We start from the raw sequence: 60,670 nt of genomic DNA on the forward strand, positions 1-60,670 counted from the left end.
GAGGACATGGGAATAGAAAAGCTAAATATTTTGCTTTAAAGATTGATATGCAGAAAGCTTATGATAAAATCGAATGGAGTTTTCTAAGAGTGATGCTGACCAAGTTTGAGTTTCCGGTGGATTGGATTAACAAGTTAATGTTTTGTGTTCAGAATGTTTCTTACTCTGTGCTACTAAATGGTGCTGCACATGGTTTTTTTAAGCCATCTCGAGGACTAAGACAGGGTGATCCACTTTTGCCCTACATTTTTATATTATGTTCAGAGCTTCTGTCTTTGAATTTCTTGAAACTGAATAGAGAAGGGCTTATACATGGTTGCAAATTGGGGCGATTTTGTCAACCGGTGTCTCATTTAATGTATGCTGATGATATTTTAGTGTTGGGTAAGTGTGGTTTTGATGAGCAACATCAATTGAACAATCTGCTAAAGGAGTATTGCAGAGTGTCAGGCCAGACTATCAACAGAACCAAGTCGCAAATTATCCATCACCCCAAATTGCATAGAAGGTTTGCTTACTTTTTGCGAAGATGTTTCATGATGCCTTCTACTTCTGTCCTGCCAATGTACTTGGGAGTACCAAATTTAACAGGGAAGGGTAGAGTTCAAAAGTTTAGTCCTCTCTTGGAAAGATTTCAAAGGAAGAAAGCTAAGTGTTTATCTAAGGCAGGCCGACTCACTCTGGTTAATTCAGTTTTATCTTCGCTGCCTACTCATGCTATGTCCTGTACAATTTTACCCCGCGAATCTTTGGATCGAATGGAGATTATCAGAAGATCTTTTTTATGGGGCCATACACCATCAACAAGGAAACTTCATTATTTTCCTTGGAAGTTAGCATGTATGTCAAAATAATAATGGAGGGTCAAATCAAGGAGCTGCAGATTACAAAATTATGTTTTACCGGCAAAGAAAGGTTGGGATTTCTTGAATCCAACATCATTATGGGCTCATCAAATGAAACAGGGTACTTTCACAACTCCAGTTTCTTGAAGGCGGAAGTCAAATCTATTTCATCGGTTTATGTGGAAAAGGATTTGTGAAACACGGGCATTATTAATCTTTGGATCGGTCCGAAGCTTGGGACGGTACTTCTATTAATGCATGGGAGGAAAAATGGATTCCCCATTCCGAGGATTTGACGAACTTCTTGGGGTATCCCTTTCACCTTGTTTATGACTTCATTGACATGGATACCAATACCTGGGATTGAGATAGGTTAAATGAATTTTGGCCTGTAGAATATGTTGAGAGAATTGTTTCGATGCCTATTACACCAAATGAGGAGGATACTTTGATTTGGAAATGGGAGAAAAATGGAGAATACTCGGTGAAGTCTGCATACAATGGTTGCATTCAGTTGATTACAACAACAAATACATTGGTTCAGGATAACAATGTTTATAAACATGTTTGGAAGATGAAAGTCTCATTCAAGCAAAGATTTTTTGTATGGCAATGCTTGCAAGGTGTCGTCCCAACAGCGGATATATTGGCATCTCATCATTTTCACGTTTATCCAGAATGCACCCTGTGTGAGAGATTTCCTGAAACACAAACTCATATTTTCTTTGAGTGTTCCTTTGCTAGAGCTATTTGGTGTGAAACAAATTTGAGCGGCCTTGTTGATAGGAGGAATATGAATACTGGCAGTTTTAAGGAGCAGTTATTGTGCTTACTAAAAGATATAAGGACAATGCAAAATGGCGAAGTGCAATGCTGCTACTTTGTTGGGGTCTTGTGGATTATTTGGATTGCGAGAAATGACACAAGGTTTCAAGGTAAGCATCCCCATCCAGTTTGATACATCAGTAGAGCTTTGAAACACATACAGCTGGTTATGGAAGTCATGTCCCGCCAAATGCATAAGGAAAAAATGCTGGTTTATATTAAATGGTTCCCACCCAAGGACGGACTTGTTAAACTGAATACAGATGGGGCTTCTATTGGGAACCCAGGATATGCAGGTGGCGGATGTATTCTCAGGGATTCAGCAGGTAATTTTATAATGGGAGCATCGATTCCAATTTTCTTCGCAACCAACAATGAAGCGGAATTTGTAGCTCTATTATACGGACTTCAAATTGTGGCAGAAGCTGGATATATGAAGGTTGAGGTAGAAACAAATTCTCAATTGTTGTTTAAGGTTTTAACGGATGAAAACTTAAATTGTCATTGGTTATTAGCTAGAACTGTTACTCAGATTAAGATAGTGCTGAGTAAATTTCAAGAAGTGCACTTCAGTTGGGTTTATCGTGAAGCAAATGGTGCTGCAGACGCGCTAGCCTCACATGCGGCGGCTCAAGTAAAGAACTTCCGTTTGTTGGGGCAATCAAATGTACACTTCTCAACTGGGCCTGTTGGAGACTTGGCTTTCCTTCCGCCCGTGCTAAATGCGTATGGTGGCATCAGGTGCCAATGGTTGTAAATATGCAAGTTCTTTATAATGTCCTGGGCATATGTAAATTTCGTTTGGTTTAATAAAAGGTTTACATTTACATCAAAAAAAAAATGTTGGTGGACTTTGTGGGGTAGTTTTGTTGTCTTTTTCTGCTTTTCTTTCCATGCCAGGTGAGGTCCTCACTCACTGTTCTAATTTATACCTTTTACTGTACTTCCGTGATATGCACTACCCTTTGAATAAAGATCACTCATCAAAAAGGAAAAAAAAAAACTTTGGATCCTTAGATCTGATGCCAACCCAAGCATATCACGCAAAAATAACTAAAATGAAGTTGAAGGTAAAAACAAGATGCCACCAGAACCAAATGAATTCACATATACCTGAGGCTTAGATAACTCAATGGGACTTGGATCAATTACATAAACTTGTCCATTAACAGTTGCTGCAAAAGTACATCCCCCGAGACTATTATAGTTGTTTATGAACATCGTCTGAGATAGATTTACCAAGAGATTCAGGGGATCTACAAAAGAGAGTTCAAACTATGTAACCAACTCTATCATATCATGACTAGGAAGTAGGATTCCTAACTCTACTTTCTTAGTGTACGATTGTAGCATGTCTAGTGATCTTAGGTATGTTAGGCTTATAGTCTGTCGATTTTGCTTCTTTGTGTGCCTCCTTTTAAGGATCTAACTATTAGGGAGGTTTGTAAGGTTTACCCCTTTGCAATAAAAACCGGTGGGGGTCTACCTTAACCCCATAACTTTTTAAAAGAAAAACAAAACTCTCGCCAAATGCAATTACCGCAATCAGCGCAACAGAAAACAAGAAAAGTGTAGGACAAAAAGAAAAGAAAAACGCAAGATCACAATTAATGTTGCAACTAATAATGCATACCTAAAATAGAAGGTTTCTCAGCATCCCATTTAAAGTCACGATTGCCCTGGACATCATTGTGCTTAAGCCTGGAAGAGATGAGAAACTCCAAGTGAAAATACTGTTGAATCTCAAACTAATAAAAGTATTTGATCAAAACTAACAGACATAACAAAAACAATATAGAAATAAAGAAACAACTAGCACAAAGAGATAGTAAACTGGCACTGTATACGAGATGACTTTATGTGGTACAAGACATATATCTCAAGCCATGCCAATACCTAGAAACTTCCTCTGCCCTCAGGATGACAACCGCTAAAGGCGCTGATGGCCAACCATGCATGCTATAAGAGGCATTAATTTTTCTTTTTCCATTTCTTGTTGCTTTTTTTTATTAAGAGGTGATGAAGAAAATCAATTCCAATTACTATGGTCTTACTAGCCCTATAAGATCGAGAAAGCAAATTGAAAAATCATCAAAATCATCAAAATTTTCTTACGAAGAGGCAATGAAGTTATGAAGTTCAATGCTGGGTGGATGTGGAAGTATGGCTAGTACGAACAACACCTTTTAGCCAAAAGGTGACGACTTCCAAGTATGACATAACTCTTTCAATTGGTGTCCTTATGACATCACTTTTGGAAAGACATTATCACACTGTGTGGCCTAAGTTTTCCAGGGAAGTTGTGTATTACCCAACATCTGCAGAAATTACTTAATTTTGGAAAGATGTTTATGTGAGAAAGTTGTTATCTATAGTAGTCGGATCGGAATGCTAGAAAATAGACTATTTTAAGGTGAGAGGTAACAATATGGAATAAGAAACCCTTTTGAGTAGAGGCTTGATAATGTCATGCAGGTTGTCATTGACAATGCATCATGTAACGCCCGTATTTTTAAATACGTATTTTTTTATTTAATTAATTATTTAATTATGTATTTTCAAAATTAAATTGGATTGGACTCGGGATCGTGAAAATTAAATCAACAAAACTTGGACCCAAGATATAAACACTTTTTTCTAGAAAATAGGGTTGAAGATAATAAAAAAATTAAAAATGGAAGCGGAAAAAAGTTTGTTTCTTTGGGCGCGTTGGAAATCACGAATCAAGGACTCGTCCAGTAAATTTGTTTGGCTATTTTTCAGTTATAGTTTTAAAGCATATCATACTGTTTAATGTTTCTGTTTTCTTTTACTGTTCATTATATTGTTTTTCGGCGTAGTGTCGTATTAGTAGATTTAACTCTGTTGAGACTCGGAAACTCGACATTTCACTGTCGAAGCGGATGGGCGTTCAGGTTATAGAAATCGTTTTTCTTTGTTTTCTCTGTTTTGAACTGTTAAACTGATAACTGTTGGACTGTTGCGTTTTGAACTGTCGAACTATAATACTATGGGCGGGGTGGCTATATTTATTAGAACTGTCAACGCGAGGAGCGTTTAATGGAGGCGCGAACCTTCTCCTTTGATACTGTGATACTGAGGGTTTTGAATTTTATTTGAAATTTTCGGTGTTTGAACTGTGTTTTTGGTTGTGGGTTGGATGATTGGTTGTTGGGGTATTGGTGGACTGATGAGGGCTGTCGATTAGAGCTTGGTGGAAGCTCTGTTAATGGCGGCAGTAAACTCTCAGATCTAGTTTTGGGTTGAGATGTGAAGTTAAGAATTAGAGTTTTCGGTTTGGTTAAAGTTATAGGGGTTTGTGCAAGGGTTAAAACCGCTAGGTTGGATTGGGTGGCCGACTGGAATCTTGTTGTGGCCGGTCGATTTTGGCGCTGGTGAGGGGGAGAGGTAATCGATTTTTGGTTTTAGTAAAGGTGTTGGGTTCGTCCTAATGAGCCCAACTGATGTGATGAAGTGGGAGGAGGAGGAGAACCCGGTGGTGGCTGGTGGTGGAGGCTGTTAGGGCTAGAGCAGTTGGAGAAGATGATGCACTGTTCACCGATTTTGGGCTTGGGCCAAATCGGTTGGGCCTAGTTTGTTTAGTTGGTTTGGGCCCGGATTCTATTATTTTGTTTGGGCCGGTTTGTTTAGTTGTTGGGCCAGTTTAATTCAAAGTTTTTGGGCCTGGTTTTGTTTTAATTTGTGGACCAGTTCAGTTAAATTGATGGGCTGTATCATTTGTGTTTTTGGACCAGTTTTATTAGTTTCCTTTGGGCCCGATCACTTAACTGTTTTGGGCCAGTTTTCTAATATTGCATGGACCAGTCCATTGGACTTAAAATAGATCTAATTGGGTCAGGTAGAATAAATAAGTGGACTTTTTAGACTTTTCGTTAAGGTTTGGGGCTTATTTAGGTTCAATTATTACCGAGTAATTCAAGCCCATGAGGCATTTTTTTTCACTTTCTCCTTAACCAATGATAGACTATTTAACCATAACACTAAAACCAGTTTGACCTTGGATTAGAACAGTTTGACTTTGACCATCGACCGATTGACTTTGACGGTTGACTTTGACCTTTGACCATGGACGGTTGACTTTCACCTTTGACTTTGGCGATGATTTTTATTTTGACCATGACATGTTTGAGTTTGACCTTGACCATGAGGTGTTGACCTTTTAAAATTGACCGTTGACTTTGACCTTTGGTATGGAATGTTGACTTTTCCAGGTTTTCATATGTTTGTTTATATGGATATATATAGTAATAAAATATTGTTCATATTGATAACTTTGTGTGTCATTATCTAATATAGATTTGGCGTGAAAGTGTGTAAAAGCATATACATATTGGGGGCTTTGATTGTGGATCATGGGTATTTTTTATTGTCTTCACGTTTTATGTGTATATTATATGGACACATATAGTAATAAAATCTTTGTGGAAGCTTGATAATTTGGTTGTCATTATCTAATAAAGATTTGACATTGATATTATGTATTTTTGACCGTGACGATATTGAGATGTTAGGAGATATTATATTCCTAATCGTTATAATGTATGTGATACGTTGAAGCGTTGTGACGTGATATAATATCTTTAGGATAGTTGTATTAATCTGCAATATCTTGGAAAATGTATATATACACTCCATTATTTTTACATGTGAGATCTTAATATAGTATTGGTGAATATTTGCTTGCCTTTTATAGTGTGGTGTAGTCTATAATATATTGTACGTGAAAGAATGAAAGTGACTATGAGATATAACCCAGATATTTCTATATATTGTGGCTTAGTCAATAAGGTAATTGACCGCCGCGTGATATAGTAGAAATGTTTATGAGTCATAGATGTATGACACTCAATAAATTCACGAACCAAAATCCTGAACGATTCCACAACTTCATGTGATTTGCCTTGTGTGGGCTTATGTGATATGATTGACCCATGTGTTGGGTGTATATATAAGATGTGATTGACCCATGTGTTGGGCAATCGTACTTAATAAATATTAATTATTCCGTTCCATAAAAATAGAGCGATGATCGCATCATATTTTTACAAAATAGTGGCGTATTTTACATAATTGCTTCCGTGTGAGGATTTACGGTGTCGGCATCCCGCTTCGGGTAGTTAGCACGGAGTGGTTCATTATGTAAGGGAGGCGCTGGATGTATTGCATGTTAAAATGGGTAGCGATTATATCAAGCCCAAACTAGGTAAAGGCATATGATCTGACGTGATTTTAAGGACAAAGAAAACCTTATTTAATATAATTATGGTCATATATTTGTTAATGATGTAGGAAGATAGTTGATTATATATGGTTTTGCGAAGGGTGGAGTCAAACTAATTACTTGGAGGACGACCCACTCTGTGATTGAAAGCATGAAATGAGGCATGCGTTATATAATACGTTTGTTTGGTTATTTGTTTAGTTGAACCTAAAATTCTCGATGGAGGAACTACATGCCTTATTTATTATGTGTATAGTTTGTTGTGTGGTTAGGGGAAGTTAAAAGGTTCGATGGAGGAACTACATTAAATATTATTCTTTAGGATGTTGTATTTGTCGTTTGAAAGTTAAAGTTGCGCCGGTAGAGAACTAAGCGCCTTATGGATGGTGTTTATATTTGTATAAGTATATGTTGTTTTAGGGCTACTCACACCAAATTGTTTATAATCTTGACCCGATTTGCATGTTTGCTTATCGGGTGTGTTCATTAAATGAACATAGTTGATAAGTCTTGACCAGAGGTTTAGTGTTGAAGAAGATCGGTGGGGCTAATGTGGTTTTCGCGTTAGCATTGCATCTCGAGGTTGTGTTTTGTTTTCCTTTAAGTGATATAGATTTTCAACCAAACAATGATAATATTATTTGTATTTTCATTTGTAAATTGTTTTATAATGAAGAGGACTTTGTTTAAGTTAAAATTTTTATTGGTTTTAATTATCCGCATATTTTAAAACTGTTTATGGGTTATTGGGAGTGGAGAGTGCGTCACACCTCGGAGATCGAGGAGTCGGGGACAAATAATGTTTTTCCGAATTCTGTCGAAATTCGGGGTGTGACACATCACCTTATAAGAGAACTGGAGAGTTGTCAATACAAAAGATTGGACTCCATGTATGCCTCTTGCATTGAGTTGATGTTGAGAAGCTTTGCAAGTTGCCGCAGCATGCAATTGCAATCAGAAAGGTAACAAAAACTACTAAGTACATACGCTTCCAACCACTGTTCGACACTTGCTTTGATGGGAAGATATGATGGGAGTGTTCTTGGATCAGACTCTTTCTTAGTAATTAGTCCACCAACCAAAATAATAATAATAATAATAAAGCATTGAACACCTTCGTCTGCGTGTGTTCTAAATCCACTATAGGGAAAGTAAAATGTTAAATCAGACCCCTTCTAACATAAACAACCTAAGATTCCAAAGTGTCTATTGAAAGAAACAAAAACTAAAAAGAGGGAGTCATGCATGTATGTGTGTTCTTGTATCTCTATGTACATAGATAAATAAAATAAAAATAAATAATTTCAAGACAATGAAAAGTAGAGATGCTTACACTCCAGGAAACTGAATTACGTGATAGCCATCGACATTAGTAGTATGTAAACTGATAAGAGCCCAAAATTATAGTTTCAACCCCTTAATCGTATTATATTTAAGCCAATTATATTTATAATAAATAAGAGTTAGTAATGTTTACGTGTTTGTGTGTATTTTAGGTATTGGAATCAATTATATGAAGAAATACGTCACTTTTGCAAAAAAAATTAGTCAAATTGCTTACTAGAGAAATTATATGATTAAAGCCCAAGTTTCAAGGTTTTGTCAAAGCTGAAAAGTCAAAGTCGACGCGGTTAGAAAAAGATCATAAAAGTCAATAGAACTTCCGCATGCTGTATCTTTGGACTCAAACCTTAAAATTGGACTTATTATATGTCAAAACGACCGCTTGGAAAGAGCTTTCTAATGGTCTAAACCTTGACCCAATCAGAGCAATAAAAGTGAACAAAAAAGGTGTTGCAATAAATTTCCGCAAAGAAACTCTTTTTGGACTTAAGTAATTAGGTTTTGGGCTTGATTTAGTGTCCCAAAACACAGCTCCAAAACCCATGCACGAAATTATAAACCTAATTCTCTTCTTTATAAAGAGAGTTAAGGCTAAACAAAATTTGGCTACTCCCCTCTTTAGTTTAGTTGTAGATTAGGATTTTTCTCTCTCTCTCTCTTCTATTAATTAGAATAATTTAGTTATCTCTCTCCCCTTTCTTTATTTTAATATAGTTTAAGTAATTAGGGTTTATAATTGTTGCATCCATAAAACCTCCATTAAAACACCTTCAAGTTATTATTATTATTCAATTCAATTGTATCTATTTCTATTATATATTTTTTTTCATTCTTTTATTCATGATAGTCCCATGAATCAAAACTAAACTCCCATTAGAGGGAGTTTGAATAAAACTTTGAGAGGACTTGATTTGTTAGTATAGATTTGTTGTTTAGGGTTTCAAGTTTAGGTTTTTCTTAACTTAGAAATAAGAAGAGTTTAACCTAAACTAGATAATAGTGAGTTTGCCATGAGGATAGGAACAAGCTTTCTCTCATGCTAATTAGTTTATGACTATAGATAGTATAAAATAATTAGGGATCATTAAAGGTCTAGTCTTTATATTTTAACCTCGTGTGAGAATATCTAGATTAGGGTTTTATACTAATCTATGCTAGCATGTTAAAAAATTAAAAAGTGAATTCAACCTCTCTCTATTATTCTCCATATTTTATTCAAGTCATATTCAATTGCTTTATTTAAATTAGTATAAGTTAAATTCATATATTTAGTTTCGTAGTATAAATTCGCATCCATAAATATTGCTCTCACCATTGTTTTCTTGTGTTTGATTAGTTGAATTCATTTAAGTCTAGAGAGTTAAGAGTGGAACGATTCCGTACTCTATATATTGCATGAATATACATGTGAGAGTAGAAAATAAATAATTGATAACCTAAGAATAGGTTAGAGAAATCTAGTTGTGTTTTTACGTATATCATAAACCACCCATGGGGAATAAATAAAATAAAATCTAGTAAGTCCTAATCTTTCCTAGTCTAGAATATTCTATAACACACTTTCTATACACCATATATTGCATATTATTTGGCAAGTAAGTCCTAATCTTTCCTAGTCTAAAATATTCTAGAACACACTTTCTATACACCATATATTGCATATTATTTTGCAATATATTAATTGATATTGTCAAATCTTTTATATTCTCCACCATTCCATTATTGACAATGATTTCATGCTCCGCATCTCATTGTATACTTCATTATTCCCCTTTAAGCTCATGGTAATTGAAAATCAATGTAAGCTTGACAAAAAACTTAACTCCACTATTAATGAAAACCTTCCATAGAAACATATTGTATGCCCATCATTATATACAAAATGGGCTCAACTTAAGCTCTCTGTGGACTCAAATCATTGGCCAAAGCCTCATTGGGTCTTAGTTGGTCACAATGTCGCTCCATCTTGGACTTAGTCATTGCCCTCGAGTATGGCTGGGATATTATATCAATCTCACAACCACAAATGCTTTGTTTATATGGAATATGAGAAACTAAAGGAGTTTAAATTTTAAAGTGTAAGAAGAGTCGTGAGGGGTTAAACCAATATAAAACAGTAATGGATGGTAGTAGACATGTGGTGGTGGAAATATTTATTATAATAGTAATTGTGGAAGTGGTGGAAAAGTAGTTCGGCGGATAGCGGTGGCCACCCGCCGGCAAAAACCTTTTATCCCAAGATTGAACCTTTTTTTGTTAGAGAATGGATCTTGATACCATAAAGAAAATAAGAATATGATGAATTTTATTGAATCAAAGTTGTTTCCATTAGACCATCTTGAAGGGTATATATAGAGAATTACATAAGCCTCAAATATAAATAAAATCTAGTAAATCCTAATCTTTCATAGTCTAGAATATTCTAGAACATACTTTATATACACCATATATTGCATATTAATTATTTGGTAATATATTAATTGATATTGTCAAATCTTTTATATTCTCCACCATTCCATTATTGACAACGATTTCATGCTCCGCATCTCATTCGTATACTTTATTAGGGAAAACACGTACATCCATTGATTCTCCTGTATTACATGATTGTTTACTAATTTGGAAGTTCTTTTAAGAAACCGTTATCTCGTTCTCATTACCTACATGGTCGAACCAAACAACACACAGTCGTTCATTCCCACTACGAAACACAAAGTGCGGTAGCAGATCATCCATACATGACGAAAATGATGACGCAATTGTTAAAGAATCTGATGGCTCAAATTTGTATATTGAATTATCAACAATGTTATCGGTCCTGTCTAACTGAAATGCAAACAAGTTACCAAAACACCAGTATAGTGTATCATCCACAACCGCGACATTTTCACTGTAACTAGGGACGGAGCTAGGATTCTAAGTCAGGGAGTGCGAGATTATGTGCACACCCCACCCTACTAAAAAAAAGTATATAATTTTTTTTTTTTCAAAAAGTTTAAACAATAAAGATCAACAAAATTATGCATTTATTTCAATTCACAAAATTAGAGTGTATTAACTACTAAGAATTTAACATGGACTAACGAAGTTAACTACTTAAGCACTTAAACTACTATGTCTATATATATCTACATAATCTAGTTCACAAGTCTATAACAATTCAACAAATTATTAATTTCCTATAATACTATATATAGGTCTTTATAACCCTACTATCATGTGGAAAAAACTATAAAAGATTAATATTGAAAGTAAAAAATTACATTTTTTTTGTTTTTTTTAAGTGGAAATTTTATTGATAATAATAACAAATTATACATATAATTAGGACAAACATTCAACAAGCTGCGCCACAAGTCCTTTCTAAATTTGTTTTTTGTTTTTTGTTATTTGTTTTGGGTTGAGGTCTCACGCTTCTTTAAGAATTGAGAGTGAAAGAATGGAGGGAGAGCTTATGGGTTTGTTATGGGTGATTAGAATTATACAAACTGATCAGTTGGGGTTTGGGCTTTTGGCTATTTGTTTTAGTCTCATAACTACCCATCAAATATTCAAATACACATTTGTTCATTTTTAATGGTTTTAGACTCAAAATAAATGATAAATGATACTTTTGTAATGACAAAAAGAGAAGTAAAAAAAAAAAAAAAAAAAAAACGTTGGTTTATTGGAATGTTTTTTATTAGTTTTTTTTTTTCATACTATTTTTATTTGTTGATTATATTCTCACTATAGTTGTGAACATTTTGGAGGTGTGGTAGTAGAAGTTTGCTAAAAAAAATTAGGGGTGTGATTTCTTATAGTTTGAAGATTTTTCTAGGTAATTAGTTATGTGGTAGTGTAACTTTTCTAATCTTAGGGGTGCGACTGCGCCCACGCACATCCCTCTATATCTATCTATGACTGTAACAAAGAAACCGACCATGGAACTAAGGATCACAAGGAAAGTCGAGAAAATACCCGTTTTATTGAGTGATATTATATAAATAAACAACATAAAAATTCACTCCAAAGAATGATGTTGTCTACTCTGTAAACAACACGCCCAAGGAAGGTCCTGATTCTAGTAATCTGAGGTGGAGGTTCAGTAGGTAGTTTGTGCCATTTTTCACTGTGCACTTTTGTGGAAGGGTCGTAAACTTGGACATTATTAATGGGAGATCTTCCTGTCGGGGCAAAAAGTTAACCCGACACTCCCGATATGATGGTGCTTCCGAAAGCTCAAAAGAGATGGGGATTGGGATTTTTGAGAAAGAGAGACTGCACCAACGTTCTGGTTGCCTACGTACCCAGTGAGGAATCCGGGATCAAGTCTCTTAAAAACGTAGTTCTGGAAGATGCAGAAGCCTCCGTATATATATCAATCCCCTGCCTTGGCGGCCAAGAAAGGGATTCTCGGAGATTGCCGTTATTGATGAATCCTAGTATGATCCTGTCTAAAATAGGATCATTCCCCAAGATTTCATTCTATCCTTACGCAAGATCTTATCGGATTGCACTAGGATTTTTAGCTTCCGCGGATCAGATTATTAGATCAGAATCATCCGAACGGATTGGATCCATGGATCTGGGCCACTCGGATGGGCCCTGGACCTGTTATGAACTTTGATGGATTCGAAGACCGAACGATCCGAAAATGTTTATTTGGACAGCCACTGGACTAGTCCGCTGCTGGGCCCATATCCAGTCCATGGTTCAAGTACACTTTAGACTGGAAATATAATGTATGGTACACACACTTCCCATTCCTACTTTTTTACCCCGACAATATAAATCTTTGAATTGAAAATAGTGGTACCATAGTTGCACGCTGACAAAACAGAACATGAGGAGATTTCTTTATCAAGTGAGTGGAGCGAACGATCTAGGCTGGGGGTGGCCCAAAATTCTATTTGGTAGGTTTTTGTCTGTTTTCATTCTCTCTTCTCATCTTCTTCACAACTAGGGGTGCCAATGGGTCGGTTTTGGGTCGGGTTTTAGCGGTTTCGATTTGGGTTTTACTATTTACAGTTTTATTGGTTTCGGTTCTCAACGGTTTTAGTATGAGAATTATAGAACTCAACCCAAAACCATAAAAACCCACAGGTTTTTATCAGTTTCGGTTCTATTTCGGGTCTTTATTATTTATTATGATTATTAAATAATTTTAATCATTTAAACACTAAAACTTATTTTTATTTTTTTATTTTCCTACATGATAGTATTTTATATATAATTAGTGATGTATCAACAATCATATTTACATCAATTTATGAATACGTATCAATTATACACGTTAAAACATTTACAATTCATGTGATAATTTAAACCTTTGATATATAAATTAAAATAATCAAATATCTAATCTTATAATTTTGATTTTTTTTTTATGTGCATACACATATATTTGTTTCCTTGTATTATCTCGATCGTGTACACGTGCAATCACATATATTTGTTACTTTAATATATTTTACGTGCATACACATGTATTTGTACACGTATATTAACTCGCATTTTAAATCGAACATGCGAGTTCATGCGTCTTACAATTACATCTCATCACTAATTTTTAACATGAGCACTATATATTGGTTTATAATAAGCGAGTATACCACAATATATCAAGCATGCATATCCTATTTAAATATACACGTCCATAAATTAATAAATATAAAATATATTAGTTAATTCATTATATACACGTTGATATTATTATTAACATCCATGATACACTTGTTTAACGTATAGTTATAAAATATATATTTAACAATACACATTCACTATTATGTTATATATATTTAATAGACTTTAACACGTAAAAAATATATTTTATATTATAATGTATGAGTTTAATTATTTTAAATATAATATAATACTAAATTTTAAATATCGAAATCATAGTAATCGGTTCCGGTTTTAGTTCGGATACCCACGGGTTTTTTACTATTCGATTTAACGGTTTTAGTTTTTTATCAGTTCGATTTTTAATAACCCAGTTTAAATAGATCTAACTTTTTAAGACCTAGAACCGGAAGATTCGGTTTCGGTTCGGTTTCGGGTAATCGGGTACCCATTGTCATTCACAACTTTACTCTCTCTCTCTTCCTAGCAAACTTCTTCTCCGCACACCCCTCTTCACTTGCTCCCTCTCCCTGACTCTCCATGCCCATAACCCTTTTTAACCAAACCCAACTCTCTCTCTCTTCCGCAACTCTCCCTTTCTCTTTATTCTCTACCCTCCGCTCATGCCTCCACTGCATTGCAGTTATTCTAATCCGTGAGCGGAGCGAACATTTTGGGAGGGGGGAGGGTTATGCGGACAAAAACCAATTTGGTTGGTGTCTGTCTGTCCTCATCTCTTCCATTATGTTTTTTCTCTTTGTCTCTCTCACTCTCCCTTTTCCTCTTCCTCTCGAGACACTATAAATCTCCACTCCTCCTTCTCCATCTCCACTCCTCCATCTTCCTCTCCCACTCCGCTCACCCACACTGCTTAGCAGTATACTAGTCTTCTATTCTAGGCTCTATGCTGAGGGGGTATGCGGCCCAAAATTCTATTTGGTAGGTTTCTGTCTTTCCTCATTCTTTTTTCTTATCTTCTTCGCTAAACATTCTTTCTTCTCTCCAATATCTCTCTTTCATTCTTCTTGCGGTCTCTCTCTCACTCCCACTATACTAGTAATAAAAGTCTTTCTGATGGCCATCTGGGTCAATCTCGCGGTTTTCCATGTCTGTCAGGAAAGTATTTTTCTTTCAACCTTAAAAAGGGATTGCCTTTGTTTTCTTCTCATCTCTTGGATAAGGTTTAAGTACCAAAGAGGCCCTCGCATGTTCCTCCACTCCAAATGAACGCCATTTGCAATGTGACTCACCCCATCTTATTGCTACATCCAAGGAAGAGTTTTGTGCGTTGACTGCATGCATGGGGAAAGTGGTGTACTTGTGATTTTGTGAACCCTGTTTGCAAGAGCCATCTAGCTTTTACCATTGAAGGAAGTTGCATTTATCAAATTGCCAATGTGTAAGTATCTATCACTTTCTTCCATTTCATTCTTCTCTCATAGGCACACAGAACACAATCAATCATTTATCAGAATTGGTTGACAATCCAGTATGATGTTCAACTGTATAGAGTATTTGGGGGGATAAAGGTTGTTTTTGTCCCCAAACTGAGCCTACCTGATTAAATCTTTTCTTTGATGAATAAGAACGAAAAAAGGTACTAGTAAAAAAATAACATAATAAAATGCAAAACGAAAAATCTATGCCTGCTGTAAGCCTATTATACTATACCTTGCTGGCCAGAATGCTCGAGGCATGTCTCAAGAAATCTTACTTTGGTGTGGCTTGAGGTTTACTTATTCATGATGTATGATCTAAATTATTATAGCTATTGGTGACAAGAAGGTCAGTTGCAGAGTATTGATGTACCTACTGCCGGAATTGTTCATCTTGAAGTGCCAAATCTTAAACAGGTATTTTATTATTGGTTATGTTGAAATCAGCTTCTGGTTTTTCATTTTATATATTGGCATGTTTCAATAGAGCCGCTCTCTGGGATAGTCACTAATATGTGATTAGGTGTTTGTTTTGAGTTCAATAGCAACGCTCTCTGGGATAGTCACCAATATGTGATTAGGTTTTTGTTTTGAATTTCAATAGGCTCTCTGGGTTAGTCACTAATATGTGATTAGGTGTTTGTTTTGAGTTTTGATAGTGCCGCTCTCTGGGATAGTCACTATAAAATCTGACTTAATTCATCATGTATAGTGCCACAAGGTAAACAGTGTGTCAGTGTTACATTAATGCTTTTTAAAAACATATTATTTCTATTCTTCCGTGATTTGATGTCATGTAGGTTATTGTTCAAAAAATTTGTACTGCTTTTGGAGAGATCTATAACAACACACGTGCATAAGAAAAATGCTTTTCTACACAACACACATGGACGGCAAATATTCATCTCCTCTTCCGTTCATCACTCATTTTTTAATAAGGAGCTCTCTTCCTTTTATTCGTTCCATTTTTATGATCAGTGATAACTGTCATCACAAAATAATATTGTTATGGCAATCATTAAAGAATTTTATGTCTGGACCATATTTTGATAAACTAAGCTTCCAACTTATCAGTGCCCTAGACACGGATCATGAAATTTTATCAGCTTGATCCGAATATTGACCTGACGAAATCCTATATACAGCAAGTGGATATGGATTATAGTCCCACTGACCTGATTGGGTTCGGATTTCTTGTTTTGATTTAGTACCAAATCGAGGAAACCATTTATACGCTTGTTTCTTGATACTTGCATTTTTCCCCCCTTGTAAAGCCTTAACCTTAAAGTCCCTCTTTCCCCGGTGAAGGTGGGAGCCAATTTCAAGACCTTGGCCCAACTTTCCATGGCTTGACCAGTAGGATCTTAACGGCATAGCTCAGAATATACTGAAATTTCACTGTAAAATTTAAGTTATATCATTTAATAAGCTTGTCTAGCTTCAAAATCTGAGTCTGAAAATCTTTCTCTCTCTCTCATATAGTCAATCTGATTGTTAATTAAATGTACAATGGCAAGGATGAAACTCATTATGAATCGCTTCGCTTCCTATAGTAGTTATCACCAATCGTAAAGGTCAATGCTTCTGAGAGAGAACATCTCTCTCTCTCTCTCCTCTATCAAGTCAACATTACAGTAGAAAGTCTTTCCATTTTTTTTTTGAAAATTTTGGATCTTATTTGTGGGGAATTAGAAATTTTGTTTGTTTAGGAGTTTCTGCCAAGGGCGGAGCCAGGAGAGGGAAGAGGGCTTTCTTGGTGTACGGGTCCCCATGGGTTGATTTAAGAGTACGAGAGGTTTGAAGAGGGTGACCTGCTTTTACCTTTCCTTTATATTATCACTGTTGAAGTCGTAGGATTATTCAGAGAGCTAATGTGTTGGGGTTCTTGGGAGGCTTTAAAGTGGTTGATAAAATGCTATTGCCTCTCATTTGGAATTTGCAGATGCACTATATCCTTTTTGGACAACAATGTCAACCAATTGAGACACCTCAGTGGGCTTCGTGTTTTTTGTTTTGGCAATGTCTGGTATGAGATGAAAAAAAAAATTGTTAAGGGTTAAGTGTATGGTGTAGGAGATGTTAATAATGTGGTCCAGCTTGTTTGTTTTCTAGGTTCCTTTCAAGTAGCTCACCTTTGGTTGCCTAAAGAGACTTAAAGGTTTGAAGTCTTTATATTAATCGTATGTAATTGGGATAGTATTGTTTTGTAATGTAAAGTCTCAGTTCTTGAGTTAGTGGGAAGGTTCAAGGTTGTATCCTTGGAGCTTAGTGTTATACTTAATGAGGATTCTCTCTTTTCGGAAGGAATGAAATGTATCATTTAGCATTCAAAAAGGAAAAGGAAAGGGAAAAAATACATTTGGTTGCCCTTAGAAGCCAATTATAGATCGAAAGTCCATTTGGGACCCTGAGAATGTGAAATTTGAGCATAAATAGGCAACCCGAGAAGGGAGGTTTCTCTAAAGAGGGGGGAAGGTTGTTCTCATTAATAATTCTTTATCTTGTTTTTCCTGTTTATTTTAAGCCTCCTGAGAGTGTTTCCAGGAGGTCGGTACCTTTGGGGCAACTCTGAGGAGGAGCATCATTACCACCTTGTTAATTGGAGTTATGTGTGTACTCCTATGGAGGACTGTGATTGTGGGGAAAGAAAATTCAGGTTATTAGCACAACTCTCTTGAGCAAGTATTGAGGTTTGGGGGTTAAGCGTGACTAGATATGGAGGCATATTCTTATCCCTAGGCATGGGTCAACTCCCATGGATTGGAAGATTCGCAGTGTGTTTGCTCTGTGTTGTTGTGGCGTTTTGGAAATTATAAAGGAGGTTGACGACTTTATGAAAAACAGATCCTACAAAGCGGTGGATTGGGATAGGGTTAGGTTTTGGATGATGTGTGGATTGGTGAGAGAGTTCTGTGTATGGACATCATGTCAAGAACTTTATAGGTGAGGATATTGGTATTGCCTTATGGGATATATATCACAGACATGTTTATAGTGATTGGGAGATTGATGACTTTGCTACCTTATGGCCATGGGTATTCCACAAAACCATTAGATGAGTAGATTTGTGGCCATAATCTCCCAAAGCGGTTTTATAATTAGATCTTTATATGCTGCTATTTCAATACGATCAGCACCTTGTCCTACTTTTAACATACTAAGAAGTATATAGGTATATGTGTGTGTGTCTATTTTTTTTGGGGTGGGGTGGGGGTGGGGTTTGTTACTGTACAGTGTCATCTGTTGATTGCTGTTATGTTTGAAAAAGATCCTCGCCATGGAAAACCTCCAGGAAAAGAGAAAAAATCGATGTGTTAATGTTTCCCAGTGTCTTATGCCTCTGGAGTAGGGGTGTTTCTGGTTTGGTTTGGTTTTGGGCACAATTGTACAAACCAGAATTGAAACAGTTCCTGAAAATCAGAACTGAAACCTAACTAATATTATACAAAAACTGGTTACAATTCACAAACCGTTAAACTACGGAGAAGATCATGCAAGGAAAAAATACCCAAACTTTCAAGGAAGGAGAAAAAACCCAAGCGTCTTTTTGAGACCTAGTGCCTCCTGGAGATAGAGAGTGAGAAAGTGAGTGTTTGGAGTAAACCACTTACATGTTGCCTTGTTGGTGGACGATAGCTACTTGCGGGGTTGCCTTGTTGGTGTAGGTGGGGAGTTAGAGACACCGAGAGGATGACTCGAAGTGTTAACTCATTAATGATTAATTAGGTGTTTTAATTTGAGTTGAATAGATTAGATATTTTGATATACTTGAACGGTGGGTATAAAAAGTTCAAAATTTGGTATGTAAAACAGAATTGGGTTGGTTCAGTTTATAAAGTGAAACATAAAACCGAGCACCGAGCCAACCCTGATGGTTCTTAATTTTAAGGACCGAAAACCGAACTGCGCTCTCTAGAAACTACCGAAACCATCCATTTTGGTTTAGTTCGGTTTGATTTTGTGGTTCTCGGTTTTTGGTGAACACTCCTGCTCTGGAGCGTCCGTTGTTGGTATTCTACTTGATTCATCTTATTCTTACTCCATTTGGGGTTATTTTCTCCAGTCTGCACCCTTGTCTTGGGTCTTGGGTGTCACAATTCTTTGGCAAATATGGTTGGAGACTTGGAGAGTGATCTGTGACATTTTGAGGCGCAGGATCTTGGTATACCAAAAAGGATACTGGTCATCAAAGCTTTGCTATTGCTTTGGTGTAAACTGTGGAAGGAGTATGAGGAACGCCGTTTCAAAATTTTACATTGTCTTCTCTGTGAGGGTTGGTATGAGGTTTGACATCTTACTTGATGTATATGCCATTGAGCACTTGCCTCTTCAAAATTAAAATAGAAATACAAAATAAATTTGGACAACAGTCTCTTGGCTCTAGATTCTAGAGCACAAACTAATCTTTAAAAAGACCCATTTTGAAAGCTTGAAAAGCCATTATATGGTTTATTTAGAATGACTGATTGATCGCAACTGGAGGATCTTTGAGCTCAACTAAAAGAAGGTGCACAAGATCATACAGGAGATCAAAGAAACTTTGTTTGACTGGGCAAAGGGGGTTGCTATCTTAGCGGTTGAGATATCAAGATTTCTTGTGTGATTGGGAATTTGGGATATCTCATATCTTAGTGCTGTAATAATCTTTGTTTCTTGTGTTTTTCGCATTAGTTGGTATTGACCCTTACTCCCTTAGTACCTTATTAAGAAGGTCCATCTTTGTCCACTGATAACATTTCTTTTGACGGTAATGGAAATGCATTTTTTTTATCAACCTGTTAATACTGCATGTGCAAATCTGTCTCCAGCAGGTAGCCATTGTCAATTCTGCATGTATCTTTGATGCTCTTCATCTCTTAAATGTAACTCATAAGGTGACATAGTTGCACCTGAACCACATTGGACCAGATGTTATCATGTTTGATTTTGACACTATGAATGTACAACTTCACAATAGATATATCAATAACTAAGAGATACTTAATGTAAGTCTCTGGATTAGCTATCACAATTCTCTTCTAAATCACAGACTTCTGTTTGAAAACCCAGGTCTGAATCTGTGTTCAGGCGGACTGTTTCACAATCCGTCACTATTCAAACTTTCTCCTTGCAACATGGAGAAGGGCTTTTCATGAAGACCATGTTGCCAATTCCTCAAATTGGTTTGTTACTAGTACCACTAATGAGCCAAATATTTGGTTAGTGGTGGTTTTGTCGAAGTGTGTACTGAATAGTATTATTAGTATACACATTTATGTGATCGTTAATCACCTTCTTCAAATTGATGACTCGTTTCACATATATCAGTAGAAGAGTAGATTTATATCACGAAAGGTTTTGTAGGCTTGTCGCTAACCACCACACAAAACTGCCTGATATCCCTGATGAAGGCTTTAGGAAGACAGTGCCTAGTCATGTTCAGTTCAATTAATGAAAATTCTGTGTGAACTCCAGTAACTATGACATGTTACAGCTAAGGCCATGTGAAACCCATCACCTCTATGTCCCTTAAGCACAGGAAAAAAAAGGTAATCGTGTATTTGATGCATTGATGTTCCTTATGATATATAGATATGTATTTGTACTGTGTAACTGAATAACTGGAATAGGAAATGTAACTGGTAAACTCCTATAGGTCATATAAGTAAAATACTCTTTACAATCACGTCTAGCTGTGAACCTTTAGTCAATGAGTCAAACTAGATTAGAGTAGAGTAAATAGGAATCTTTGAAGACTCTGCCCTATGCATCTTGCAGAAATATGTCTCCACAAAGTGGTTCCTCTAAGCCACCAAAGTTGTATGTAACTGTTTGTGCACTTCAAACTTTCATGAAAACATGCAAGTGCTAGACCTAAATATCTTTGCTCCTCAAGATGTTCAAGTCTGTTGTGCATTAGCATGTGCTTATTGATATCTATAAGTATCTTAGTGAATATCTTAGCTGTGGTTGTAGACGACTAATTTCTCAAAAAGTGCTAGAGCCGAGAGGCATGGAGATGACTGGAGTTGTGATTTGGGAGGCGACTAGTAGATCTCTTGTATAATTATTGAATTTGCAAATCATCTATTTATGGTGTTGGAACTCAATGAAAAAGATTGGTTCTCAGTAAGAAAAAGGAAAAAAAAAAAGGAACTGAACGAAGTCTACATCAGATAGGATATTTTGTTCATTTGGGTGGGAGTATATACTAAAGATCCTCACGATATATAAGCTGACGAAGCAGGTTGCCTTCGTTTTAGATATTTGCATGTCACACGTGTGGAATTCGTAGAGTTCTTTCCACTTAAATGAAACTTCGTATAGTAGGGCTTCCGTCACACGCTTGACGGTTTATATACTTATTGGACTACTCTTAATATGATGCACTTGGGTGCAATAAGAATAAATGAATGTGACGCCGAAGAATCACGATCTGGTTATTTGTGAGCCACTACGGTTGTTGTGCGCGACAACCGGATTTGAAACCCACAAAATTGAGAAAGGGGATGACAAGTTATCACTTGTAATCACCCCGCAAATAATTATCAAACAAGAAAACACAAGGAGAGAAAGCCCTTTCTCACACCAACTATGGCCGAAGACCTACAACTCAATATACAGACTGAAGGAATGATGAATTTAGAAGCTAGCCTTCTAAAATCATAAGTAGAAACTAAAATACGTAATTTTCGGAATTAAAAATAAACCTGGAAATAATCTATGGTATAAACATCAAAATAGCAATCAAACAATATTCTCAAAACCCTAGTAATACATAAACAAATATGAGTCTAAAACCAAAGGTTTAGAACCCTAGAATGCATCATAATATCTGTTCCTTAAAAGAGACATTAAAATTTTAGTATAACTAATGAAAAGAAAAGTGGGGAGAAAAGAGAGTACAACTTAATTAGTTTTCAGCATTCACTCAAACTTTTTATATAGGACATGTAGTCGGTTTACAGTATAGAAAACATAAAAAAAAAATCAATGTCTTGGCTTAGAACTCTAAAAGCCACACTTCTAGAGGATCTATAGTCCGCAATTTTCTAGTCATTTTATGGTCTACAGATGCCTGGATGTTGAGATTGAATGAAAGAATCTTTCAGATATAATCTTCAGAATCCAATGAGGGCAAATTTTGGGTAGGAGAACAGATAACGCGAATTGGTTGATGTCCTTGTACATGTTTATCATGTGGATTTTGGCTTTGTTATGGTCTATGCTCCTTTAATTCCAAGCTGCAGACCAATTGTATTCCATTTATTTTCTTTGAAAGCTAAGATAGTTACAATGGAAAAAAGTATCGTATCAGAAGTATGCCCTGATTTTGCAGGAATTATCACTGGAAAGGTTTTTGGATTCTCTTGGTCTTGGCGATCATCTTCAAACATTCCAGGGGAAAAATGTACGTTTGCCATCCTTAGTTTTTGGAATGTAATGTAATGAAATTTGATTAATTAGTACATTTATTTTACTTTTATACATGCATTTGCAGTACCTGGCGTGTTTCTTAAAATTTGATACTGCTTTGTTGCTTTTGTAGGTTGACATGGAGGCTCTAAAGAACACAAATATGAATAAGCTCGAAGATCTAAAAATTAAATTGGTAAAATTCAGTTGGGCTATTTTACATTCAGTTAGACCATTTGGTTAGTACAATTCTCAACTTTGTTCCATTGTGCTGACACAGAAACACACACAGAGACATATACCTAGATGTCCGATGTCATAATGGTCAAGCGTTTGGAGGTTGGCCCCAAGATCTTGGGTTCGATTCCCACTTACACTGGGGAAAGGGGGACTTGTGGGGTTCTAAAATAAAGTTCTAACTTCTAACTAATATATCTCCCTGATACGGCTCTGTATTTGTAACAAATATCTCCTCTCCAATTTGCTCGCTTTCTCTTTCTCTTATTCATGTCCGGCAGTTCAGATTCTTGCACTCACACCAAATTTGCTTTCCATTTGTTCTCCATAACTTTATATGTAGATATACTCCCTACAACCCCAAAATTCCAAGGCAAGATGTTTGGCTTCATTAACAATGACCATCTTCCCCTATCCTCAACCTCCTATTCGTCTTCCGAGTCCCTAAAGTCCACATGTTCATCATCTCCTGACTCTGCCAGCATTACATCGACTCCTTCCAAGCCTTATACAGTTGTACCACCTTCTCTGCCCTCTTATGTTGAGGATATTGTTGTAATGCTGGACTTGTGACAATTTTGACTCGATGTGGCATGTGGGCAACAAATAAAGAAGCGTTAATTTGGTGAAATAGGATGCACAAAACGAACATCTTAGTTTCTTTACATGCCTTTCTTGTTCCTACTCTCTCCTCTCCTCTCTGAATGAGTTCATCTGGGAAACCAATTTTTCTTTCCTTGCATTCCAAAACTGTTTTGACTCTTCAGGCAGTATCTTGTAGAGCATCACTTATGAATTTTTGCTGTTCAGTCTTTAGAAATCACTCAAATCAGATTACTTAGCTAGATAAATTTATGTAATTAAACCCAAATGGGATATCTCACTCAAAAAAAGTGAAAACATCAATTTCATTGTAAAAATAAAAAAAAAAAAAAGGATATAGACCCACTGAAGGTGCTGACTCGAAAAAAAAAATCAGAATGAGCAGAGAAGAAATCGGTACCCAAAATCCCATAAATCTATAATTGAGAAAAAGAAAAAAGGTTTAGTAAGTAGGTATGGATTGGTACCCATACTAATGAGTAGTGAACTCAGTTTGTAATTTCTACAAACATGAATCTTCTCCATTGGTTTGATTTGAGAGAGAGAGAGAGAGAGAGAGAGACCCCCAACCAAAAAGTGTACTTCCACAATGACTTAATCAACTCTAAAGTCTCAGCTGTTGTCATTCGACATTTATTAAAACCTTCCTTTGAGCTCGACCAGATGATGTTCCTGTTGTAAGTTAGGACTCAAATACTTGTGAGTGTTCGATTGACTTCTCAAAGCTTTGGTACTCAAATTAGTCTGTCGCCTAGTGTTTGAGTCTAACAAGAAACCCACTTTGAAATCTTTTATGGTTGGGCTAATATAGTTACGCCAACGAGTGTGGGCGAGCTAGAAACGAGCAGAGCCCAAGTAGTGTCGTTAATCTACGTTCTAGTGATAGTATTAGACTATTAGTGCTGAGCATGTTCAGGTTTTGTATGCTCAGGTTTGGTATATAGTTACACAACAGATTTGAGCAAGTTATTTACAAGGCAAGCTCGCTCTAAGCTGGAGCAATTTGCCTCATTTTCCAGCCCTATCTGCCCCTATGCAGTCCTAGACGCTAGGCGCTCCTAGGGGCCATTGTGGCTGTCTGTACAATGAGAATCTGCCTTAGGTTTTAGTATCTCTTTCTAGTTGCTTTGGTGGTTTGCAAATCTTCTTATGGTAATTGAACGTTGTAAAAGAAGTTTCTAATCCAGTTGTAAGATTTTATCTTGATATATACAAGCAGAGATCTGCCTAACTTGAGCTCTGTTCGGAAATTTAAAAGAAGAAAAAATTAAAAAAAATTATTTGCAGGACATGATTGGCTCCCTTGTTTACCCACTCTTTGCCTATATTTAATAAGTATGTATGAGATCCAATATCTGAGTTGGGAGTCTAGAAGTTGCATGTGCTCATTTATGGAGAAACAAATTGCTTTATTTTGAATTTATGGTTTCAGGAAGATGACAGGAAGATGCTGCTTCTGGGCTTGTGTTTGCTGATGCAACAGGAGGCGGCCAAAATATCTGATCTTCACTGAAATGAAGATAAAATGGTCACACAATAGTTATCACATTCTCCCATTTTGAGCTGGTAATGACTTTTTGATGAACCTTGGATTTATTTTAGGTTATTATGCTGGAACATTACGTTGAAACAAAGGAGTCACACCAATGACTTGTTGAGCACAATGTTTTAAAGAAGTTAATAATAAATTCATGTTTCACATATAGATATGGACAAAATATCTGATGCTCAGTAAATGATATCTTCCGAAAAGAATAGTGGATTTTAGTTAAATACCGTTTTTGGCATTGTCGTATCCGTGTGATTTGGACTAGTTCCATCTTTCTCATTGTTTAGGGTGTTCTCAAGTGTCAAGTGCCTCTATACTTTTTTTTAACAAAGTTATGAGGTTAGGCAGACCCCTACCTGCATTAGAAAATCAAAGACAACTTCACCTAGATGGTCCCCTGCAGCACCACCATATCCAACACCAGTAGGACTAACCGAACCATCTGTGTTTACTTTAACGGTACCTATAACATGTTTACTCCATTGCACAAGATTGGTAGCTTCACTTTGTATTGTGTATCAACCCCTAATCTATCGGGTAGTACTCAAAGACTGATGCTGTCAAGAACTTCTTTGACTATCGAGTATCAACCTCAATACTAGTACCCTTTATACTTGAGATATTAAACCTTTGGACAGTGTTGGAAATTTTATACTTCTAGGCAACAAAAGATGATATTAAATTTACATCTTGACGTTCCAATTAGATATGACGTCTCATTTCTATCTTAATCTTCATTACCTTGGAAGTTAAACCCACCGACTACCCACTGGATTGGTCTTCATATCCCTGTTCAAATCAAGAGAGTGTAACTTGTTGAGTGGATAGTCTCATCATACCATCTCTAACTCTCTGCAATTCAGTTCAGATATCAAATTCAGTCCTTCAATTTTTAGGGATTCCCCTGGTAAATATCTCCAGAAGTTGCTATTATGGTGCCTAAAAGTTTTTGGCATGTATTTTGTCATTACATTGTAATTAGTGTGCCTAATTTCTACCTTGTAATGCCATGGGATTCCAAGATTTTTCGTGTAATGTTTCCTTACATTGTTATTATGAGGTCACCTGCCATTTAATTTCCAGCCGAAGCATCTTAAGCAATCCCTCACTTTGTTATTTCCTGTTGTGCATGAGGCCTCCACAGCCTTTTAATTCATATTTCCTTTCGTGCGCGAGTCTGACACATTCTTTCACTTTCATATTTTGGTTTTGTGCTAGAGGCATATAGTGTATAGGAAATAACATTTTTTGTTAGTTGTGTATTTAACTTTGTTGATCATATCTCGCCCATTGGTGGTGCTTTCTAAGCGAGCTGGAGGCAAGGAGGCAAGTTGGACCGTTCCCCAACCTGTGACCTCTGTTGTTGATTTTTTTTGACATTATGCTTTTTTCTTTCTTACAATGAGCTGAGTTGTGGTATCAAGTTTTTGACAGGATTGTAAATCTTGAAATGTCAGAAAAATTGGTGACAACGTCAAAATTTTAAAGAAAATTTGTAGTTCAGAGAATAGTATATATCATTTTTATCAGGTGAACTTTGAGGGGGGGGGGGGGGAGAGAGAGAATATATAGACCTTTTTTAGTTATCTTTTTTTTTTTCAACAACTGCATTTTGGTCTTTCTTTCGTTTCATTCTTCTGGTTTTTGCATAAACTTGAATAATATTTATGTTTTGTGGATCCGCTAGGCTTAATATGTAAACGCTTCTATTCTTTTATTTACCAGTACTGCATCTAAGAGTAGTAAATTTAATTTTTCGAGTGGTGTTCCAAAGGTGCAAAAGCTGCTAGTATATAGATTTCTTTAGGTAAGGGTTCCAGGGACATAAGGACATAAATTGGACATGTAAATAAGCTCATGATAGTTTGACATAGTTTGTAGCATATGAAGACCTTTCTGTACTATTCTCACTTTATTACTTGCTGAAAATCAGGACAAACTCAAGTAAAACTTCAAAAACGCTGTTATCATGCAGATCTTTTACCTCAAATGTCAATTAGTTAAATACTTGAGGAAATGCGTTTGTATATGATTTGGGTGAAAGAAGAAATGAAATATTGAAAATGTATTCCCTGGAAAGATGTTGTTAGAAAGGATTATGTTATGTAATCACTTATTTTGTTAATTGTATCATGTACATCAAAGTTAATTTGAGTGCATCTAAGCGAGCCTCACTGTACCTAATGCATGGCCTTTAAGGTTGTTGATATTTTTATTCAGGTTTTTGTTTTCTTTTGTCTATGTGTATCAGGAGAGTTGAAGAATCTTAGGAGTCATTGCAGGAGAAACACATGGAAGATGCAGAGCCAAAGATGTTGAGGAAACTGAACTTAAAGCTGCTGAAGTGGCCACCATACTTCTTAGGACAGTTAGGAGGATGGGGGTTATGCAGGTGGGGGTTCTTGTAGATAACAAAGCAGTGATGAATACATTAGCAGTACCACATTCAAGCTGTAGTTGGAATTTGTCAAGCTTTAGGGATTTGTTCCTGTTTTAAATAGTTGTAGAGAAAATCCCAGAACTCCGTTGCTCACCAACTTGTCCAATTGGATGAGTCTGCCTTTCTCTATCAGTAGCTGTATTTTGGACCTAGTATTGCTATTGAATGAATGGGGAAGGATTATTCGGAAAAAAAAGGGTTGAAGAATCTAGAAATGACCTTGTCTTCAGGTTTATGACAGTAACTTAAATTTTTGGATGTCATAAAAATATAGAAAAAGCCTACTGAAAATTGCGAAGTGAAAAATGGTATTCATTTGGTGGTATACAAGTGCTTTGACGGGATAGCTTTAAGATAGCACGGTAGGCATGCTCACATATAGGAGGTTGTTAGTTGTTACTTAAGTCGCAAGCAGCTAAGCCTTGGGAAAACCCTCCAAGTTGGAGTCACGTCTGTAAATCCAAAACCGATGTAAAATTTGGGGTGACACAGAAATCCAAAATCGTGTTCGTGCCGGATCACGGGTTGAGAGAGCAAATCCAAACCCAACCCATTTGATAAACAGGTCGAGATGGTTCAACCCGAAACCAACTTGCCAATTTAATGGGTTACTTGAGCCGCTAAACTAGCGGGTCATACTCGGATCTGGTAAACAGATAAACTGTTAGTAAATTTTAACTTTTACAAACACAAACTAACTGAGAAACAACAATGGATTAAGTATGGATTTATTAAAAAAGTTTGAATTTATTAAAAAGACATGGTTTATTGTTACATAACATATACTGCTGCTACTGATCATTCTATTTTGTTTTATGTAGTTGGGATATGATGATATTTAAAATATTAGGAAATTATCTCAAAACAAGTCATACGGGTCACGGGTTGATGACCCAATTTATTAGACCCGCAAACTAATCAGGTCTACTCATGGGTTTATTGGGTTAACATATGTGATCATAACCCAACTCCATTTATTTGACAGGTTCTCTTAAATGACCCATTTTTTTTCCTAATCCGAACCCACTAATTTCGTGTCGGGTTCGCGGGTTGTGTACAAAACTGCCACCCTTCCCATCAAAAAAATAAAACCTATATTATAGCATTTTCGCCAACTAACAATATAAAATAAAAATTTTAATGGTTTAGGTGCTCCAGAAACCAAAATTTCAACTTATGTGTAAGTCGTGCTCGGAAAAACTCAACCAATGTCCAATGTCAGTGCAATTTTAGGGTGACGTTGTACAAATTTTTTGGTCGGGAATTTGGATTGTAAACACAAAGAAATAACAATTTGGGCTTTAACACCAAACAACTACGCTAAGTTGGTAAAATCTTTGGGTGATGGTATTAGAGATATGGAGCTCGTACCCCCACCAAACAAAACAGGCTTGCCAGCAAAAACAAAAATAAGTAAATAAAATAATAAAAATCACCAAGACGGTTGGTCGATTTGTATCAAAAATTGAATTTTGTAAATTTGAATGGGTTTAAATTGGAATAAACGGAAGATTAAATACAAATATTTGAGCTAAAGGTTTAAAAGGGGAAAAGAAATATATGGTCGATATATGTCAAGAAATTGGAAATAGGCATTAAAAAAATAATGTAGCGATATTCTTGGTAAGTTGGTATCATGTGAAATATTGACAATTTTTCGGTATACCCTAGTTTTTAGAAGCAACTACGAGAACCTTCCCTTTTAAGTTTTCACTGCCTTTGTGTTTGACTAGAGACCTGCTGGCCTTTGTCTTACGCGTTGCAGGGCTTATACTATTTATAGTAATAACATGCTGGTAAATATTCTTTCTTCATTTATTTGATATTAAAAACCTTCTAAGCCAAAATTCTATCCACTTATTGACGGATAGTGCTACACGGACTTACTTTTTAGACCTACCATTGCATGTCAATCAATAATTATGTCAATGTTATAATCTTGAATGTTATTGACATAATTATTCAATGTCAATGTTATTGACATAATTATGTTATAATCTTGAATGTTATGTTATTGACAGAATTATTCAATAACATAATTATGTTATGTGATTGACATGCAATAATTATGTTATTGACATAATTATTATAACATAACATAACATATGTCAATGTTATGTTATTGAATTATGTTATTCAATAATTATTATGACATAACTAGAGAATTATGTTATTGAATAATTATGTCAATGTTATGTCAATGTTATTCAATAACAATAACTTAATGTTAATGTTATGTCAATGTCAATGCTACACGGATATGTTATTTCTATGTAAATCAATAATTATGTCTATTGACACTTCAGTAGGTTCAAATAGTACGTCAAATAAGTGGTCGGTCCAGCATTACTGCTTATTTAACTCTAAAATATGCATTTTTTTTTTCAAACTACTACTTATTGACATTGACATGTGGTCATGTGTAATAAGAAAGTTTGCAATTTTGCATTTGTTTCTATGTTTAGGATTTGCCATATGTTATTATGTTATGTTATTGAATAACATTGACATATAACATAACATAATTATTTGACATATTGAATAATTATTTGTTTCTATGTCTAACATAACATAATTATTTGACATAACATAACATAATGTTATTGAATAATTATTTGTTTATTTGAACTCTAAAATATGCACTTTTCTTCAAACTACTACTTATTGACATTGACATGTGTAATAAGAAAGTTTGCAATTTTGTATTTGTTTCTATGTCTAGGATTTGCCACTAACACAAGTGGATATTCTGTGTCCTCCAAGACATATTAAATTAAAATTTAAGGTGAGGTTAGTGGAGATAAGATATTAAGTGTGGGTCATAGTGGGATAAATGTGCTGATTTGCCTAAGTGATTCTAGAGAACAAAATGACTGAAAATGTCAAAAATTTTCCTATTCCAACACTTGCTCATGATGACTATGTGAACAACCTTTTTGAATTTGACTCTTGTTCATTTGTTGCAAATGTTCGGTATTACGACAAGAAAACTGGAAGATTGGTGATAGGAGGGTACAATTCAAATTTGTATGATTTGGTTAACCAAAATCCCTGGCCTTTTTTTTCTATGGCAAGATGGGAAATTGACGTTCACTCCCAAGATGAGGAATATCATACTATCAGTGTTGTTTGGATACGAATATTTCACCAAATGTGATAAGACTTTGCTTTATGGAGATGATGCGAGGAATATCATTTTTTTGGAAGGGGATGAGGACCATGAATATCCACGAATTATTAACTGTTATTTTGGCGGTTTTGGTAAGTTAAGTGTTTTGCTTTGGTATCATTTGATATTTTATTGTATAATATCACTTTTCGAATATATGATAACGCGTGTTTTTTTTTTCTTATTGTAGTTGAGAACAATTATTATATACTGAAAAGTTTGTTTGATCAGTTACTAAAAGTATTGCAAACTTCACTAGGAAACGATCGTGCAAATTATTCTGCAGTAATAAGCAATTTATTCAAAGTTCTGAAAAACCATGGCACGTAAGAGTCTAGACACTTTAGAACATTTATGTTTAAGTTCACCAAAACTCACAAATATTCTTCTAATTTGGTTTTAATAAAAGTCATTTGTGCTAATTGCAGGGACTTTAACCTAGCATCAAATCACTCAGCTCTTTGGCGAGAAGGGAGCTCTATTAGATATGTTTTAGAAGCGAATGCATTTTTGCTGGAAAAAAACATTAATAGAGCTACAACAAAACTAGCAAATATTGATATTGATAGCTTTAGGTGGAGGACTACAATTGAAAATGACAATGGTCCAAATCGGCTTTATAAAGCGGCTGTTGCAAGATTATGCCGGGATCCAAAATAGAAAAAGACTGAAATGCCTTATTCTGATGACGTCCTTAGGCTTTTGAAGTTGAAGAGAGATATGCTTGTTTGTGTTGGTCCAAATAGTAGGTCAAATAAGTGGTCGGTCTAGCATTACTGCTTATTGAACTCTAAAATATGCACTTTTATTCAAACTACTACTTATTGACATTGACATGTACATGTGTAATAAAAAAATTTGCAATTTTGTATTTGTTTCTATGTCTAGGATTTGTCATATGTTATTATGTTATGTTATTGAATCATTATTGAATAACATTGACATATAACATAACATAATTATTTGACATATTGAATAATTATTTGTTTCTATGTTTAACATAACATAATTATTTGACATAACATAATATAACATAATTATTTGACATAACATAACATAATGTTATTGAATAATTATTTGTTTCAATATATCTAGGATTTGTCATAGGGTATACCCTAGCTTTTAGGAGCGAATACGAGAACCTTCCCTTTTAAGTTTTCACTACTTTTGTACTTGACTAGAGACCTTGCCTTTGTCTTACACGTTGTAGGGCTTCTACTATTTATAGTAATAACATGGCGGTAAGTATTCTTTCTTCATTTATTTGATATTAAAAACCTTCTAAGTTGAAATTCTCTCCACTTATTGACGAATAGCGGACTTACTTTTTAGACCTACCATTGCATGTCAATCAATAATTATGTCAATGTCAATGTTATTGACATAATTATGTTATAATCTTTAATGTTATGTTATTGACATAATTATTATAACATAACATAACATAACATATGTTATTGAATTATGTTATTCAATAATTATTATGACATAACTAGAGAATTATATTATTGAATAATTATGTCAATGTTATTCAATGTTATGTTAATTAATAATTATATCAATGTTATTCAATGTTAATAGATAACTTAATATCAATGTTATGTCATTGTCAATGCTACACAGACATGTTATTTCTATGTAAATCAATAATTATAACTTTTGACACTTCAGTAGGTCCAAATAGTAGGTCGAAGGTCGGTCTAGTATTACTGTTTATTGAACTCTAAAATATGCATTTTTTTTTCAAACTACTACTTATTGACATTGACATGTGTAATAAGAAAGTTTGCAATTTTGTAGTTGTTTCTATGTCTAGGATTTGCCATATGTTATTATGTTATGTTATTGAATAACATTGACATATAACATAACATAATTATTTGACATAACATAACATAATGTTATTGAATAATTATTTGTTTATTTGAACTCTAAAATATGCACTTTTCTTCAAACTACTACTTATTGACATTGACATGTGTAATAAGAAAGTTTGCAATTTTGTATTTGTTTCTATGTCTAGGATTTGCCACCAACACAAGTGGATATTCTATGGCCTCCAAGACATTAAATTAAAAGTTGAAGGTGAGGTTAGTGGAGATAAAGATCTTAAGTGTGGGTCATAGTGGGATAAATGGGCTGATTTGCCTAAGTGACTCTAGAGGACAAAATGACTGGGAAAATGTCAAAATTTTTCCTATTCCAACACTTGCTCATGATGAATATGTCGATAACCTTTTTGAATATGTTGCAAATGTTCGGTATTACGACAAGGAAACTGGAAGATTGGTGATAGCAGGGTATAATTCAAATTTGTATGATTTGGTTAACCAAAATCCCTAGACTTTTTTTCTATGGCAAGATGGAAAATTGACGTTCACTCCCAAGATGAGGAATATCATACTATCAGTGTTGCTTGGATACGAATATTTCACCAAACGTGATAAGACTTTGCTTTATGGAGATGATGCGAGGAATATCATTTTTTGGGAAGGGGATGAGGACCATGAATATCCACGAATTATTAACTGTTATTTTGGCGGTTTTGGTTAGTTAAATGTTTTGCTTTGGCATCATTTGATATTTTATTGTATAATATCACTTTCGAATACATGATAACGCGTTTTTTTTTTCTTATTGTAGTTGAGAACAATTATTATATGCTGAAAAGTTTGTTTGACCAGTTACTAAAAGTATTGCAAACTTCACTTTGAAACGATTGTGCAAATTATTTTGCAGTAATAAGCAATTTATTCAAAGTTCTGAAAAACCATGGCACGTAAGAGTCTAGACACTTTAGAATATTTATGTTTAAGTTCACAAAAACTCACAAATATTCTTCTAATTTGGTTTTAATAAAAGTCATTTGTGCTAATTGCAGGGACTTTAACCTAGCATCAAATCACCCAGTTCTTTGGCGAGCAGGGAGCTTTATTAGATATGTTTTAGAAGCGAATGCATTTGTGCTGGAAAAAAACATTAATAGAGCTACAACAAAACTAGCAAATATTGATATTGATAACTTTAGGTGGAGGACTAAAATTGAAAATGACAATGGTCATCCAAATTGGCTTTATAAAGCGGCTGTTGCAAGATTATGTCGGGATCCAAAATAGAAAAAGACTAAAATGCCTTATTCTGATGACGTCCTCGGGCTTTTGAAATTGAAGAGAGATATGCTTAGCTATTGCAAAGGCTCATTGGATTACAATGTTCTTGAGAAATTGGACAAGTTGTTTCCAAGTTTCAATTATCTGGCATATAATCAAATGGTTTGTTCATGTTTTATTTATTTGTTCTAATTAATGCTATGAGTTTTATTTGCAAACACTTGACTAATATTACTGAATGTTTTTTTTTTAGAGGCTTTTAAACTTCCAATTCAAAGAAAACCCATTTCTTCAACTAACTAGTTGAAGATGTTTCGAGATGTTTGGTGTTGTCCGTAAGTTTCTTCATATGATGTTTCCACGTGCTATCAATATCTTCTATGCCAAAAATCACAACTTAAATCCACCTTTTTAGGTACGTTAGACACTTTTGTGTAAAACCATGTTTTTCACTTTAGTTGCCTTGTGCAATGTTGTTGTATTTTATACCTGAAACCATAAGTAAGACACGGATATATTCGACGTTAGATGACAAATTAGTAGAAAATGTTGTTTGTCCCTGTATCTCTAATGATTTTGTCATAAACATTAGAGAGGATAGTGGTAGTACTGTCATTCAGTCTTACTATTTAAGAAAGAAAACTATAACATCCTCCATTAAGTTAATAGGTTGGATTGTGAAGCACGAGTGTGCTGCCTGAATTATGATTTTTTTTATAGCATTTTGTAAGTAGGTTTGTGTTTTTTAGACACCAATCACACCATGCAGCCACGTCAAACATCTTGTCTACAATTTGGGTACTTAGAAGACCAATTTGTTATCGACTTAATCCAATATCTAACCTAAAGTAGGTACAAGTTATTATTTTCGTGTTAAATTATTAGAGATTTTTCCTTAGACGTCAGGCCCGTGCTAGAGAAGCCCATACATAAAGTAATCCAAGAAATGATACTTGCAAAGCTCTCTATGTAAATTTGTTAGTGATTAAGTTTTAAAGGTTTTTGATATCCCTTGTTGCCATTGTACTGAAATTGTTGTATTCTTCTGTGACAGAAAACTGAGCAGGAGAAGGAAGAGAAGCTTGTGGGCAAGGTATGCTTGCGCTTCATCATTTTCTAGATCTGTGTTCTGTCATCATGTGATAAATACATTTTTAAGTTCCATTTGGACTGGAGTCTTCTAACATAAGTGAGAGTAGTACTCTATTTAGAGTGAATTTAGAGCGACTGGGTGTGATATAACATAAGTTGCTCTAATGATCTAGTACTCTATTTCTTTCTACTTTTAGAAAAAAAAGGAGGTAGATAATTCTTATCTTCTCTAACCCTCATGTTCTGTTCCATTTATGGTAAAATCTTTCACTGCTAACAGTGTTGAGTTCAGAAACGGAATTACTCCTTCTCTTCTCCTATCTTCATGCTTTGTTCTCTTTTCGGTTAAATCCTCCACTGATAACAGTGTTGAGTTCGGAAAAGAAACTAATACTTATTTTTTATCCTCCTCCTTCATTTTTTTTGTTTCCACTATTGGTAAAATCCTTCACTGTCTACAGTGAGAGTTCTTTAGTGTAATCAAACCCTTCGACAATGGCGGTGGTACTTGAAAAAGAAGTTGGAAACGAAGCTTTTTGCCCATGAGCATTCTTAGGTGGGCAACCGTCAACCTCCCAAGTGATTGTTGCGGTTGGAGGAACATCCACCGTTATTGATGCTCGAGCTCAGACGCAGACCCCTAGTGCTGCTCGAGGTATGTCTTATACTTCAGTAACAAAACCTCGATATGGTCGTAATGTTGATGTAGCTTCTCTGCCAATTCCTGGCAATCAAGGTGGGTTTCCAACCATCTCTTTGATTGTGGAAGAAGTCGACAAAGGCATTGCTATTTGTTCTAGGTCTCTGGTAGGAAGACTGGACTTAACAAAGATTAAACTAAATAGGGTTCAAACTTTAGTGATCGAGAAATGGTGCCCCGAAAGGGAACTGGCAAATTAATTACGCCTCTGGGAAGGGGCTATCTAATGTTTAGGTTCGATTCTTAGGATGAATAGATCATGGGTTTTTGATTCTCAAGTGCTTAGATTACAAAAATGGACCCCCAATTTTTAAACAGAAAAGGAAGTTCAATCTCATGCAGCTGTTTGGGTACGATTCCCAGGCATTAGCTTGGAGTACTGGGAAGTCAGAAATCTATTGGCAATGGGTCGTGCAATGGGTAGACCCATTCATGTTGATGAAACCACTACTAAGAGGGAATTGGGTTACTTTGCTAGTGTTTTTGTGGATATTGATATGTCTAAATCTATTCCTGATAAGCTTTGGATTAAATCAAAGAAACATGGGATTGGTTTTTGGTAGAAAGTGGTGCTGGGAAAGATTCCTGATTTTTGCAATCATTGCAAGTCACTTGGTCATCTGGTAGGGAGCTGCAGATCTTTGAAGAAGGATTTGGCTAAAAACAAAGATACTAAAGTTGTTGTTGTTGTCCCTGACAAGGACGTTATGGTTGGAACTGTTACTGGTTCAACTGCAGCTGAGAAACCTATATCTAAGAGCCAAAAAAAGAAGTGGAGAAAGAAGTATAATAAGAGTAACAAGGGTACGTCTGGCGCCAAAGATTCTCAAGGATGTGAGACACTTCAAGTAACACCCCCCTGGCCCTACAATATCACCGCCAGTCCCTGATGGCAGTACAGTAATTGAACTACAAGCTCTTCCTACTGCAGTAAATGAAAAAGCTTCAAATCCAGTTATTGCTGTTAGTGAGGAAGGCTGTATTTCAACGGCTGCCGAGGTAGTAACAACTCAGAGCTCACCAACAGTGGCAAACAATTCAGGGATGATCGAGTGTTCGATTGATAGGAATGCAAGCATTGTTAATCATCATAGTTCTCCTGGTGATGACAATACTGCTACTCATTATTCACCTCAAATAATGATTGATGGGGTGATTTCTTCATTGATCTCCATGGTGCTAACGCAGATGCCTCGGTTCTTCAATCTGAGCATGTCTTGGGGTTGAATGGAAATGGTGAGGAGTCAGCCACTCCAGAAGAACTACTCAGTGTGGTAGTGTCGGATAGCTTTGAAACCTAAGAAGTGGTGCCAGTTGTTCAAACTCTTACTACTTCAGTTTCTATGGAAGCTGCCGCACCCCAAGGTCAAGTTGTCTCCGGGCGAGGCGGTCTTCACAAGGTGGGTTGACATGGCTGAAGGTCAAGATGATGGCTTCATCCCAGTTTCACATAAAAAGCCTAATAAAGGTGTTAAGAACAAAGTCATTGCTCCACCACCAACAACTAGGTCAAGACAACAAGTTACTCCTCTTCCAACTAGTCTTTAATGAAGATTGTTTATTGGAATATTAGAGGTACTATTAAAAATAATGCCGTAGCTAGATTGAAAGTCATCTTAAGTCACTTCAATGCTGATTTTGTGTGTCTTGCTGAGCCTATGGTTAAAGTTAGCAGTATATCATTATTCTTCTTGGGTTTAACTAATTATGATTGTCAGTTTCTTCATAACGAGGATAATGGGAATAAAGGAAATCTCTGACTCCTTTGGAGGAGAGGTATGAATGTGACTCTTGCTGCTAAATCCTCTCAACATATTTCTGTTTGGTATGAAGGTTGCTTCCTCTCTTTTGTCCATGCTAGAAGTAATTTAGTGTTGAGAAGGGACCTGTGGATTGACCTTCAGGCCTTGTACACGGATAACCCGTGGCTTTTGATTGGAGATTTTAATGCTATATTGAAGTCTTTTGAGAAAAGAGGTAGACGACCTCCTAGTAGCGCTGCCATGAATGAATTTATTTCAACAGTAAATTCTTGTCATCTATCGGAATGTGGCTATAGTGGAGTTAAATTCACTTGGTGTAATAACCAACATGGTACAAATAGAGTTTTATGCAAGTTGGATAGAGCTCTATGCAGTGAAGGTTGGTTGGATAAATTCCCTGGATGGCGGTATAAAGTCCTATGTAGGTTGGGATCAGATCATTCTCCATTGCTTGGTAGTAATGTGGTGGTACCTAAACCAAGTAATATACCTTTCAGATTTGTGAAAGCATGGACCCACCATGAAGCGTTCCTCGGGTTTGTTAAGAGTTACTGGGAGCAACAGTTGGTGGCAACCCCAATTCTGACTCTTGTCAAGAAGCTCAAAAGGTTAAAGATTGCTCTTAAAGAAGGGAACTGGGATGTTTTTGGAAACTTGGATAGTAACATAGCGAAGGCCCAGGTGGATTTCATTGAAGCTCAAGTTATCTTTGACAAGGATCCTGAGAACATGAGTTTGAGTCTTGAAATCCAAGGAAAAGAGCTCCATCTAGAGTAAGCTTACCTGAATAAAGAATCTTTCTTGCGCCAAAAAAGCACTATTCAATGGGTAAATGAGGGGGCAAGAAACTCGGCCTTTTTCCATGCTACATGTAAAATGAGAACTACGAGATCTCTTATTGCCGAGCTTACTACAGAAGATGGCACCAATCTCATCACCCAAACAGACATCCAAAATCATATGGTAGACTATTTCCAGAATAAGTTTGCATATGAAGAAGTGGAGATTGATTATTCTCTTCTTAATCTCATTCCCCCTCTTGTAATAGTTGAAGATAGTCTGATGCTTAAGGCGATACCCTCCTTTGTTGAAGTACAAGATGTGGTTTTTAGAATGAAAGCTGATAGCTCATCTGGGCCGAACGGTTTTCAAGGTCACTTTTATCACAAATGTTGGCCGATAATCAAGAATGAAGTGTATTGGGCAGTTAAGTCTTTCTTCTTGGAGGGGCACATGCCCAATGGAGTGAATACCAATTTCTTAGTTCTTGTGCCGAAAGATAAGAATGCTACCAAAGCCTCGCAGTTTAGGCCTATATGCATGTCTAATTTCTTTGTAAAGATCCTTTCCAAAGTCTAACAATTGAGGTTAGAAGTGATTATTGGGAAACTTATCTCAAAAGAACAGTATGGGTTCATAAGAGGCAAGTGTATATAGTCAAACATCGGGTTAGCGTCCGAAATGGTGAATGAAATGCACAAGAAAAGATATGGTGGATCAGTGGGCCTCAAAATTGATATCACTCAGGCATACCACATTACTAGTTGGGACTTTCTTCATCAAGTTATGCTCAAGTTTGGGTTTTGTGACTGGTGGTGCAGTAGAATCTTTGTGATTATTAAAAGTGCAAAGATATCCATTTTAATAAATGGCGGTCCTTGTGGCTTCTTGAATGTTGGAAGGGGTTTGAGATAATTAAGGAGACCCAATTTCTCCCCTTCTCTTTGCTTTGGTTGAGGATACTTTGAGCAGAGGGCTAAACTCATTGAGAACTCTAGGCATTTCTAAGCATTTTGTCACTGTTAAAGGGTTTCCTGCTCCAACGCATATCATTTTCGCAAATGATATCTTTGTTTTCCTCAAAGGGGAGCTGAAGGGCATTAAAGCAATTGCCAAACTGTTGGAGTCGTATTAGAACTCTTCGGGTTAATACATGAACAGAAACAAAAGCAAGATGTTCTCGGGGCATATTAGTGCTACAAGGTTACAAAGAATCAAAGATGTTATGGGGATTCAAGTGGGAGTATTACCTGATAGATACATGGGTGCTCCATTAATTCAAGGTCGGGCAACCAAAGCGCACCTTTCTTGCATCACCGATAAGATTAAACATAGGCTTGCCAGCTGGAGGGGTATATTGTTGTCCTTTCAAGGTAGAATAATGTTGATCAAATCGGTTCTTGGCAGTATTCCAGTCTACAATATGAGTGTTTTCAAATGGCCCATGGGAATAATAAAAGAATGTGAAACTTTAATGAGAACTTTCTCTGGTCGGGAAATCCTATGGAGAGTAAGAAAATCACAGTTGCTTGGGAAAAAGTCTGCAAACCTTATGATGAGGGAGGGCTAGGAATTAGAAGGCTGAGAGAGGTGAATTTGTCACTCTTAATGAAGCTTGCTTGGCAAGTCCTCACAGGTAAAGATGAGTTTGCTTATTTCATGCGGCAAAAGTACTTCAGTCGTACGTGCTGGTGACTTTATAAGCAGGCATCATGTCACCACTACTATTGGAGGTGGAATTAAATGGGCTTTGGGTGAGGTGCTGGAGAGAACCGAATGGATCCTTGGTGATGGGAGATCGGTCAGTTTGTGGCGGGACAAATGGTTGGGCACCCACTCACTGCAACATCAGTTACACCTACCTCATGGGGCTTTGAAATGCCTCAAAGTAAAGGTTGGTGATCTCATCGTAAATGGCCAATGGTCTATTCCACAATCAGTTCATAATATTTTTATGCACGTGGGGATGCATGAGATCCAACTACCAACTCTAAACTTGCAAAGAGCAGATTATAGAAAGCGATGTAGTTCTTATGTTAAGCATCTTTGGTTGTCTGCAGTAGTTGGAGGCATGGTTACTCTATGGAAGCATTGGAACCTAATTGTTTTTTAGGACAAGAAGAACAACTTCAGGTGGTGTCAGAAGCAAATCATAAATTCAGTACAACAATCCAATTTTTTATCGAAAGGTACAATGAAGAACTCTGTTCGAGACCTTATAGTATGTGATTAAAAATTGGAATGTTCCTTGTAAGCCCAATAATGCTTCCGTTGATCAAAGAATGCAAATGGTGCCTCCCCTCACCTGGTTATATGAAAGCAAATTGTGATGGAGCGACAAAAGGCAATCCTGGTCCTGCTGGGATAAGTGCAACCTTTAGAGATGACAAAGGAGAATTCCGATTAGTCATGTGGAAAAAAATTGGTGTGAATACCAATTATTTGGCGGAAGTGCTTGCAATTTTGGAAGCTTTGGAAGTAGCCTTGGAGCGCGAATGGGTAAATATCTTAATAGAGTCTGATTCCTCTGCTGCAATTAAGGCTTTTGGGACTGGTAAGTTGCCTTGGTGGCTAACACAAAGGTGGGAGAACTTTAAGGGAAAGGTAGTTAATTGTATCTTCACCACCACATGGAGAGAAGCCAATTTCTCGGCTGATCTTGCAGCAAACAAAGCGACTACAATGCCATCTACCCAGACCTATCTGTTTGAAGGAAGGCCAGCTTGGATATTCAAGTGGGAATCTCCTCACTTAGCATATTTTCGGTTTGTGAACTAGTGGTAGTGTACATGATTGGTAATGGTATGGAGGATCTACCTAGTAGGGAAGTCATATCCATTACAATGATGCAGTCCCCTCTATATAGGTTTTTCCCTTTTATGTTGTTTCTCTCATCTTACTTTCTCCTTCACCTACCAATCTACCATGTAACTTTTCTCTTTCTTATTAATAAAATTTCAAGCTCACTTCAAAAAAAAAAAAAAAGAAAAAAAGACTGGAGTCTTCTACTGTGTAATGATTCAGGATTTCAGCCTTCCAGATAGACCAACATATTCCACTTTATCTAGACTTAATTTTATCGATCAGAAAAAGGAAAAATTGTTTGGCGATTTGGTATACTTGAGTCTTAGACTTATTTTAGGCTTATGTTAAACTTCATTTTCTTAGAGTTTATCACCAATACTGCACTAACCAATATCCACTAATCCACTGTATTGTTTGGACGTGTCTAATAACTAATTAGCTATCTGCTAGAGCTGAAGCGTGAAGATCAAAGACTGCTTCTGTTTTTAGATTAGGGTTAGGTAGGGATAACAACCACTTATATAATTGGTCTAAGCCATTATATTTAAACCTTTAGAAAATTTTATCTAGGTACCACCTAGGGGGTTATTGGGTTCAAAGCATAGCTAGTAATTCGCCGTTTAATTCGCGAATTATTCACGTATTATAAGGATTTCCGTATAAAACGAACAAGATGGCGAATATTTGAAAGATGTGGTTTAATACACGAATTTTGGACTGGGCTTATTATTGCCAAATTATAATGTCCGAATTCTTAAAATTAAAAAAAAAAGGGGACTTTTATTGTAAAAGTTGGAAACTGGAAATGGAAACTCTCGTACTTTAATACTTGAAAAACTCAACCGACTAAAAAAGTAAAGATTAAAGAACCCCTAAATGCTTAGACTAAAGAATAAGAAAATCATGTGTTTAGTTCTTGAAGGCTTTAAGCCATAGCTAGAAAACATATTCCACCATTTTTTACTTCTTGAAGCCATAGCCTTGAAAATCAAAACTCAAAAGCAATCTTGTTTACTGGGAATGGATGTGTTGGTTGTACGTTTTTTATTTTGTTTGTATTAGTAATAGTAAGTAGAACAAAAATTTTGACATTTGTATTATTTTTTCATGAATAAAATTGTAAAAATAAAAATAAAAACGTTATATCAAAGTTTTAAATGTAAAATATATAGCCGAATTTTAAAGGAATGCATGCATATTATACCCGTTTAAAACACGTATATCGTATTTTTGCCGTTAACGTTTTATTGGACCGAATATTTAAAAGTATTATTATTAAACATTTCGAATCTTAGGCGAATAATTTCCGTATCGAACTTTTGTCGTCCACGAATTTACTATCTGTGTCTTCAAAGACCTATTTCCTGACTCCTAGACCATGAACCATAAAGGCAGAGATGCGTCCGTAATTGTGAAATGTAACTTGTGCCAAGGTCTTGGGAATATGTGAATCAAGCGGTCCTTTGTTACAAAAAAGATTCATCTGTTCGTCAGGTTATCTGAACTATTTTGTCATAATGTACAGTATTTGTGTTAACTCAGTTATTATGTGAAACGCTGGAACTGAGGTGTATCAACTGACAAAAAGAGAAACAATGGCTTATTTGGAGTGGTAATTGCTGACAGAGATATGGGATGGGACATGCAATACTAATTTTCTGGTTAATGCATAAGTACTTGCTTGCGTGGTTTCACTTATTACATAAGTTTCTTTTGAGTATCATATAGATTGCCCTTAGCTGTTAGGTTGTCTCTATAGTTAGCACTTGCGAGAAAGTAATGTACTGGTGGTAGATACCATTTCATTCTAGAGGGAATCTGTTAAAGTGGCTATCTCAAAACACATGCACGCACTCTGATAATTTATTCCTAATTTAATATTAAATTTCTATTTATCAAAGTCTTAAAAAATCTTGGAGTAGTATTAGGTTTTACATATCTTCTTGAAGAGTCTATGTGTTAACGAGAAAGCAGTACTTTGTATCTCGTGGGAGTATTTATCCGTGTTCAATTGCTCAATTTGTCCAAACAACAGTTTCTAGTTGCCGTGTGGTTCGCTGTTTGAACTATTGTGCGGCCTTTCAAACCGAGGGAAAAGAGGTAGAGAGTTAACCTCCCCATCTCTAGTAATATGCAGGTATCTTAAACTCTAACTAAGAGCAGCTGGTTAATTCTTACTCAGTCTCTGATTCACAAGAGATTAGGAATTTTTTTAGCTGAAGATGAAAATTTGAGTATCTCTAGGTTAATTGACAAGAGATGACTAGATAAGGCATTTCCTTTAAAATGTTCTGTATTGTCTGTGTTAATAAGGTTTTTCTGAAATACAAGTTAAGTAATTCAATGGAAAAAGATTTTGTTCACAATTTTAGGGCTCAGACTTCTGAATTGTTCATCTCATAACCACTTGCAGTTAAACTGCCAAAATAAAACGAAAAAACCTAAAACAGAATCACCAAAATCACCAAATTCTGGTTTCTGGAATTTATTTCTCTCTCAACGTCTTAGTTATGGCAAAAATAGCTCCAACCACAGCGACGATTACTCCAGATATTATAATTGTTGACTTGAGTTTCTGTGTGGCATCTTTCCTTTCCTGTTGTTGATTCTCTTTCTTGGCTTGGGCTTGCTCCTGCAAGGTAAAAATTCAAATATATTATTGGGTAAATGGCGTGCACACTTATTTTCTTTTACTGGCATTACGTATTTACATGCACATTTAACACTCAGTATATTGTTTCATACCGGACTGTGCTGGGGGCGTAGTCATTTGGTTTTGTTACGTGTGGATATATTTCTGAAAAAGTCTGAGGTTCGTTTTAATACACTTGTTAATACGCAGTCTTAAACATTATCGAAGGGAATCGTTTTCATCAAAATGGGATTGCCAAAAGAGTAATGATTTAGAGAGGGTACCCTTACCCTCAGTCCTCAGCCTTGTTATTGAGGGTGAGATTTTGGATCCTCAGAATAAGACATACTTCATTATGCAAATATCAATCCAACGGTAAAAAGTGTCATAAAAAATATGTTGCTTTAGTACCCTTTCACCCTTTGAAGAATTTCTCTTGCCAAAATCACGTAAGCAGGCAGCAGGCAATATGCAATGCGCGTACATTCCAAATAAAAGCAATAAATAGCTGACACATTATGTGATTATGGCGCTCTGGCAGCACCATATGGTGACATAGGTTTAAGAAGACCTATTTAACGCAAAAGATGTATAGAAATGAAGAAATCCCTCCGGAAACATAAACTTAATCGTCCTGCAACCCAACTTTTGGCAACATCAGTCCAAACTCCAAAGACACCTCTCATCCATAAAAATCAATTTAACTAAACTTTTCTTAATGACATGCATGATCTCGATTATATTTAATTATTATTATTTTTTTTCCAAACGAAGATCATTTATAATCACAATGAGAAGAGTATTGTATTGTACATCATAGCTTGGAATTATCCATGAAAGTAGGTTAGTTACCTCATATTCCTTAGATTGAGCTACTACAGAGGAAATCGGATCCGCGGTAAATTCCATAGTTGTGGCCCGAGTTAAATCTCCAACAACATCGGCTTCCGGAAATTCTTGTACCCTTGTTGGACTTGCCATTTTCTGGGATTAAATTTGTTAAAATGTTCTAAAAAGGGCAGTGACAAAGGAAGAGCAAATAAAGAGAGAGAGAGAGAGAGACGAAGGTGCCTCCAACAATCTAAATTCTATTAGCGCTATGGTGCAAAGGTACCAACATGAATGTAGGTCACACGTAGCAATCTGTTTCGGAACTTCCGTGATTATGGTGTATTGGTGTTTCTAGAGTGGATCGTGTCACTGGCTTGAATTTATTTTTCCTTTGAAGTTTAAACTTTAAACTGCATGTACGCAAAAAATGTAGGAGAATCAACCAATTCAAACAAAACCTTGTGTGGACCTAAATACTGTCGATGAGTTTGGTTGGCAGGCCATCTCTCAATGCCTGTCCAAGGCCCTTCATTAAATTCATCGTGTCATTAGCTCAGGCCCAAGGCCGGTCGATTACGAACAGTCCCTTAAGTATAGAACGGGGTACGTAGTTCTTGGATTTCTTAGTATAGTTTGTTTAGTGACTAATCAATCTTCCTCGCCGTTTTTTTTTAAGGTAGATTATGAGTTTATGCCGGAACATACGTACGTACACCTCACAAGAAAATGCGTAGATATACTTCAACTATTTAAACTGACCTGTGGTGTCATCCCTTCACACTGTTGTAATGGCTTGACCAGCATATCTGTTAAGATGGTTCATGGTTGGCAGAGCAACAACTAACATTTTCTTATCATCTCTTCGACTCTTCCCACTCTCATTTCTTATCACTTTCTTTGTGTTGTGAATAATTAACTGCGGAAACAACGTTACCCACACCAAACGGATCAATCCTACACAAAGATTGATCTTTCTCAATAGACAAGACTTCAACACCCTCCAAGCAATATCCCAACACTTCTCAATATCAAATAACAAGCATATGAAATAAAACAATCAATGTAAAAGAAGAACAAACCACAAGGCGAGATATATGGTGGTTCGGCAATTTTGCCTACTTCCACACCGCGAGTTCCAAGCTTTACTAGATGTCGAGATGGCGATTACAAGTCTCTCTCAATTCACTCACAAAGAATGAACACTCAACTCACAAAGAATTGTTCTCTTGTAATCACTCTCTTTCTTGGTTTTGGAAAAGTTAGTTTTTCAAAAAAAGCGATTTTGTTTTTATACCAAAAACCAAAAATGCATGATTCTTTGTGCGAGGCCCGAAAAAGACTGGAAGGCTGGCGCGGCCCGGTGTTAAAGTCATGGCCATGGCGGGCGCTTTTCTTTGGGGCATCTAAATCAACGGAGTAGTGGCCGAGTCGGCGCTTCACTCGGCCTTGGTAGCGCTCGGCCGTGAAAAATGAATTTTCTCTACATTCTCCACCTCGGTGAGGTTTTAACACATAAAACCAAGCCCGAACACATCCAACAAGATCACATCCGGTGGAACACCTCCGGCCAAGGAAGACTTCGCGATCAAAGCCGAAGGGCTATGCCCATACGGGGCTCTTTCAAACATGTAGGATTTGGAGCAAGTCCAAACGGTGTTGGAACTTAACTCCGGTGACAACTTTTCGTCGGCATATCGGCCGGGGTTTGTCATGGGTGTCTACTTTCTCAAGTGCTACATCACCATCCTCAACGACATCCCGGTATAAAGTGATATCGGACATCAATATGCTTGGTCCGACCATGATGAACTTGGTTCTTCGCCAAATGAATAGCACTCGACTATCCACAATACACAACAACAACTGCTTTCGCTCGATACCCAAATCATCTAGAAGACCCCGAAGCCATAGTGCCTCTTTCATTTGCCTCGCCATCGCCATATACTCTGCCTCGGTGATGTCGATAGAGCAAGCGTAGCACATAGCATAGACCTCCAACTAACCGGTGCACCATGCATCATAAACACATAACCGATGGTCGATCGTCGTCTATCTAGATCACTGCATAATCGAATCCACAAACCCACCGACATAACAAGTGCCTCCACCATAAGCTAATCCCACATCCAAAGTACCGCTTCAAGTACCTTAGTACCCATTTCATCGCCTCCCCAATCTTTGCTTCCCGGATTTGCCATATACACTCCACAACACTAACGCACGCAAGGAAATGTCCGGGCGTGTGTGCACACCATAGCATACATCAAACTACCCACGGCACTTGCATAAGGAACATTAGCCATATGCTTTTGTTCCTCCACCGAACTAGGAGAGAACTTAGCTGAAAGCCTAAAATGCCCAGCTAAAGGAGTAGAAACCGACTTTGCATTCTCCATACCAAATCGAGAAATTACTTTCTGAATGTATTTCTTCTGAGATACAACTATCCGTCGCTTCTTCCTATCTCTGTCAATCTCCATGCCCAGTATCTTCTTGGCTCCACCTAAGTCTTTCATCTCAAACTCAGAGCTAAGTTGAGATTTCAACTTGTCTATCTCCACCATGCTTTTGGAAGCAATAAGCATGTCATCCACATAAAGGGGAGATAGATGAAGTCATTACCACGAAGCCTTCTAAAGTAGACCACAAAGGTCATACTTGCCCGGTTGTACTCATGTTGCATCATGAATGTGTCAAAGCTTTGTACCATTGCACAGGCGATTGCTTTAACCCGTCTGATGACCGATTCAATTTGCATACATAATCTTCTTTCAAGAAGCGACAAACCCTTGGGTTGTCTCATATAGATCTCTTCTTCCAAGTCCCCATGCAAAGCGGTTTTCACATCAAGTTGCTCTAACTCCCGGTTAAGTGAGCAACTAAACTTAATAACACACGAATGGGCGTATGTTTGACCACCGGGAAAATACCTCATTGTAGTCAACTCCTTCCTTCACGTGAAAAACCGCTTTGCTACCACTCTTGCCTTGTACCCGATCTTTGTCGGACTTCGGGGAAGGACCTCTTTCTTTTCGAACACCCATTTCTTTGCCGATAGTCCTTTTGCCCTTTGGCAATAAAACTAGGTCCCATGTGTGATTTTTATCAAGAGATTCCATCTCTGCTTGCATAACTACTAACCAATCTCTGTAATGAGCATCTCTAACGGCTTCCTTGAAGCTATCGGCTCATCATCTTCGATATTCGGTGCATATGCCACTAAATCCACGACCATAGTGTTTCACCGGCTTCGTGCCCATACTTGTGCACTTCTTTAACTTGTCTCTGGCCTAGAATTCACCACTACAAGTTCGCGGATGCTCTTGCTCTTCTTCTGTTCTTTGTGTGGTTCCATGATTTGGTACCTCATCATGATCTAACCGATCATCTGCGTCGGACAACTCAAGCTCGGTGGCGAACTTCTATGGACTTCGCCCATTACGCCCGACTACTTCCGAAACTTCTTGAAGATAACCGCGGAAGTCTCATCAAAAGTAACATCTCTGGCGACCCGGGGAACTTGTGGGCTTCTAGACACCACAATCGTATCCGCTTTACCCCATTTGCGAAGCCTAAAGAATATGGCCTTCTTAGCTCTAGGATCTAGTTTGCATCCCTCACATGGTAGTAAGTCTGTCGATCCAAACACTTTCATAAGATACTATAATCACCGGGTTACGACCACACCTCATAAGGTGTCACCGCAATCTATAAATTTGATGCGGTGACCTATTATACGGGTAACACGCCATGGACACCATCGCCCAATACTCTTTGCCTAGGCGGCATTAGACAATAAACATCTTGCTCTTTCAAAAAAGTTCTATTCATCCTCTCTGCCATTCCATTCTGGTGGCGTGCCCGGTATCCGATTAATGCGGCAATTCCACATTGCGCCACGAAACTCTTGGAAAGGTCCATAGGTATACTTTCGATTACCATTGTCGGACCGTAATGTCTTTACCTTCACATGCGTGCGATTCTCAACCCTTGCCTTCCACTTCTTAAATGTCTCAAACACTTCATCTTTCGATTTCATCATATACACCCACACATAGCGAGTATGATCATCAATGAATGAGACATAATAGCGGTTACCTCCCTTGGAAGCCACCACGGAGGGTCCCCAAACATCCAGTATGCACATAATCAAGGATGCACGATTTGTCGTGTGCTTGCTTGACTTGAACTTGACTCTGCTTGACTGCTTCCCATAGGCCTTGATGCTCCACGGGGAACCCCATACTTGGCTTCTTCAAGTTCTTCAAGAACCACCGCTTGCGCAACTTCGGACAAACCGCTTTTCACTCATATGCCCTAAACGCGTATGCCACATCTTTATTGCACTTTCGAATCATTACTACATGCACCCATTTGCTACATCGCTTATCACCGTACTACCAATCGAGTATACAAGGTTCCATATTTTTGACCCTTCATAACAATTAAAGAGCCATTAACAATATTTAGGACTCCACCTTCAGCCCACAAACTTGTGGCCTTTGGAATCAAAGGTACCAAGAGAAATAAGACTTTTCTTTAGCTTCGGGGAACATGTCTCACATCGGTTTAGAGTCCTCACTACACCATCATACATCTTGACCCGTATAGTTCCAATTCCTACCGTCTTACAAAAACAACGTCATTACCCGTTAAAACGGAACCACCATCAATGCTCTCATAAAGAAGTAAACCACTTTCTATTCGGGCACATATGATAGGAACATCCGAATCAAGAATCCACCTCTCGGTCGTATAGTCTTGTGTGGACACACAAAGACCTAACTCATCCTCTTGAGCTTGAAGCATAATTTGCCTCAAATTTTGCCTTACCTTTCTTCGACCATCTCTCTTGTTCTCTTTCTTGGGGTGGGGACAATTACTTGCGTAATGTCCTTTTTCATTGCAATTGTAGCCTTTACATGTTTTAAAGGCTTCTTTGACTTGGACCTAGAATTATCATTACTTGAATAATTACGTTGGGGCGAATTTCCTCTTGCCACTAGCCCCTCGACTTGCATCAATGCTATTCTCTACCGCGTGTCTTCTTCATTAACTCATAAGAAAGAAGAGCACTCGAACTTCGTCAAGATCGGCGACTTCTCGTTCATGAATGTAGTCATTAGATGCTCGTAGCTTTCGGCAAGGAGAATATTAAACATGCCGCTTGATCCTCATCATCCATCTTCATACCAACATTCAAAATAATCCGCTAGGCGTCGTGCCGGACTTCACTCCGTGCTCTTGCATCGTTGAACCATCGACCATCATAATATGCCGATAAAGACGACTTCTTAAGGTACATCTTGTTCGTCATGCTCTTGGTCATATACATAGACTCTAGTTTGAGCCAAATACCGCGGTATTATTTTCTCCCATCACACTATACATGACCTCATTAGCAAGACATAACCGGATTGATGAACAAGCCCGAAGATCGAACTCTTCCCAATCATCATTACTCATACTTTCGCGCGCCGATTTAATCCCGCTTCAAAGCCTTGTGCAAACCTTGTTGGATGAGGATGTCGCTTTACTTGGACTTGCCAAATCCCAAAGTTATTCTTCCCATTAAACTTCTACTTCAAACCTTGCGTTTGACATCTTGGGAGCCCATCTTTCAAGTTACACACAATAACCCAAAAGAAAAAGCGGTTTCACCTCGAATTTAATCGAACACCTTGTCTACACAAATTTTTTGTACTAAACTCAAAATCCTAGTCGTATACCCGGCTCGATACCAATTGTTGTGAATAATTAAGCTGCGGAAACAACGTTACCCACACCAAACGGATCAATCCTACACAAAGATTGATCTTTCTCGATAGACAAGACTTGACACCCTCCAAGCAATATCCCAACACTTCCGATATCAAATAACAAGCATATGAAATAAAACAATCAATGTAAAAGAAGAACAAACCACAAGGCGAGATATATATGCGTGGTTCGACGAATTTGCCTACTTCCACATTCGCGAGTTCCAAGCTTTACTAGATGTCCCGATGGCGATTACAAGTCTCTCTCAATTCACTCACAAAGAATGAACACTTTCAACTCACAAAAATTGTTCTCTTGTAATCACTCTTTTCTTGGTTTTGGAAAAGTTAGTTTTTCCAAAAAAAGCTGATTTTGTTTTATACCAAAAACCAAAAATCGCGATTCTTGTAATGGAGGCCCGAGAAAAAACTGAAGGGTTACTCTGGCCTTGCGCCATACGTATTAAAGTCATGGCCTTGGTAGCGCTTCTTTGAGCTTGGCTAAATCAAATCGGAGTAGTGGCCTGAAGTCGCCGCCACTGAAGCTTGGCGCGGCTCGGCCGTGAAAAACGAAATTTTCTCTACACTTTGTTTTCATCTTGCTTGGGCTGATCAATGGAGCTCAGTTACAAAAACCAAACTTACCTCCTTCTCCACCAAAGCTTCCGATTATTGGAAACCTTCACCAGCTAAGCACACTTGTACATAGGTCTCTTCGAGATCTGTCAGACAAGTATGGCCCCATTATGCTCCTGCACTTTGGTGGTTCACCAACTCTTGTAGTTTCATCCAAAGAGTGGCCAAAAGTGATTATGAAGACTTGTGACATTACCTTTGCAAACAGACCTCACACCACTGCAACCAAGTTATTTTTTTATGGTTCGCACACCGTATGGTGAATATTGGAGACAAGTAAGAAAGATTTCTGTATTTGAACTCTAGAGTATCAAGAGGGTGCAGTCCTTCAGTTTCATAAGGGAAGAAGAAATCACCAATATGATCGAAAAGATATCTTGTTCGTGTTCAAAGGGAGCTACAATCAACTTAAGCGACATGTTGCTTGGTCTGTCCAATGACAGTCTCGAGCGAGGTGCGCTCTTGGCAGGAAACATGAAAAAAAAAGCGGTAAAAACAAATTCGGAGACTTGTCCCGCGAATTGGAGCACCTTTTGGGAGCTTTTGGCTTTGGAGATTTTTGTTTCCGTGGTTGGGATGGATGGACGCACTACTCACTGGCTTGATTGGGAGGATTAAGAAGGTTTCAAGAGACTTGGATACTTTCTTGGACCAAATCATCAGCGGCATGTGAAGCCAATGAAACAGGACGGTTCAGTCGACAAAAGTGATTTTGTGGATATTTTACTCTATGTTCAAAAGAACAATATCCTGGACTCCAAATTCATCCAAGAGAACATCAAAGCATTAATAGTGGTACGGTATCTTTCTACCCTGGTTTTCTCCCTCTTTTATGCTTCTGACAAGGTTTTTGTATTTCTAACAATGCATATAGTCAAACATCTCAACTTTCTTTTTTGGTCACTCTAGAAATTAATCATTACTAATAGGTTGTTTCTCCTTTACAGGACATGTTTGTCGGTGGAACTGATACAACATCAACAACCATACAATGGGCAATTGTCGAAAGGAAAGTAGGTGGAATGAGGTACTTCTAGTAATGGTGTACTTTGAATAGATTTGGTGTTAGGCTTGAGGCCTTAGAACTTGTGTTTTTGTCGAACCTCTTTCTAATGACTATACTCTTAGGGAAGGTATGTATGAGGATGATACCTCAGGAACTCCATATGTAACAAGTTGATTATCAATAAAACAGGTGGGGTCAGCCTTAACCCCAGCTTAACTTTTCAAAAAAAAAAAAAAAAAAATCCGAACATTATAAAAGAAGTGCAGGAGGAAGCAAGAAGAGTGATGGTAAGAAACATAAGCTGGATGAAGAGGACATTCAAGAAATGAACTACTTAAAATCTATTGTGAAAGAGACTCAGAGAATATATCCCCCACTTCCTTTATTGGTTCCCCGCGAGTCCTCTACAGCCACTAACTTGAAAGGCTACCGTGTCCCCTCCAAAACAAGAGTCTATATCAACACGTGGGCAATTCAAAGGGATCGGGAAGTTTGGAACAACCCAAAGGAGTTCGAGTTCAGTCCAGAGAGATTTTGCAGTGACAATATAGTTGATCTTGAAGGCCAAGACTATGAATACTTTCCCTTTAGCTCCGGAAGAAGGGGTTGCCCTGGGATGTCACTTGGCCTGGTCGTCAGTGAGATTGTCATTGCAAACCTTTTATACTGGTTTGATTGGGAGTTGCCTGGTGGTGCCAACAAGGAGGACCTAGACATGACTGAATATTTCGGGCTTGTTGTGACTAAGAAGATTCCTCTTCATCTTGTTCCCACATGTCATTGTTTTCAGGTAACTTGCTAATAATGCGCACTATATATATATATTACTGTACTATGTTCTGAACTGCAATTGGAGTAGCTTTGATCTTTGGTATTTGTTAAACAATAAAACCAAATGAAAACAAAAATTTAAGCAAAACTGTAAAACACAAGAAAACAAGCACTGAAGAAAGGCAACTACAAAACAAGATCAATTACAATTTTGTACTAATTTAATTACTAAAACTTAATAGAGCAACAACTCTCTTATGGTTCTTGGGTGTAATATGTTCTTATACTGGTACAACACAGTGACACAAGAAGTAATGATGATCTCTTATGTTTGAAATTATTTTACAGGTACAAGGTAAAGTGGAAGTTTCTTACGTATACAGCTTTCTCCTCCATGTTTATGTCAGCCGTATTGATTCCACTAGGCAGTTTCCAATCAAAACAATAAAGAAGGTTTGCCAAACCCAATTCTACGTACTGGTGCAATTCCCATACTCATTCCAGGACAGGTCCTTCTACCTGACCCAGAGGGTAAGAATTCAAAATGTTGTCCTTTGAAATCAATAGAGCTTTATCCTTAAGCCTTTCTGGGATGAACTCTTCAGGGTTTTTCCAATAATCACCGCTTTTTCCAATTGCCCACACATTCACTAGGACTCTTGTTTTCGGGTATATATATCGTATCCATTGATTTTACAATGGTTTATACATTCTTGTGGTACCAACAAAGGAGCTACTGAGCTACAGGGTGCAATCTTAGGTCTCTTTTACTACCATTTTGACATACTGAAGTTGATTGATATTGCTTTCTTCGACCTTTCCTTTTTTCCCTACATAGTTTCTGATTTCCTCTTGAACCTTCTTCATGGCTTCAGGGTTTCTAGCTAGCTCTGTCATCACCATTCGCCCAGACCATTGTCAAAGCACTAGTCTCTACCCTGGCAAGAAATATGTTCTGATATTTATTACAAACAATGCAAACGAAAAAAATTAGTATATTGAAACACATACCTTGTGGTAATTATAGAAATAGAAATGAACTAAAGGAAGGCTTACCATGAGAATCCCTTTGATATGACTAATAGTAAGTGGCGTTGTATACCAGATTGAGTCCTTTGCAATCTAAGCAAGACATCTATAAAATAATGTCTTTCTTCTCTGGTTTTATCCTCTCAGGATCAAGATGCTTGTCGATTATTTTGGTAGAAGGTGTCGAATGCATGAAATAACTTTTCGAGCTTTGTATTGAATCCGTTTAACTCATTATTGTAAACTATCTCATTGTGAATTTGTGATCTATAGGTTTAATGAACTAACTATAGAAATGGTTTTCAAGAGCAACTGGCCGGTGCTGGCAAATTCAAACGTCTCAAGAAGAATAAAGGGTTAAGTAGTATTAACCCCACTAGACGAGCCAATTAGTATTTCTTTTTTTGTGTGTGTAGGGAATTGAGTTGACTGTGTGTTTTTTTGTGTAGGGGGAGACCCTAATTTCCCATATAGGGGGAATTACTAATAGGTGGGTAATACTACTTAACCCAAGAATAAATAACATCATAGTGTAGGCGTGTAGCATAGAGAAGAAAATACAGTATCATTATATAACTAACAAACATCGGTACACCAGAATATCAGATGTTTGGATAAGAAAACATTGCATTGTGCATATGCGGAGAAGAATCTCATAGGTGGAAGACTACATGTATAATTTTATGCCAAAATCCCAAAACATTGAGAAATGTAAACTACTCGGATCTTATTTGGGTCAGCCTAAATATGGACCAGTAATATGACTCAGTGTACTGTACACATGCTGATTCAAAATTTCTAGTGGAACAGGCCCTGGACGGCTGGACCATATATTCCCAAAAGTTGTCTGTTTGGGTGATAACTCACACAAACACACCAATGATCTTGTTGGAGAGGTTGATAGAGAGTGAAAGAGACTGTACCACCAATGGCTGCCTACGTATCCAAATTGTTCTCTGGAATCAAGTCTCAAAAATGCATGTAGTTCTTTGTTTGAAATTATTGTTGAGTATTTATAGGAATCTTATTGCTTAAAATACCATTTCCTTATTTGATGAGATATTTTCCTCTTTGTATGAAATCTTTTCCAAAGCTTCATATGGAAAAAATCCCTTGACATATCTCCGGACCTGCTATATATAACTTGGGTACCATATTAGTGGGCAGTGTCATTGCTCCAATAGGAGGCATGCCCAAATGCCACACTAGTAGGCAAGCGGAACTGCCACAGTAGCAGGCAAGCAAGCCTGCCTCACTAGTAGGCAAGCGATGCCACAGTAGCGGGCAAACAAGCACGCCTCACTAGTAGGCAAGCGGGACTGCCACAGTAGTGGGCAAGCAAGCACACCTCATTAGTGGGCGGCTCTTATAGTAGTACCCAATGATGGTCGTTCGTAGGGGTATGAGTACACTGGTACATACACCACCCCCTCTTCGTCGGATGGAATTCATTCCTTGCGGCGAAGAATAAACATAAATGTTCTTGCAAAAAGAATGGAGCGATTGTGATTGAAATATCTGCGATGCAAGTGCATGACAAAGGCGATAGTAGCAACCCCGCTTGGCATGACATCCGGTAATGCTACTTTGTGGTATTGATGCCAAAAAGTCGTGGAGTGGGCAAAGCAAGCCGCCTCATTAATTGGGCTCTCTTATAGTAGTACCCAATGATGGTCGTTCGTAGGGGTACAACTTTTTGGTGCATGGAGAGAGGTGTTGAAAACGCAAATCCCATGACTTTTTGGTGCATGGAGAGGTGTTGAAAACGCAAACTCCACAACTTTCTGGTGCATGAGGCAAGATGTTGCATACGCAAACCCCACGACTTCTTGATGCATAGAGTAAGGTTTTGCAAGCGCAAAACTCCACGACTTTTTGATGCGTAGAGTAAGGTTTTGCAAACGCAAACTCCACGATTTTTTGATGCGTGGAGTAAGATTTTGCAAACGCAACCTCCACGACTTTTTGATGCGTGGAGTAGGGTTTTGCAAACGCAACCTCCACGACGTTGTGATGCGTGGAGTAGGATTTTGCAAATGCAAACTCCACAACTTTTTGATGCGTGGAGTAGGGTTTGCAAACGCAAACTCCACGACTTTTTGATGCGTGGAGTAGGGTTTTGCAAACGCAAACTCCATGACTTTTTGATGCGTGGAGTAAAGTTTTGCAAACGCAAACTGTCACACCCCGAATTTCGACAGAATTCGGAAAAACATTATTGTTCCCGACTCTTCGATCTCCGAGGTGTGACGCACTCTCAACTCCCAAAAACCCATAAACAGTTTAAATATGCGGATAAATAAAAACCAATAAAAATTTTAACTTAAACAAAAGTCATCTTCATTACGAAAATTAACAAATGAAAATACAAATAACTTTGTCTCAACTGAAAAACTATATCACCTCAAAGGAAAACAAAGCCTATCTTGAAAAGCGACGCTAACGCAAACCACGAGCAGCAACCAATCTTCTTCCACACTAAACCTGTCAAGACTTATCAACTGTGTTCATTTAATGAACACACCCGATAAGCAAACATGCAAATCGGGTCAGCATTATAAAAATGCTGGTGTGAGTAGCCCTAAAATACAACATATACTTATACCAATATATACACAAACCATATGGCAGTTAGTTCCTCCACCGAGGCACCTTAACTTTCCACGACTAATACAACATCTTTAAGTTCAATAACTAAGGCAGGTAGTTCCTCTCCTGAGGCGCCTTAACTTCCAACAACTAATACAACATACCCTACGCATAATAAAAAGGCATTTAGTTCCTCCACGAGGCGCCTTAGGTTCTAACTAAACTACTAACCAGCCAAACATATACAATCATCTATCTAGAAATATATCATTTACCAACATATTACCATAATTATATTAGTTTAGACTTTCTTTGCGTGTCCCTAAAATTCACGTCGTATCTATGTCTTACCTAGTTTCCCTGGCTACCACAATCGCTACCCAACGCCGAACATGTACATCCACATGCCTCCCCTTATATAATGTACCACTCCGTGCGTAACCACCCTGAGCGAGATGCCGCACACCAGGTAAATCCTCACACGGAAGCCATTATATAAGTAATGCCCCTATTCGGCATAAAATATCGCGTGTCTCGTTCCAATATTTGCGAACGGAATAATCAAGCCACTATTCGGCTACGATTGCCAACACATGGGTCAATCAACATCTTATATATACAACATCTTATATATCACATAATGCCACACAGTAGGATCATATGAGTTGTGGTAGTCAGGTTCTAGGATTTTCGTTACGTAATTTATTCAGGTGTCATACATTAATGACTCACAATCATTCCACTATATCACGTGCAGGTTAATTATCTTATTGCACTAAGCCACAATATTTAGAAATATCTTAATTATATCTCATAACCAATTTCATTCTTTCACGTGCCAATATATTATTGCACTACACCACACTCCCGTGGGCAAATATTCCTCAATACTATACTACCTCATCACATATATAATAATGGAGCGGTGATACATTTATTTCTCCAAAACTATTGCATTTAATATATACATCCCAATATATCATATGATATCACAATTGCTTCAAACGTATCGCATATATTTTTATAGCGTATTAGGAATATAATGTCTCATAACATCTCAATATCGTCACGTGTCAAAAATACACAACATCAATGTCAAATCTTTCTTAGATAATGACAACCAAATTTATACAAGCTTCCACAATATTTTATTACTACCGTTGTCCATATAATATACAACATAAAACGTAGCACAATTAAACAGTCCCCCACAATCAAAGCCCAATATATATGTTTTACACACTACTCACGTCAAACGTAATTAGATGGTGAGAAACAACGTTATATAATGTTCGACAATATTTTATTATTATAATAGTCCATAAAATCAAATATGAGAAAAACTGGAAAAAAGTCAACATTCCACAGTCAACGGTCAAAGTCAAAGTCAACATGTCATGGTCAAAGTCAAACTGGCAGGGTCAAATTCAAAGTCCAATGTCAACGGTCAATGGTCAAAGTCAAAGTCAACACATCATGGTCAACATGTCATGGTCAAAGTCAACATGCCATGGTCAAAGGTCAAAGTCAAAGTCCAAAGTCAAACTATCGTTTTCATGTTCGACTGGTTCAGGGTCATAGCCATGGTTCATGGCTAAGGTCAATGTGCATGGCTCATGGGCTCATGACTAAGGTAATGGTTCGGACCCAACTGGCCAAACCCAAACCTTAGAACCCGAAAGTCTAAAAGTTGGAAGACCCATTTAGATCTATTTTAAGTCCTATGGACTGGCCCAAGCAATATTAGAAACTGGCCCAAAATAGTTAAGTGGTTCGGTCCAAAAATAACTAATGTGGTCCGGCCCAAAACAACTTAAACTAAAAGAGCTCAAACAAAACAAATAAAAGGTTGGCCCAAACAGAAAATTTGGATTTCGGCCCACATAAAATTAGAGCTTTTGGCCCAACCAAACAACCAAGGTTTTGGCCCAGGCCCAATTCGGTCAACAGTGCATCTTCTCCAACTGCCACCACCGGATCGACCACCGTCGACCTCCACTCGACCACCCAATCAAACCCACCGATTTTAATCCTCCTACAAACCCCTACCACTTTAATAAAACCAAAAATCTCAAATCCTTAAATCTCGATTTACCCAAAACTAGATCTGTAAAGAATTTCGGACCGCCATTAATGGTTGCTCCAAGCTCTCCATCAACATTCACGCTTCCTCACTACCCCCATTCATCAATCAACCAACCCACAACAACCCAACATTCATTCATCCATCTTCAATCAACAACAAAACAACAAAAACAATAAAAATCAAATTACTGGAGGACGTCTGGGCGTTACTGGTCGCCACCATGGATGAATTTTCCGAGCTTCAAACCGCCCCAACAGCACTTACTCAAACCCCCACTCACCTCCAACAATACAAACCCACCACAAATCGAAACATCACAACAAAAATTAAATCAAAACAACAGGATTTTGCTCTCTTTTTATTGTCTCTGGGCGACGCCATTTGTCTTGAAACAAAGACCGTCCAAACTTCCACCAACATCGACCCACTATTCCCATACCACCACGGTATCCGCAAAGATTTCAATACAGAGAAAGATTCACTGCTTTGAGGCTTTAGCCGCCATTAACAGCCCCGTAAGAGTTTCGACAGTTTAACCAATTTTAACAAAGTTTCGACAGTCTATATCAAATCCGAATTCACTCGAGTTTTAACAACTCGACAACACGACGTCGAATCAAAACAATATAATGAACAGTAAAAATAGAAACATTAAACAGTATACCGATATGCGAAAAACTATAAATCCGATGAAATAGCCAAATAGCTACTCACCAGATTCACAAATCCTACTTAATCCTCCCAAAAATCGTCAAACCACCCTCCAAAGAAACGAGCTTCTAGCTCTGCCTCCATTTTTATTATTTTTATTATCTTAAAAACCCTATTCTCTAGAAAAATGTGTTTATATACTTGGGTCTGAAACCCAAGCCCAACACAGACTCGGGCCCAGAAACCAGGCCCACATGTCCCGAGTCCAATCCGACCGATTTTTAAATAAATAAATTTAATTAATTAATAAATAGATAAAAACGTATTTTAAAAATACGGGCGTTACACAAACTCCATGACTTTTTGATGCGTGGAGTAAGGTGTCGTAAACGCAACCTTCACGACTTTGAATTTGTATAGGCCTTGAACCCAAAACGAACTGAGCGCTTAATGGTTGATTTATCTGGCTTAATAAAAACACATCCTAATCCAAAGCCGGATTTGTTGTGTGAGCCATCCGTGTAAACAATCCATGAATCGGATGAAGGGTCATTATGTTTTGGCAAGGCTTCCTCGCCCCCAACTATAGCCATTTCGCTATAGATATCGTTATCTTGGTTGACTTCGAGGACAAAATTGTCGATAGGGAAATCTGCCATTAGGGATCCAAGTGTATGACCCTTTTCTGAAATGCGAGATTCAAAATTGATGCTATACGCACTTAAGTAGATATCCCATTCCGTGAGTCTACTTGATTCCTGGGCACTTCGAAAAACTTTGCGTAGAGGATATTCCGTGTATACTTTGATCAGTCTTTCTTGGAAATACGGCTTGAGGCGTCTGGCAGCATGAACTAATGCTAGAGCAATTTTTTCAATTCTCGAATATCTGCTTTCCGCCCCCGTTAGTGTTTTACTAGTGAAGAAGATCGGACGACCGTCTTCTCCATTGATGAATAGGATTGCACTTACTGCAATATCTGTAGCGGCCAAGTAAGCTCTAACAGGTTGCCCTGTAGCTGGGCTGGCTAAGATTGGTGGCGAGACCAAGTAGTTCTTAATTGATTGAAATGCATTTTCACAATCATCATTCCACCTTGCTGAGTCTTTTAACGTCTGAAAGAAAGGATGACACCGGTCCGAGTATTTAGAGATGAAACGATTTAGTGCTACTAAGCGCCCTGTGAGCTGTTGAATCTCCTTTTTTGTTTTTGGAGAGGGCATGGCTTGAATGGATCGGATTTGTTATGGGTTAGCTTCGATGCCTCAACGAGTCATCAAATACCCTAGAAATTTTCGTGATATTATTCCGAAAGCACATTTCAAAGGATTTAGCCGCATGTTGAATTCGTTAATTATGTCAAAAACTGATTGTAAGTCAGAGATGTGATCGCCACTGTGCTTGGATTTTACAACCATGTCATCAATGTAAGCCTCCATTGTCTTGCCCAACATATCTCCGAATATGGTGTTGATCATCCTCTAGTACGTAGCCCCTGCATTTTTTAAACCGAAAGGCATAACTTGGTAACAAAAAATCCCTTGGTCAGTGATGAATGCAGTTGCTTCTTGGTCTTTAACAGCTAGCGGGATCTGGTGGTATCCTGAATACACATCTATAAATGATAAGCGTGGGTAGCCAGACGTGGCATCTACCAATTCCGATATTCATGGAAAAGGGTAGGGATGAATCGGGCAAGCTTTGTTAAGATTCGTGAAATCAATGCACACTCTCATTTTAC

The 60,670-nt window shown here is 37.2% G+C and overlaps 1 protein-coding gene, 4 long non-coding RNA genes and 1 pseudogene across 5 annotated transcripts; 4 read left to right on the forward strand and 2 right to left on the reverse strand.

Moving 5' to 3' along the window:
* Positions 1 to 15,029: 15,029 nt before the first annotated feature.
* Positions 15,030 to 23,821, forward strand: LOC147482921 (uncharacterized). Its single transcript, XR_015205015.1, has 4 exons — positions 15,030 to 15,259; positions 15,629 to 15,713; positions 22,615 to 22,686; positions 22,825 to 23,821. It is a non-coding gene; the product is annotated as an uncharacterized LOC147482921 (long non-coding RNA).
* A 705-nt stretch (positions 23,822 to 24,526) lies between these two features.
* On the forward strand, positions 24,527 to 27,772 carry LOC147482922 (uncharacterized). Its single transcript, XR_015205016.1, has 2 exons — positions 24,527 to 25,097; positions 27,332 to 27,772. It is a non-coding gene; the product is annotated as an uncharacterized LOC147482922 (long non-coding RNA).
* Positions 27,773 to 37,369: 9,597 nt separating this feature from the next.
* LOC147482923 (uncharacterized) lies at positions 37,370 to 38,131 on the forward strand. The gene has a single exon (XM_086579452.1). It carries the CDS (start codon positions 37,370 to 37,372, stop codon positions 38,129 to 38,131), a length of 762 nt encoding a protein of 253 aa, XP_086435578.1.
* Positions 38,132 to 43,253: 5,122 nt separating this feature from the next.
* On the reverse strand, positions 43,254 to 44,824 carry LOC147482924 (uncharacterized). Its single transcript, XR_015206851.1, has 2 exons — positions 44,424 to 44,824; positions 43,254 to 43,571 (listed from the first exon to the last, which is right to left on the reverse strand). It is a non-coding gene; the product is annotated as an uncharacterized LOC147482924 (long non-coding RNA).
* Positions 44,825 to 50,632: 5,808 nt separating this feature from the next.
* Positions 50,633 to 52,605, forward strand: LOC147482925 (phenylacetaldehyde oxime monooxygenase CYP71AN24-like; annotated as a pseudogene).
* Positions 52,606 to 52,783: 178 nt separating this feature from the next.
* On the reverse strand, positions 52,784 to 54,274 carry LOC147482926 (uncharacterized). The gene is made up of 2 exons (XR_015205701.1): positions 53,631 to 54,274; positions 52,784 to 53,529 (listed from the first exon to the last, which is right to left on the reverse strand). It is a non-coding gene; the product is annotated as an uncharacterized LOC147482926 (long non-coding RNA).
* Positions 54,275 to 60,670: the final 6,396 nt, after the last annotated feature.

Source organism: Coptis chinensis, chromosome 8 (assembly GCF_015680905.1).
Source record: "Coptis chinensis isolate HL-2020 chromosome 8, ASM1568090v1, whole genome shotgun sequence".
NCBI classification, from domain to species: domain Eukaryota; kingdom Viridiplantae; phylum Streptophyta; class Magnoliopsida; order Ranunculales; family Ranunculaceae; genus Coptis; species Coptis chinensis.

What these genes read in the sequence shown, in the direction of transcription:
- LOC147482923 (XM_086579452.1), top strand. Translation starts at nt 37,370, where the DNA reads ATGAATGTGACTCTTGCTGCTAAATCCTCTCAACATATTTCTGTTTGG.